The sequence below is a fragment of the Papaver somniferum genome, unplaced genomic scaffold (assembly GCF_003573695.1).
Source record: "Papaver somniferum cultivar HN1 unplaced genomic scaffold, ASM357369v1 unplaced-scaffold_137, whole genome shotgun sequence".
In the NCBI taxonomy this organism is placed as follows: domain Eukaryota; kingdom Viridiplantae; phylum Streptophyta; class Magnoliopsida; order Ranunculales; family Papaveraceae; genus Papaver; species Papaver somniferum.
Window position 1 is genome coordinate 7660689 of NW_020622934.1, and position 72089 is coordinate 7732777.

At 39.6% G+C, this 72089-nt stretch overlaps 3 protein-coding genes and 1 non-coding gene across 4 annotated transcripts; 2 read left to right on the top strand and 2 right to left on the bottom strand.

Moving 5' to 3' along the window:
* Positions 1-24178: 24178 nt before the first annotated feature.
* On the top strand, positions 24179-27422 carry LOC113334915 (dnaJ protein ERDJ3B-like). The gene is made up of 10 exons (XM_026581138.1): positions 24179-24429; positions 24525-24673; positions 24779-24905; positions 25361-25475; positions 25600-25716; positions 25953-26039; positions 26503-26562; positions 26640-26717; positions 26823-26894; positions 26995-27422. The coding sequence occupies exons 1-10, from the start codon at positions 24356-24358 to the stop codon at positions 27151-27153; spliced, it is 1038 nt and encodes a 345-aa protein (XP_026436923.1). The 5' UTR covers positions 24179-24355; the 3' UTR covers positions 27154-27422.
* A 390-nt stretch (positions 27423-27812) lies between these two features.
* TRNAP-CGG lies at positions 27813-27884 on the bottom strand. Its single transcript has one exon. It is a non-coding gene; the product is annotated as a tRNA-Pro (tRNA).
* A 61-nt stretch (positions 27885-27945) lies between these two features.
* LOC113334911 (zinc finger matrin-type protein 2-like) lies at positions 27946-30947 on the top strand. Its single transcript, XM_026581136.1, has 10 exons — positions 27946-28097; positions 28190-28270; positions 28362-28389; positions 28479-28561; positions 29037-29069; positions 29812-29890; positions 29977-30029; positions 30153-30213; positions 30420-30502; positions 30669-30947. The coding sequence occupies exons 1-10, from the start codon at positions 28086-28088 to the stop codon at positions 30765-30767; spliced, it is 612 nt and encodes a 203-aa protein (XP_026436921.1). The 5' UTR covers positions 27946-28085; the 3' UTR covers positions 30768-30947.
* Positions 30948-42187: 11240 nt separating this feature from the next.
* On the bottom strand, positions 42188-43285 carry LOC113334550. Its single transcript, XM_026580780.1, has one exon. The coding sequence runs from the start codon at positions 43283-43285 to the stop codon at positions 42188-42190; it is 1098 nt and encodes a 365-aa protein (XP_026436565.1).
* Positions 43286-72089: the final 28804 nt, after the last annotated feature.

The following is a 72089-nucleotide window of genomic DNA, read 5'->3' on the forward strand; positions in this document are numbered from 1 at the left end:
CTCGCAAGATAACTGGATTATCTGAGGTGCCCACTTGGGCTTCATATGAGTGTCTCGGCAAACAGATTCATCCGAAAAACGGGTCTCTAACATATGGATTTTTCTCCTGGACATTATCAGGCGGATCAGGTTGTGGAGTCTGAATACACTCAAGCGATACCTCAGATGCCCAGGCTTGAGTCCCAAGTTAGGGACTTCTATTGGGGGATAATTGACAATCTCTACCCCAAACTTAGAATTTGGGTTGCCTCTACAATGACTAGTCACAATGTTCCTAATTTCTAGACCATCGGGTTCTTGAAAAAGGTCAATTGCTTTCTCTAAGTCATAATCAGGTGGTTCCTCCTCAGCTTGCTTCATATCTTCTATGGTCCACTCTAAGGTTCCTTTTTATTGAAGCACGGTCTCTGGACTACTTTCCTGCTCACATCCAAATCGGAGGCTATAATCACAGGGAAAGACTCGGGTGGGCCTAAAAATGTATAGTTAGACTCAACTCAGGAGGCTCTTTAAATAAGGTATTAAGATAGACTCAGAAGCTAGTAATGGTTCGAACCTATCTTTCCATATATCAATATCTAACATAGGAACAGAATCCAACAGAGCATTTACTTGTTCAATGTTACTATCATCGTCGAAATCCAGGCTAAAATGGGATAAACAACTCTCCAATGTATTTTCCGGTACGATGTTTGGTAATGACTCCTGAACTAAGGTTCCTATCATGTTCACCTCTTCAATACATGTGCTATCTAGCTCAGAATGTAGCTTGTTTACATTAAAAATATTCAGCTCAATAGTCATATTACCAAAAGATAGATTCATAATACCATTTCGACAGTTTATGATCGCATTAGACGTAGCTAAGAATGGGCGACCTAAAATCACAGGTATTTGGTTCTCTGGGTCGGGGACAGGTTGGGTATCTAGGACCACGAAATCCACTGGATAAATAAACTTGTCGACCTCAATAAGAACATCCTCGATCACACCACGAGGGATTTTAACGGACCTATCAGCTAACTGGAGTGTTATCTGGGTAGGTTTCATCTCACCAAGTCCTAGCTTAAGGTACACATGGTATGGCAGTAAGTTCACACTGGCTCCTAAGTCAAGCAACGCTTTCTCAACACGGTACTTACCTATTGTACAAGAAATGGTAGGGGACCCTGGGTCTTTATACTTAGGAGTAGTGGTATTCTGAATAATAGAACTCACATGACTAGCTATGAAGGCTTTCTTCTGGACACTGAGCTTACGCTTTCGCGTACACAAGTCCTTAAGGAACTTGGCATAAGAGGGAATCTGCCTAATTGCATCTAATAATGGAAGGTTGATATTAACCTGCTTAAAAACCTCCAATATATCATTAAAGTTGGACTCCCTCTTAGTCGGAACTAGCAGCTGTGGGAATGGGGCTCTGGGAACAAAGTGGGCTCAACAGGACCCTCATTGGTCTCCTTGGAGACTCTATCAGTCTCCTCATTTTCTGGCTCAGCAGGGTGAACTACAGCATGTTCACTATCAGGCATGGCACCTTGTTGTCAACTTTCTTTCCACTCCTAAGGGTTGTGACAGCATTCACATGATTGTACGATTTCTCTCCTTTTGGGTTGGGATCAGTACGACTAGGGAACCTTCCATCTTCTCTCTCACTTATGAACTTAGCTATTTGTCCTACTTGAAGTTCTAATTTGGCAAGACTCTGGGAATTATTCTTCAATTCTTGCCTAGTTTCTTGTTGAAAGCTCATGTGGTTCTTTGTTAGCATTTCATGGTTATTTGCTAACATAGTGAGAGTATCCTCTAAGGTAGAGATCTTTTTCTCGGAAGTGTTTGAAACTGGGTTTGACCTGAAGAGTTCTTAAAACCAAAACCTGGGGGAGGCTGAGAATTGCTAGACTGGCCTTGACTCTGGCCCTTAGACCAAGAGAAATTAGGATGGTTTCTCCAACCAGGGTTGTAGGTTTCTGAGTATGGGTCAAACTTCTGACGGTTCTCAAACCTAGCATTGTTATAGACAGCATGGGCTTGCTCTTCACTAACCTGACCTTCCCAAAATGAATTATCGGGCTCTATTCCACAACTAGAGACTTGAGAGGCTCTATTAGGTTCAACAAGGGACCTATTTTTAGACTGACCCATTTCCAAAGCTTCTAACCTTCTGATAAAGCAGCAAACTTAGCATCTGACCAAAACTCGTATCTACCATATTGGTGCTACTTCTATTGACCAAGAGTCTTTTAGGGGGTTCAACACAAGATTCCCACTGTTGGGATTTTTCAGCGATAGCTCCTAAGAAGGTAAAAGCATCATCAGCATTTTTACTAGTGAACTCACCAGCGCACATAGACTCAACCATGGCTTTGGTCGAATAGTCTAAACCATCATAAATAATCTGTACAAGTTTCATATTATCAAATCCATGGTGAGGACACTGAGATAGGAGATCATTGAATCGCTCTAAAAACCTATAAAGAGACTCTCCCTCTTGTTGCACACTAGCACTAATTTTCTGCCTAACAGCTGCAGTTTTATGCTTAGGGTAGAATTTCATATAGAAGGCAGCGATAAGTTCCTGCCATGTTTCTATGGATTCAGACGGTAGGTTGTTAGCCAGGTCTTGGCTTTATCTCTCAAGGAAAAGGGAAACATTTAAGTTTCAAGACTTCATCAGTAAGGTCCTTTATCTAATTGTCCCACAGATTTCCTCAAAGTCCCTAATATGAAAAAGGGTTCTCATCATCTTTTCCTAAGAATATAGGGATCATCTGAAGAATACTAGGTTTTATCTCAAAATTAGCCGTAGTGGCTGGCAATTTAATGCATGAAGCTCGGTTGGTCCTAGTTGGGAACATGTAATCTTTCAAAGTTGCCATCGCTGGCACAACAGAAGTACTAGGGGTACTTTTCACAGAGACAATTCTCAAAACTGAAGTTTCCAAAAACAGGGCTCTCCAAAGAAGAGTCTTCGAGCTCCCTGCTTAAATCAGAAGAACTACTAGGTTTTTCGCTAATCAATCGACCTAGAGTATCTCTTTTCCAAGCCCTAAACAAAATCGGGCATACACTAAAAAAATTCAAAAAGAAATAAAAAAATCCTAACAGGAAGGTTCTAGCAATCACACAGCAGGCTGACTCGACTTTACCACAGCAAACCTAAAGATTTCTAGCAAACAACAAGCATGATGGCTCCACTTAGATTGTTTCTAGACCAGCTTCTAATCCTTCGAAAGGGAATTCGTTACAATTTGAGCAAACCCCTCTGGAATCAATCCGAGTTTAAGCAAGTTGAATCGAGGCGAGGGAAGCTCAGTGGAGCTTTGATACCCAAAACCTCACCGATCCAATGCGGCGCAGTCACGCATTCAACTCGCAGAAACCGTCAAGAACTTCGAGGTGTGCTTAAAAGAGTAACCAATATTTTTCGAATGATTGTCCTGTTAAGCTCGATACCCTATAGGTCTCTTTCTAGTCCAAATTTTAGGCTTAGGTTCGCTTTAGGTTTCGTTTTCCTAAGGCGGGCAAGAAGGGAGCGGTGATGAAATCCGAACCCTTATCTTATATGGTCCAGTCCTTGCCCTTTACTAGGAATTTAAAAACAGTCCATATTCAAGTCCTCAGCATATATTCACCTTAAGGAGTCCAGTAACCCGCTTGCAGGAGATTCGCGGGTGTTTAGAATTTTACCTCCCGTACCAGACGGGCGAAGAACCGCTGAAGTCGACTCGGGCCACGACTCCTATGTCGTGTGCGAACCCGAGGGGCCGAGGATATTGTAATCACGTCCTTCCCTGCAAACAGTTTTATTTAAGGGTACCCTTCCGTAGGGTTTAAAAATAAAAATAAAAATGTCCCAAAATTAATGTCCAAAGTCCATAAAAAAAAAAAAAAAGAAAGTCTAAAAAAAAATTACAAAAATAAAAATGTCTCTCTTTTTTTTTCTCTCTTTTATCAAAATAAAAAAATCTTCTTCTTTCGCTCCTTTAGCTTTGCTTTTCGCTCCCAAACTTTAAGTAAATCACCACAAGCTTTGGCAAAATTGTCTTTCGCTCCAATCTGCAAGGAAACAAAAAAACCCAAAAACGTAAAGAAGAACAAATAATAAAAAAAATCTAAAAAAAAGCTAACTAAACACAGGTCCGCGTCGGCGGCGCCAAAAATTTGATGGTTTTTCAAATAGTGATTGTAGTTGAAGTGGTAAAACGGATTCGTATCAGACTTGTGAAGAAAACTTTTTAGATTTAAATTTAAACATGCAAATAAAAAGAGTTGTTCAAAGTTATAGAGAAAAACACCAAGACTAGGATTCCACCAATGACCATTTTAATAGTAAACTCTAAATAGTTCTTATGCAATTTTATCTTTAAAATCAATTCTAATATTTGCCTCAAATAAGTTTTTGAAGTAATAATTGTAATTAAAAAGTATAAAACATCAAAAGTTACTAAAACCCAGCATGCTTCATCAAGTCAATTCACAATTACTCAATAAAAACTATTAATTCAATTTTAATTCGTGCAAATAATCAAATAATAATATTGCAAATAAATGTAAAAGTTAGAATTATACCAATAAATTTTGTGCCAATGGCTTCCTCCGTCGTCTCGGCTAATGGGTTTAGCTCCTCATCCCAAAAACACACTCACAAGATAAATTCATGGCTAAAATAGGTGTTTTTATTGATGATTATATGATGAAATAGGAATTAGCAACGTTGTAAAAGTGTTACAGCGTCACTGTTACAAATGGTGTAAGTGCTGAGAAGAAACGATAGAACTGAAGTGCTGTAAATAGCGACACAGGGTGTAAACTGCTGGAAAGAACGATACAAGCCGTGTGCTGTAAACAGCGACACAGCGTGTTCTGGTTTTAAGACTGATGATGAACGACTGCCTTAGCAGGTCTGTTCTTCCTCTTCTTCTTCCTCCTTGAACAGCAGCAGCAGCAGCAGCAACAATCAATGGTATCTTCCTCGTTTCGGCTCTGAACTCTCTCCTATTTGTCTCTAAACTTTTCTAACCCTTCTATGACAAAAACCCAACTATATATAGCCTTCAGATTCCCTAGAAACTCGATCAAATCCGAGAATAAATCTCTTATTCTTCACGTGCAGTTTTAACAATAATTCCATCTGTCGATCTTTGTATGCATCTGTTAGCTATTCTATTGCTCCCAAAATCTTCTCTGACTTGAACTCAACTGTTTTGAAGTATATCCCACGCAAGAATCTCTCCCAAATCTTTCAAACCAATTCAAAACCCTAAACAGGGACCGTGTGCACTGTCTTGACTTTGTGTGGATTTTCTGACTTATCCAGCCCAATTAGATGGGTCTAATCACTTCTAACAGGTCCCTTATGTCTTGTAGAGTCCGTGGGTACCAAATTTGCCCATTGAATCGCCTGCTAGGTCGCTCAAATCCTTGATCCAAAACTGTTGACGCTGCTGCCTTTTTTCCCGCCAAAATCCAGTTTTGAAACTTTGAAGATGACCTCCCCCTATCCAGTTCCGGTCTCCCTTTAGCAGATGCCTGGAAATGGGTCACCCCTTAGTAATTAGGTTACCCCTTATCCAAAATGAGAGTCCGTATAGTAATTTTCTCCCACGGGCGCAAAAACCATTTTTTAGCCAATTTCGCCGCAAAAGCTTTATTCTTCCAAAAACACCTACAAATACATAAAATAACCGAATAAGTACAATATCGAGTACTAACAATATATACAAATGAGCTATATTAGACACATAAATGCGTCTATCAATGCAATTCTAGACATTATAATTCAAATCAAAAACAATTGTGATTCTAATCATTGCCTAAATCAGATTTTCAAAACATCCATTGTTAATCGCAAGCATGAAATATCAAAAGCAATAAACCAAGCATATTTCATCAAGAGAAAACACAATTAATTAATAAAAATCATTTATTCAATTTTCATTCGGTGCAATTAATCATAAAAGGATTGCATAAATAAATTTAAATGAATTTTACCACATAACTTTTGGAAGAACGGCTTCCTCCATCACCCTTGGGATTGGGTTTAGCTCCTCATCCCAAAAACACACTCACAAGATAAATTCATGGCTAAAATAAGTGTTTTTATTGATGTATATAAGATGAAACAGGAATTAGCAACGCTGTAGAAGTGTTACAACGTCACTGTTACAAAGGGGTAAGTGCTATTGAAGACTGCTGTAAACGATAAGCCTTTACTGCTGTAAAAGAAAGAAACTGGTATTGTTATTTAAGACTGCTAAAGAACGACTGACTATGTGAGTCTGTTCTTCGTGTTCTTGAAGCTCTTCAATGGCAGCAGCAGCAGCAGCATCACTGTCTTCTCTGTAATCGCTTCTCCTCGTCTCTCCTGGACTCTAAACTCTCTCCTAAGGTTTTCTAACCCTTCTATGATGAAAACACAGCTATTTATAGCTATCCAAATCCCTAGAAACTCGATCAAATCCGAGAATAATCTCATTATTCTTCTCGGGCAGTTTGGAGAAAAATCACTTTCCTGTTGATTCACGTGGTTCTGTTGGTTATTCTCTCGTATCCAAACTATTCTCTGACTTGGAATGAACTGAATTGGTATATATCCACGTAAGAATATCCCATCAATCTCTCTGACCAATCCCAAACCCTAAACAGAGAAGCCGTATCCTGTTGGGACTTTGATCAATTATTCCGACTTATCCAGCCCAATTGGATGGGTCTAGACGATTGCATTAGGCCTGTTATGTCTTCTAGAGTCCGTAGGTACCAAATACACCCGTTTAATCTCCTCAGAACTCGCTAAGAATTCAACTCCAAAACTGTTGTCGCTGCAGCCAATTCTTCCCGCCAATTTCTGTTTTGAATTTTGAAGATGACCCCCCCTATCCAGTTCCGGTGTCCCTTTAGTACATGCCCTGAAATGGGGTGCCCCTTATCCAAATTAGGGGTGCCTTTAGCAATTCTTCTGGGATGTTTTCTGCACTTTTTCAGGGTTCCTCCGAGGTATTTACGGTACACTATCAACGACAATCCAAGGGCCACATTTTTAGCCAATTTTGCCGCAAAGCCTTATTTATCCAAAAACACCTACAAAAGCATAAAAGACCATAATAAGTACAAAATAGAGCACTAATAATATATAAAAATGAGATATATTAGACACATAAATGTGTCTATCAGTTTTGAAGTACAAATTGGCTCTGCATTTAATCATAATTGGAACCACATTAGTCACACAACTAATCACAGTCATAGCTTCACGAAACAATAACTTCTAGTCCGTTGCAAAGATCAACTTCTCCCTGTTCTGTCATCTCTCCCCATTCAGGTCTAGAAATTCCACTCACTATTTCATCTTTCAAAATCAACAGAAGGTCCCATGAACAAAACCAACAACACAACGTATGTATGTACACCTTTCATCATCCACCACGTGTACAGAAAGAGACACGTGGAAGGCATGCAAAACAAGATATCAAAACATGATAGCAAGCATCTCATCAGAAGATGCCACCGGTCAGCAGATCCGACGGTCATGGACAGAGGATCACAGAGGTATGATGGCTCAGAGGAGCACCAGATAATACCCCTTGGGTGTTAATACACCCAATCCCGAGGAAGATCCCAGATCAACGGCTGAGAGGAAGTTTGACTGACACAGATGTGACCAGACAAAGAGACACTTGCCTGACACGAGCAGACATCCATCTACCCGCATTAAATACCAAAGAGATATACACGTGTCAATCAGCTCGTGTAAGAGGCGAGGATAACCCTTCGTATTCAAGCTCAGGCCGCAGCATATGCCGAAGACCTCTGCGTAATGGGTACAAAGCACAAGAAGATAAGATTACAACGGCACCTCAGAAGTAGGACCCACGTTCCAACCCTATAAATACCCCTCTCCACTAAGATAGAATGGGGTGGAAAAATCCAGAGCAATTATAGGAGAATATAGGAGAGAGAAATAAGAAGAGTAAGGAATCCCCCTACTTCCGCAGACCTATGTACACTCTAAAGTCATTCGACTATCTTTGTAATCATTCAATACATAGTGAAACACCAGCCCCGTGGATGTAGGCCTTAGTGTTGAACCACGTAAATCTTTGTCTTATTTACATTTTAGCACTTTACATTCAGCGTTGAACTTCATGTGCTTTACATTTATACTCGGTTCTCTGTTTATTCCTTTATACAAACATTATTTATGATAATATTCGACTAGACAATGACAAGCTCGAAGGCTTCGAGTCGATGAATCGACATAATCATCCCCTTTACACAACATCGTACAATTCTAGAATTAGACTGTATGCGAGCATTGTTTGTGAACACGTGGATGGCTTCGTGATTTATGTGTTCACAATCTGGCGCTAGAAACAGGGACTTTGTCCCGGTAAAAGATTTATCTTATCCCGTGATTTCACCTTAAACGCGCATTATGGTTGTGCCCTATTATGGGTTCAGCGTGCTTTCAAAACCTTTTTTATTCTGGGTTCAGCGTGCTTTCAAAACCTTTTTTATTCTGGGTTCATGGTCTTCATTTTCACAAACACCATTTCAAAGCAGACAAATCCACGGCTATCTATCACAGATTTGCACGTAAGGCATTTTTCTTTTAAAACTAAGACTAAATAATCCAGATTCATGAGTTCTCGCGACGGATCTGCCTTTTCAAGAGGTTTCTTTTTCAAAAGTAGTCTGAAAACAAGGTCCATGATTGTTTATTAGAGGATTTGTATTGCGAAAACTAGACCGATGGAGCTTTTACGTTTCTCTTTTATTAAGGCCCTTGGGAAGCTCATTTCCTTCTATTCCAATAATTTTGCGGATACGAATGGCACTAACCCGATCCTCGTGGATATCTTTGGTTCTCATTTCCTTCTATGCAGAAAAAGATTAAAAATGGAAAAGATACTAGAGGCAGGAAAAACCAAAGTCTCATCAAAGGAGACACCGAGGATTATCCCGGTCATGACCCGAAGCAAGCAGAAAGGATACAAAGCTAAAACAGCTACTCAGAGGCAGGATGCTGCGGAAATCACCTCACCTATGAACACTAACTCCATTGCAGCCACGGCTCTCAAAGCAGCAGCCACAAAGAACAACGCAACTGTTGCGGCCCTCCAGGCTACAGAAGCTAACAAGACTTTGGTTTCAAACCAAATCCATCAACAAAGAGAAGGGGTGGAAGAATCTATGACACACCATCCCGCACATCCACCAGTCTTCGGAATGCCGTCAACCAACGGTCAGAATCAAACCATACCAGTGGTTTTAGTACCGCGGGTGGAAGCTCAACCGAGGGGACCAAACTTGGAGATACCAACAATTGAAGCTGATCCTCTACCACCCTTAATACACACAGTAGACGAAGGGGGAACTATGGCCGTAGGGGTACAAGCCGGAACTCCCAATCAGGGATCAAACCAGTCCCACCGACTGATGGTAGAGCTCGAAGAATTGAAAAAGAGCCAGCAGGTCTACGCAGATGCCGTAGCTCTTCTGGCCAGGGAGAACCAAGACTTGAAAGATAGGATTGCCCAAAGCACGAAGACTAGCCAACAACTGGACGAAGCAAATTCTAAAGCACCAGAGCCTAATCGAGACCGAAGAATCATCCTAGCAAACGCCGCAGGGGAAGCAGTGCATCCGATCCGGAATATGCCGCCGAAGACTTAGACTATTATGACAGTGAAGTTCGAAGAAAGAAACGCTCAACTGAGCATGAGAACGTGGGATATTACCGCGCAATGGAGGAGCTGCGTGATGAGATGATGGCTGAGATCAGGCAGTTAAAAGCCAGACAAGGCGGAGGAAGGCTTGAAGAGGTGATGAAAGAAGCTAACTCCACGCCCCTAACTCATCGCCTGGCAAATACCCCCATTCCGTTAAAGTGCCTGTCCCAACTTTTGAATGCTATGACGGATCCAGTGATCCCGCGGCACATATCCGGTATTATAATCGTATCTTAGCCCGATGGAGTCAAAACGACGCCGTCCTCTGTAGTATTTCCCATCAAGTCTGAAGGGATCGGCTTTGTCTTGGTTTGACAACCTGCCACCTGATTCCATCAACTCCTACGATCAACTCGCAGAGAAATTCTTGAGAACCTACATGTACAACAAAGCTGTCAACACCGGAATGGATAAACTTTTTTCTCTGGCAATTGGTTACAAGGAGAACACGAGGGAATACACCAACAGATGGCACAAGATCTGCCAAGCCATAGGGAGTGTGGATCCCGTAGTAAGCATCAACTGCTACAAGTGGGGATTAGACCGAATGAGTCCACTATTTGTTGAGATCCACGGAAGCGTACCTAAGACAGAAGGAGATCTTCGAATAATTATTGAGAAGTATGCTCGTCTTGAAGAAATCCAGCGTGAGAACCCGAGGGCACAAACGCAGAGGTCTCACCGTACCAATTCCGCAGAACAAACCAGCGGGGCCAAAAGAAATAGCTCAGTGGAACGCCTCACGAAGATAGGAAGGAACGAAGAGATGAACGACGAAAAGACGATCGAAAATTCGAAGATCAGGTTTACACGAAGCTCAATGCTAGCTACGCTCGGATCTTGCGAGAGATCAAAGGAAGGGAAAATTTGGAGTGGCCGTGGTCTAAGGGAAAACACCCCCAAGAACCGAGAAGTCTAAAGATTACTGTGAGTATCATTGCTTCAATGGACACCAGACCGAGAAATGCAAAAACCTCAAAATAATGATCCAAAAATTGATTGATGCTGGCGAACTCAAGCAATACATACGAAAGGAGGTCACCGAGGACAGATCCAAACGAACCAAGCAAGTCCAACTTCCAGAGGGAAACCGCACAATCAACACCATCTCGTGTTCCGAAGCCGCAGGGCCCTCACTTACACGCAGATAGGAAAGAGGCTACGAAAGCAATTCGAAGACCACTGCGAATTATATAAGATTGATGGCGTAGAGGTGGACGAGCACGAAGAGTGGATGGACGCACCTATCATCTTCGATACTGAAGATATCGAAGAAGATATGGAAGACCATAACGATCCCTTGGTCCTCACACTACCAGTGGCCGGATGTAACCTCAAAAAGATCCTCATCGACGGGGGAAGCTCAGTGAACGTTCTATTCTACGACGCCTTCAAACGGATGAAGCTCCATGATGAACAGCTGATGACCTCTTATTACACCATCTACGGGTTCAACGGAGCGCCCACAAAGCCATTGGGAGACATCGTGTTGCAGGTGAACGCCGGGCCCATGAAAGTAGAAACACGATTCAGCGTGGTTGACGCCCCATCCCCCTATAACGCCATTATTGGACGAAAGTGGGTACATAAACTCAAGGGAGTGGCAGCAACTTACTACCAATATCTCAGGTTCCCTACACCCGAGGGAGTGATGGAAATCAAGGGAGATCGGGTCTCTGCAAAAGAGTGCCAGACCACTCAGGATCGTATCAACAACGAACAGGAAGAGCAGCGAAAAACCCAAAGGATCAAAAATAAAGAAGCTGCGAAAGAAAAGGCCATAGACCTGTTCCTCAAGGAAACCACAGGAAGGGCTTGACAAAGGATGATAATGTCCTTAACACAGAGGCAAGTACTTCAGCAGCCAACGAAGGACAGAAACATACCAAATAGCAATTAAAGAACGTCCCAGTCCTTGGGGACCCGAAGCCGGTGTTCACACCAGTGGAGCCCGTAAAAGAAATCAACATAGGAACGGAAGAAAACCCGAAGATGATCAAAGTAGGGACCATAATGGACGAAAAAAGAGAAGATTCCTTAACCAAATTACTTAAAGAATACGCGGATGTATTCGCCTGGAAGTTAGGAGACATGCCGGGGATTGATCCGAAAATAATCCAACACGAGCTGCGCATCAAACCAGGCACGCCACCTTTCAGGCAGAAAATAAAAAAGTTGCACCAGAGTATCATAAGGCAGTAGAAAAAGAACTTCGGAAACTACTAGAAGCAGGCTTCATCAAGGAAGTCAAATACCCTACATGGATCTCCAACATGGTCGTCGTTCCTAAGAAAAATGGAGGGGTTAGGATATGCATCGACTTTACTAACCTCAACAAGGCATGTCCAAAGGACAGCTATCCCCTACCGAGCATAGATCAACTGGTTGAAGCAGTGGAAGGTACGAAGAGCTGTCATGGACGGATATTCTGGTTACAACCAAGTAGCCCTGGCAGAAGAAGATCAACTACACCACATTCTACACCCCGCATGGCCTTTAACACTAGAATGCCCTTTGGACTTCGAAACGCAGGGGCAACGTACCAAAGAATGGTCGATGCTATCTTCAGGCCATGGATTGGTAGTACCCTAGAAGTCTACGTTGATGACATGCTCGTCAAAAGTAGGCTGCGCAAAGATCACCACCAGGACCTGAGAGATATTTTCGAAGCAATGAGGAAACATCACATGAAAGTAAATCCAGAAAAATGCACTTTCGGTGTCACCTCAGGGAAATTCCTCGGATATCTGGTAACAAAAAGGGGTATTGAGGTAGACCCCGCGAAGATTCAGGCCATAGTGGAAATGCCATCTCCGAAGAATTTAAAAGAAGTGCAAAAGCTCAATGGGTCCTTAGCAGCCTTGGGCAGATTTATTGCCCGATCCTCGGACAAATGCAAACATTTTTTCAATATTCTCAAAAAAGGGAGTAAGTTTGAATGGACCGCAGAATGCGAAGAAGCCTTCCAAAGAATCAAGGAACACCTGGCTTCAATTCCAATCCTGCAGAAGCCTGATCCTGATGAGGTTTTGGCATTGTACATAGCAGCGACAGAAGACGCAGTTAGCGCAGTGTTGGTCAAAACCAATACGAAGATAGAAAACCTATCTATTATGTCAGTAAGACCCTCAATTCTGCGGAAAGGAATTACACGAAGATCGAACAACTCATCCTGGCATTGGTATGGGCTACTCAAAAGCTGAGAACCTATTTCCTAACTCACTTCATCCGCGTCCCATGCAAAGCACCACTGGAAGCAGTCCTCAAAAGCGCGGGAAAAGTAGGTAGAATAGCCAAGTGGAACACCCACCTGGACCAATTCAACATCATTCATGAAATTCAACATTCCCAAAAATCCCAAGTTTTGGCGGATTTCTTAGCAGACCTCCCCCTGGACAACGATGAAGAGATTAGGGGAATACCAGAAGCCGACGAGGAAAGCAAGGATCCAGTTGATGTCCTCGAACCCGCGAGTCAAAGACAATGGGAAGTCTTCGTTGATGGTTCCAAAAATAAGGAAGGGGCAGGAATAGGCATTGTCATCACCACCCCAACTGGAGAAAGGATCGTACAGGCACTCAGGTTAGAATTCAAAGAGCATACTAACAACATCGTCGAATACGAGGCAGTCGTACATGCCCTCCGCTTAATAATAGAGATGGGGGTAACTGATGTAAGACTGACAAGTGATTCGCAGCTTGTCATACGGCAAATAGGGCTCGAATACAATGTGTACGACGACACCCTCTCAGCTTACATGGCCTTGGTCCAAACATTGGCATCACAAATTCCGAACATCAAGTTCCGGCACTTATGCAGAAGGGATCTCAGGCACGCGGATGCCCTAGCATATATATCATCCATGCTGAAGGACAAGAGTATCGAAGCTATCAAAATAACAAGGGTATACGAGCCTTCGATTGCATCACAATTTTCCTTTGCTACAAATCAAGATACAGTGGAAGAAAATATCGAAGATCAGGTGGGAGAAGACATCCGTGACGATTTTGACGAAGAAGATATCCTGTCAAGAGCAAATCAAGACGAAGATTTCAACAACGAAGATGATTGGAGAATGATGATCCATGCGTTTCTCAAGGATGGAACCTTACCCGCGGATCACAAACAAACCAGGAAAATACTCTCCAAAGTAGGAAGATATGATCTTCGGGATGGGATCCTGTACAAGAAATCTTTCCTCGGACCGTTACTACGTTGCTTATCCAGGAAAGAGGGGCATCGAATTCTAAACGACATCCATTATGGTGACGCAGGGAATCATAGCGGCATGAGATCACTAGCCGACAAAGCAAAAATGCAAGGATATTACTGGCCCACAATGATACAAGATGCTGCAAGAATGTCCCGACGATGTGAAGAATGTCAGCGTTTCGCCAAAAAGATACACGCACCAGCAACAACGTTGAATTCTGTGGATAGTCCGTGGCCATTTGCAAAATGGGGCATAGATATCGTTGGGCCTTTCATCGAAGGATCAGGGAAAAGACGATTTTTGATAGTAGCCACGGACTACTTCAGTAAATGGGTGGAAGCCAAATCCTTATCCAGGATCGGAGACGTGGACGTGTTTACTTTCATATTCCAAAACATTATTTGCAGGTTCGGCATACCAGCGGAAATCGTGTCCGATAATTGTAAACAATTATAGGGGAAAAACATAGACATGCTCTTCGACACTTTCAAAATAAGGAAAAACAAGTCCACCCCCATATACCCTCAAAGCAACGGACAAGCGGAAGCTACTAAGAAGACCCTCGCCCTTATCCTCAAAAAGTAATTAGACGAACACAAGGGGCGATGGTGTGAACAGCTACACAATGTATTATGGGCATACAGGACAACACGAAGATCTGCCACTGGGGAGTCCCCATTTCTCCTCACTTATGGAGATGAAGCAGTCATCCCAACAGAGATACTCATGCCAACCACAAAGACCGAAGCATGGGAGAAAAATCTCACAACGGACATGATGTTAGAGAGACTGGACGACCTGGAATAAAGGAGGGAAGCAGCATTGCAAAAGATGGAAAATTATCAACGGAGACTATCGAGAGAGTACAACAAAAAGGTTAAGCTCCGAAATTTTGTAGAAGGGTAGTATGTGCTAAGAACAATCCCGCAGTATCAACGAGAGAAGAAATGGGGAAAGTTAGCACCTACATGGGGAGGACCTTTTATAATACACGACATTTCGGGAAACAGTTCCTACTATCTTCGCAATCTGAAAGGCGAGGTCCTCCGGCACCCTTGGAATGCTAAATGGCTCAAACCGTACTACTCGTAGGAACAACGCAGCTTTGCATCTGCGTGAAGAATACCAGAAGAAGAAGGCAGCGTAACCGCTTTACATGTTTCTATCTCTGGACGAGGAGTAGCAGGCCTCAACCTATCAATCAAACAAACTTTTTGGGAAATCTTCAAGCAAACGAAAATGTCAAAAGGCCCGCTGGGTGAACGCATGTACATTACATAATAAATTAACAATATTGGGGAAAGTAGTTAATCTACAATCTCTCAGGGCTCCCCTATCAGTGTCTATGAGTGTAAGACCAGGGGGAAGGCACCTAGCAGAAAGAGATACCCAACCAATTTTAAGGCAGCGGGTCGACGGAATGGGTGCATGTAAATATTTCAAATAAGCATTCCATATCCTAGAACGCTGCCTCGACCCCCAGTGTTTGGGAATCCTCTGGCCCAGGATTTTCCAGCGGGGTGACAGGTCTCAAGACGATCACGAAGGTATTTACCTTCGGTGTCGCACCCAAACACTCTCAACTTTTTACAAAGCAAGTTATTTCTAGTTTAACACTTCACAATACTTAAAATAAAGATGTATTGATAACGCAGGTATGCCAAAAGGATGATCCATTTCATAAAGAGTTGATTACAAGATTCAACAAACAAGATAAAGCAGGAAACACATCAAAAAATGATCTGAAATTATATAATCAACAAGGATCAACTTTCTGTGACTAATAAAAGAAATCTACTTGGACGATACAGCTCCATCAACAGGGTTGTCTCTGCGAGATGAAGGTACGATACCACCTGAAGAAGGCCCAGAAGAACCAGGCAAGGGCGCGGGAAGGGGACGACGCGGATAATTCTTGACAAGACCATGTTCGACTTTAAGATCAAGTTCAATCTTATCTAGGACTTTGTTGGTCTCTTCAGCCAACTGACATCGAGCTTTATAAGTGATAACAACGGTCCGATGGTTGGCCTGAGACAACAATGAAGATAGGCGTTCCGCCTCTTTGGAGGCAATCTCCGCTGCTTCCTCACGAGACGCGGCCAACCCTTTGAAATAGTTGGCTTGTCCTTCCTGCTGCACTAAGGCAGATTGAGTTTTTTTAAGCTCATCATTTGCTGCGTGAAGCTGTCCCTTGAGTGCTGAAAACAAGAAATACCAAGGGGTTAAAACGAAGAAATAACAGAATCACACTCGATAAAACGAGGTTATACCTTCGACATTAACCAAAGCCTCTTCAGACAGGTGTGTATCCTAGTACACGTATAAGAACCAAGTTTTCAGTTGCAATCCATAGCAGAGCGTGTATCTGAAATCAAACTAGACGATATCATCATCCGTTTGGATACAATTGCTTAACTAGTTGAAGAATAAAAATATATCATCTTTATACAAACTCACAATCAAAGTTTTAACAGAAGTCATTTCAGGCATACTACCAGAGAGAAACACAAACATAACCTTTTACCATTCTCGTAACATCGAAATAACCCCTCGTCTTTTCAGGATTACGCACTACTGTCAGAAAAAAGCCGACCAGCGAAGACAATCACTACATAAGAATATGTACTTAACGTGACATACAACGTACCAACATAGCAAATGGGCGGCGACATCATGATATACAGAGTTGAACGCAACGTTGGATCATTTATTCTCGATCTCAGTAGAACATGTCCCATTATATTCCTCGCAACAGAGAAATTCCTTAAGGTTCGCAAACTCTGGATATGCCGTTTTGCACTTTCCACAAATACGAGAACCATAAAATAAAAGATTATCTTCATTGGCGGAACCCCGTCCAACAATTAATTGAAATACAACGGAAAACCAGTATGTGAAGGCAGCAAACCGACACACTGCTGGAATAGTTTGTGCTATACTCAACGAAGATAACAAAAGAACTTGACACCGCAGTTTACAATACATATGAATGACAAAAATATGATGCCAAAAAAAAAGGAATGAATATCTCGATCACCATATTTACAACTCACCGTTTTGTGTTTTTGTTTTTTTTTATAGGGAACCATTTCAAGTTTATAAAGCAACCATATTTTGACCATCTGACACATCATCTCGGATATCGGAGGTTGGAAGTGCATTGGCTCCTGATCCATGCAGGAAGTTCCATCGACATTCTTATTGTATCAAAAGCCTTGGATATATCAAGCTTGATAGTTGTCAATCCTTTCTTAGACCTGTATTTCCTCACAGCGCATTATCTGTAGTGAGTCCGCTAGAGATAAATGCAGTTTTATTAGAGAAAAAAATCATTTCCAAATCACTCGGTTTTAGACTTAAGATTTATAAACTTAACCAATAACTTATTGGGGGAATATTCGCTGGCATTATGTTACAATTTTGGTGCCAATTTTCTAATAACTCAAAGGAAAACGAATACAAAGCTAGTTTTTGGTGATATATTCCTCATATAAAACTTTATATTTGAAAAAGCGGGGGCCTAACAACCACGCCCAATATTTAGCTTAGCAATCTGTATGGACAAACTCCAATATAATTCCAAGAGAATCAATTAGACAGTCAGACTCAATCAATGGAAATATATCCAAGAGTTGTATCTCTGTTTCACAATGTAATCAGCAAATCAAATAGATAGAAATCCATGAGCCTGATTATTAGATGAAACAACTTGAACGGTACCAAAGACGAATGTTCAAGTGTCAATCAATATAATCAATAACCAAAGGTTGGATTCTCTAATTGATTGAACTACGCACAAGCTGTGATATTTATATTATATAAAAAAATGTAATGCGGGAAGGAAATAACGCAGACACCGGAAATTTTGTTAACGAGGAAAACGCAAATGCAGAAAACCCCGGGACCTAGTCCAGATTTGAACACCACACTGTATTAAGCCGCTACAGACACTAGCATACTCCAAGTTAACTTCGAACTAGAATGTAGTTGATCCCTAATCAATCTCACACTGATCAAGGTACAATTGCGCTCCTTATGTATCTGAATATCAACAGGACTCTACGCACTTGATTCCCTTGGCTGATCTCATCCACAACTAAGAGTTGCTACAACCCAAAGTCGAAGACTTGATAAACAAATCTATCTCACACAAAAAAGTCCATTGTATAGATAAATACAGATAAACCTATGAGTTTTGTTACGTCTTTTGATAAATCAAGGTGAACAGGAACAAATTGATATACCGAACTTATATTCCCGAAGAACAACCTAGAAATCTCAATCACCTCACAATAATCTTAATTGTATGGTAGCGAAACAAGATATTGTAGAATCACCAACGATGAGACGGAGATGTTTGTGACTACTTTTTATCTTGCCTATCTGAGATTAAATCTCGAGCCAATCTTAGAGAATATAGTACTCAATCACGATAGAAACAACAAGATCAGATCATACAACTAGATAGAAAATAGTTGGGTCTGGCTTCACAATCCTAATTAAGTCTTTAAGTCGTTAACCTACAGGGTTTCGTGAAAAACCTAAGGTTAAAGAATAATTGACTCTAGTTGCAACTAGTATCACACATTAGGTGTGGGGATTAGTTTCCCAGTTGCTAGAGTTCTCCTTTATATAGTCCTCAAATCAGGGTTTACAATCAATGTTACCTTAGTAACAAAGCATTCAATATTCACCGTTAGATGAAAAACTGATTAGACTCAAGCTAATATCTTTCAACTGTTAGATCGAACTTAGCTTGTTACACACAAATGAAATGCACATTCATTAGGATATGAGTAATCGTACCTAAACGTGTACACCTCTTTGTCTCAACAATAGTTAACCGAAGTTAGCCATATGAACACTTTCATATCAACCTTATTCATCTTAACCATAACTAGTTCAAATGACTCAAATAAAACTAGAATTAGAGTTGTTCAATTGTTTATATTCTCATATAAGTAAATCGGGTATCGTACGAAGAAGATATCATATTCGGAAGTTGGGTGTCGAGGTTTAACAAAAGTGAACAGGAGCTGATTTCGTCGTTGACCGTCGCCGTTGATCCTTGACCATTTCTTTGACTTGACCAGACCATTAATAAGACCGGAACTTTGTGTAGCATAAGGTTACCCCTTAGTCAGTTTAATAGGTTGGTGATAGTAAGAACCTAATTAGGTTTAGGTTACGGTTAGTATATATATGTAAATGTAATTAGTGTGATTAGTTTAATTATTAGAATAGTTATCTTTTCAATTTCTGTTTCTCATGTATCACCTAGTAGTAAGATAAGAAGAGAGGAGAGGAAGACAGAGAATAAGTGAAAGTGAGAGGGATTTATGGAAGTAGGGAGATGTTTACTAGTTAGTAGAAAAGAAGAAGGAATAAGTAATGGAAATAAATATATTAGAACCTTAAGAGTGGTTATGTAAACTTTGAGTAGCAACCAAAGAGAGATCAAAATAAGAGTTAGAGAAATAAATGAAGAACATAGTTTTAGTGTTGAAGCTCTTGTGTTGATGATGATGATTTTGAAAGTGATGGTGTTCTTGTTGATTTATGGTGATGATGGTGGATGTTTGGTGATGTTGATGGCATCTTAGTAAACCAATCAAGGTAATCCTTCTAATCAATTCTTATATGTAAATAATGGATTGAGTATGTGTTGGATTTAAGAATAGTATAGAAACAAGCAGGTTCTTTATATGATAATCATGATTCCATGTAATTATTTTTTTCACTTATTTCTGACTTCTAGACATCCTATAGGTTGATTTAGTCATTGTTGATACTTGTTAATTGTAGTATATTGAAGTACCAAACTGTAGAAACTTAGTTTGTTCAATTTGGAGTTGAATTTGTAAGTTATGATGATTTTAATGATTATTACCAAATCTGGAAATTTCTTGTTTTTGCGGTGAGTAGCAGTCTTGATGGATCAAATAAGGTGTTAGAGATGGATTTAGTTCTAGAACGAAACTAGAAAGTTATAGAAGGAGATGTTATGTTTCCATTGAGCCAATAGTTACTTAATTTGGTCATGGAACGAGTAAATTATAGATTCCCAAAGTTGGACCCTTATGATGTTTCCAAGTATGCTAGAGGTTTAAGATGAAGTGAATTTTAGTGAGTCAAATCACTGAATCATTGAGTCAACACAGTAAGTCAGCTGAGTCACATAGCTGACTCAGTCAAGTCAGCCGAGTCATAGGTTAATGGGTCGGTTCATGGGTTGACCCTATGGATCAGTCAAATGGGTAGGGACCGGACTAGTGGGTCGTGCCAGATCAGGCCCATGGGCTAGGGATTAGGGCTAGAACCTTATTTTGTGTTTTTGGACCACTTATGTCCGAATTAGCTTTCGGTTCCTTCTGCAAAGTTGTAAGGTTTTCGGACGGATTTCTGATGGTACCAAATTTGATCCTATTTAGATAAGTAGATATTGTTTTATCCCAAAATTACTTAATACTAAGTTATAAGATCATAATTAGGCTTAGAACCATTAGATAGTTCACTTAGCTCATAATTAGAGATTTATATGAAGACGTGTTATGAGCATTTGATGAGACTTTTGGATAATCGTTAGACTGCTTGTGTGATTAACAATTAGTCGTTATTAACAACGATCGATTCAAAGGATGAACCAATAGATCGTGGATCTCGAGGTAGGCGAGGCTTGTCATCAAAATAGGTTGGAATAGATAACGAACTCTCTTGTATTTATTATTGTTTTACAAATCAATCTTGGTGTTGTGAAATTCATGCATATCTTTGTGTTGCTTTGTGTGCTATGAGATGTGTGCCGACACAATATCAGTATTCTATGGATAGGGCGATACACCGCAATATTACACGGCTTGGGCGATACACCGTAATATTATTCTTCTTTTATATATTCAGTATTCTATGGCTAGGGAGATACACCGCAGTATTACCTATTCGGTGTGGAATTGGCATCAATATTACTCTTCCCTTATGTGCGGCAACACACATCTCATACATGGATGTTTACTGTTATTTATGGATGTCTTTGAAGAAGTTTCTACTTTGTGTTTTACTGTCTTTCCGTGTATTAACGACTTTCGATAAAACCTGCATTGTCTTCAAATCATATTAATGTTTACTTGAAAGCTAGTTGTTATTCCTACGGGGCACCCCTTTTAGGGATGATGTGCTCACCCATTCCCACTTTCAGTTTCAGAGACGGATCAGGGTTGCACAGTGGAAGCTTTGTGGCGTTGAGTCTTATGCTATGTTTATTATGTTGTATATTCTATTTGCAAACCAAATGACAATTGTATATGTATCATTTGAGAGGAATTCTTATTTATATATTTCTGATCGGGGCTAGTTTTTGGGTTAAGCTTTGTCGCAAATTTCTTAATTGATTGTTAAAGTAAATGATCTAGATCCTTAGTGCATCTTTATTTAGTTAATCTCTTGGATTAGTCAGCTGTTAGTTTTGGGGACGCTACAATGTGGTTCATTGCTCAATCGATTCGAGACGCTGGTTAGCCCATTACTTCAAATTGCGTCTTTAGCTTTGAGTATATGTTGAAGTAGAATCCAATCATCGCTCTCGATAGAAGAAGCTAATAAATACTACTACAATTGAAAACCAGAACTGAAAAAATATAAGACATATTAGAAACTAGACTGAGTTAAACTGAGGTGATTAACGGAGTACAACCTTGCTGGAAAAGTAAAAATAACTAAAACGAGAAGCAGTTTGTCGAGTTGACCGGCCGACTCGCAACCAATTAAGTTTAATGCTTGCTACTGAAAGATAAAATAAATTTGAAGCTGTGATCAATCCTAGGATTTCAACACTCAAAGATTTTGACATGTGGAGGTGCTAAATATGACGTTTGCAAAGAAAGATATGTCACCTTGGTCAAGACTTCCAGATGAACCTGAAATTTAAAGGAGAACCAAAGAGATAAAATGGCTTGCCATAGGTTCCACTAAAAATGCATCGAGGCTTATATAAGGTTAATTATGAAGCTGAAGATGAGTATTGTCAATCTATATGAGTGAGAGAATTGAAAATCTGTTGGTTAAAAATCTGAATATTGGTGCAGAAGTGAAAGTATGTTGGGCATGAAAACAATGATGCTATTTTTTGAGGGCACACTGGATAATGCTCAATACTTTTTTCCAGAGACTAAAAAGGTTACACTCAAATCATGAAAGGCCTCTAAAAATACCCAATCGATACCGGAAAAAACTACAATAAAAAGACCAGAATTGGAAAAAACTAAAATATGAGATCAAAAAACCAAAACCATCGCAAATAACTTCTGAAATCCAAAACCACACTGTACTTTGCAACACAATGCAAAAGACACAAGGAAAGTAAATGAGATTAACAGAGAGAACACCACCAACAAAACTAAAACAAAACTTTAAAATGAAACTATTCTGGTGGATCGAAACAATTGCCTTTCAACATTCAAAACAGGATCACATAAGAAACCAAGCGGGGTAACAAAGAAACATCACAAGCCAAGGAAAGGCTATGCTGGAAGGCAGAAAACAACCCAAAAGATACAAGGTTTTACAAACTACACAAAACTAATTGAGAATGAGAGATCAAGAGCAAGCTATGCCTAACAGATCAAAGTTTAATAAAATTAAGAAGGTAATTTTGGTTCATCCTGTGAGATAGGCATGGAAATCAAAAGGTATCACAGGGTTAAAGAAATCCAAAAGTTAAAAATCAATAGACTCCAGAAAAACAACTAGAGATGATTACTGAGAATATCAACACCATAATATGAAATAAAAGTAATATTAATAGCCAATTGTGATTTCGATGATGAGATTAAGGAGGTACCCGTCTGAAAATTACCTTATATTTTAACAGTGAAGAGGCTATTGCATCTGAGAACCAGGTCAGATATATTCTTTTTATGAAGACCGGAGCCGCTAAAACTCAGGTGAAAATCCATATCGCATCCAACAACACTAAAATTAGGTTAAAATCACAGGAAAAGGTAAGGGTATCACACTAAGTATCAATCAAGCAAACCAGTTAAGTTTTAAGGACGGTGAATCAAGGATTTAGCCGATGATGATTGCTAAATCCATGGCGGTAGTTTTAGGGTTTTATTGTTGAAGATGAAGGTTGAGTTGTGGAATAGGTTTTATCTTTATTAATTTTACTCCACGAAAATTAATACTCCCTCCGTTCTTTTTTAATAGACTGGTTTTGTTTTTAGAGAAATTTAAGGAAATTAAGAGAAAAGTGAAGTGGAATTTAAATTTAAGGAAATTTAAAGAAGTGAAGTGAAATGGTCCCCATGACACTTGTCATCAAAAGAAGTGAAGTGAAATGGTCCACATGACACTTGTCATCAAAATAAGTTAAGAGAAAAGTGGTCCTAAAAAATTAAAGTAACATTTGACTTTCCCAATTTGGAAACCAACCTATTTTTTGAAACATTTATTTATAGAAACCAACCTATTAAAAAGGAACAAAGGGAGTACTTAAAGCTTCTCCAATGGTTGTTGTATGTATTTCTTATGTGGCAACATAAACAAAACATGTTTATTCCAGATTTTCCTTAAGTTTGGGTGAAAAAAGTTATTCATTTTCAACGGTGTTGTTTGTGATCATTTTCTTATTAAATGTAAATTTTATGTTTGGTAATTTTAAGATTTTATTAGATCTAAAAATGATTATTTATTGTATTAGAATTAATTTTAGTAAATAAAATATATTTTTAATTTAAAAAAGCTGACTAGGATGGTAGACAATGTCAAGGAGAATGTGGGAAACTAGACATTTCCTTGACATTTTCTACATAAAGTCATGCATACATTGATTTATGACATTCGGATTGGAAAATGATTTTACAAAAAATGAAAGTGCATCCTAAGTAGATTTTAACATTTATGTCCACACACATGGTATTGGAGAAGCTCTTACTTTAGAATTGCCATGTCAACAAATCATCCCACAAAAATCAACACAAAAAAACTGCTTCGAATGCCGTAACAATGGGTCCGAGATTTTCCACATCGAAGGAGGCATGCGTTTGGTCCAAATCAAATCAAAAGAAAAATCCCAAACCAAACCCGAAAAACGAACAAAAGCAAAAAAAGAGAGGGAAGATGGATATTACGTGGCAATCAATAATTGGATAAACCAGCATCTCCATTACTCTGATTGGCTAGTTTCTTCAAAATACACGTCTAGAGTTTAACAAAAGTCATTCTTTATTTGACGCTCGTTTCCAAGTCTCCCGAGACAGAACTCAAAACTCAAACCGAAGAACAACAAAAATCAAATCGAGCAGTCGAATCACCAATCTTAGATCAAGAATACGAATATCCCGATCAGATCTGGAATAAAACCTTAGATATCTTCAAAGGAGAGAAATCAAATCTGAAATCTCTCCCAGCGATGGCGAATCGTAGATCGTCGTCATTGTTGTATTTTCTGTGTATTTTGTGTTATGCAGTTTGTTCACTTGCAGGGTAAGTACTACTAAGATTTTGCTTTTTGATCCTTTTCGTTTTTATGGTTTTTTTTCTTTTTTTTAATTAATTGAGTGAGAAATATGTTTGTGCAGGAAAAGCTATTACGATATATTACAAGTATCCAAAGGAGCTACTGATGATCAAATTAAAAGAGCATATAGAAAATTAGCTTTGAAATATCATCCTGATAAGAATCAAGGAAATGAAGAAGCTAATAAAAAATTTGCTGAGATTAATAATGGTATTGATTTCTATTTCTCAATAACTATAAATTTTGTACTTTGTCGTTCGATTACAAAAACAGTTTGTAATTTCAGTTTTCTTCTTTGTTTTGAGTTATTGATAGTATATGAAGTGTTATCGGATCGTGAGAAGAGAAGTATTTACGATAGGTATGGTGAAGAAGGACTTAAACAACAGGCTGGTAATGGTGGTAGAGGTGGTGGGATGAATATGCAAGATATCTTTAGCTCGTAAGTGGATTCGTGCAGCTTTTGAATTGATATTTGGTATGTTAGGAATTGGTTATTACTTAGTTTGGGGATAAGTAAGGTCAATGAATATGAGTATGAAATGAGAACATATTGCAACGCCTGTGCATCGCATACTAATGTACTCCTTTCATTAGTGTGAAACGGGCGGTACAGTGTTAACTAATAACATTAGATGATCTTACTTTGCTGAATTTTCATATTTTTAATGGAATTAGTTGTAGTTGTTTTTATTTTGCTTATCTTGAGTGCCACCAACACATGTTGAATTTGATTAACTAACCCCTTACACAGCATTTTCTTTATTCTTCGGTTGGTTTTTTATTTTATTAGTTTTGAGATTCCTGTGCAATTTTGGGGCCTGAATCAGTGATGTTTGTTATTGGATGGAAACACTTTGCTGATTATTTATGCTGACAAGATTTTTTATTGATTAGCTTCTTTGGTGGTGGAGGTCAAGAAGAAGAGGAAGATAAGGTTTTGAAAGGAGATGATGTCATCGTTGATCTAGATGCCAATTTAGAAGATTTATATATGGGAGGTACATTGAAGGTATGCTTGTTGAACTGGACGCAGAATACAAGACAAGTGTTCATTTGGAATTTCAACAATAACAAAGCCTCTTGTGAGTTGCTTGTTCTCATGTTTAATCTCCCCATATGGTTTATCTATCCAGGTTTGGAGAGAGAAAAATATTTTGAAGCCGGCTCCTGGAAAGAGGCGATGTAACTGCCGGAATGAGGTGTATCACAAGCAAATTGGCCCTGGGATGTTCCAGCAGATGACAGAACAGGTGCATAATTCACGTGCCCATCATTATTGTAAAAATTGTTTAGTTGTTTATGCTGCATGACTCTACTTGGCCACGTTATTAGTTAAGTTTCTTCTATGCATAGGTTTAAATAGCTTAACAAAGTGCCAAATGTTGTATTGGACGTGTTCTCCAAATTTCATTATTGATCATCTCTTTCCCCTTTTGATGATGCTAACTGATGTCTGATTATATATTTGTTTTCCCTTCCTCTTTAGGTCTGTGAGCAATGTGCGAACGTAAAGTATGAAAGGGAGGGGTATTTTGTGACTGTTGATATTGAAAAAGGCATGGAGGATGGGCATGTAAGTTTTATCTACTAATTCAGCTCTTGCTTTTGCCAGCGTCCAGATGCTTCACTATATGTTTGATTTCTTTCACTATTCTGATAACTTTGTACACAAACTCTATCCTGGATTTCTAATGCATTCTTGAGTAGCCAAGTAACTTGTGGGTGATTTTAAACATACTTCTTGTTCAACAACATCTTAGCTCCTTAATGCTTCTTAGTTTTTGTGTCTAGTAGTGGCTTGATGGTAACGTTGTACTGCATTCGTCCACTTATTTTTTCTAGTATATATTCGGAATCAGTCATATACCTGTATTCGATCTAACTCTTGTTATTTACTAAATTTTTTTGGTGTTCTACTACGAATTTATACTTCTGTAAACATCCAATGTTTCATAGCAGATAAGATTTTGCTTTACTGGTACTAGAAAAGTGCCCATTTTGTGTCTATAAGTTTATGCTGTTTGAGTGTTTTGTAGGAATTGGACTTCTATGAGGATGGTGAGCCCATAATAGACGGAGAAGCCGGAGATTTGAAGGTATGTTCTGTCACTTCTTCAGCTTCATGATACACAACCTAGTTAATTTATTGACTGCCGATTTCCTTGTTGTGCAGTTTCGAATAAAAACGGCACCTCATGATCGTTTCAGAAGGGAAGGAAATAACCTGCACACAACTGTTACCATAACCCTGGTATTTTTTTCCTATTTATTGTACCGTCGTTCATCATTCGTTTTTTTTACAAGCCTGTGTGGTGATTTTTGGTGTACTTGTTAATTTTGTTTCCTCTTCTCTCAGGTCCAAGCTCTTGCAGGCTTTGAAAAGACGGTCAAACATCTTGATGACCATTTAGTGGATATCAGCTCAAAGGTAAAAAGAAAAGCTCTTTCTCCTCTGTTGGCAGATGCTCTTTTCTTACATTATTCTCATTCCTTAATACCCGCTGGTCTACTCGTGTTATGACAATCAGGGAGTCACCAAACCCAAGGAGGTAAAGAAGTTCAAAGGAGAAGGGATGCCTGTTCATTTTAGCACAAAGAAAGGAGATTTATTTGTTACCTTCGAAGTTATATTCCCTACTTCACTAACAGAAGATCAGAAGACCAAGATCAAGGATATTCTCTGTTAGATATACAAGATGGTCCATTCTTTTTCCATTCTTCGCCATATTTGGGTCAAAGATGTTTTCATTGTACCATGATGAGATCGAACTTAAATGTAGGATAGTCTAGAAGGGTTTCTTCCTTCAAGAAGAAAGTCCATTTAGAAGGGATGTGAATGTCCATTTTGTAACTCTCTCGATATTTTGTCTCATGATAATACAAAGTTTCTTAGTTTGTTCTTCAAGTCAGAGAATCTCAAGTAAAAATGACCAACTCTCTCAATATTTTTGTCTCACATGATAATATACAGTTTCTTAGTTTGTTCATGTCAGAGAATCTCAAGTAAAAATAACAAGATTGTAGTGTTGTTTGGTTATAGTATACTTTTAGTTGCATCCATCCCCGTTTTGCTTATCACAGAGAGAGAAGTTGCTTTCGTGAGTTCTTTGGTTAAATCTATCCCAACTCCAAAGATCACATTAGCAAACCTCCTTTGAGATCACATTAGCAAACCTCCTTTGGTTAAATCTATCCTAACTCCAAAGATCACATCAGCAAACCTCCAAAATAATGCAAACCTCCAAAATAATGAAGTATTCATAGAGGTTTTATGAAGCAAAATAGCAAACCTCCTTTGGTTAAATCTATCCGGTTTTATGAAGCCAAAAAAAAAAAAAAAAAGGAAGGGGTGTTCCGGGAATCGAACTCGGGACCTCTCGCACCCGAAGCGAGAATCATACCACTAGACCAAACACCCGTGTTGTCTGACAGACTAAACACCTACTTAATTATTGCAAATATTTTCAGATTCACCAGCTTAAAACACACACCCTAATTTCCCTAATCGTCCTGGTTTTTGCAAACCCCGTCAACAGCACTTCAGCGAAATTCCAAAGCAAATTCAAATTTCAGAGACTAGCATCAATCCATACTTTTCTGTTGCTCTTCCATTCTCACCATGTCCCAGAGCGTACGCCTTACCTCCATCTACTTGTTCAGATTCAAATTGTTCTTGTTTTTGTTGAATGAATGATTTGATTAGTATTTACACAAAATATGTAGGTGGCTGGAGTTGATAATACATTCAGAAAGAAATTTGATCGGGAAGAGTATGAAGAACGAGCTCGCGAACGAGAAAGACAGGTTCGAAGCATTCTTACTTCTTTTCTTTTCTAGGGTTTCTTTTTCCTCTTCTTCACCTTAAATCATAATTTCTACATTGTTTGTTGACTAGGAGGAGGAGGATAGTCGGAAATCTAAATGTAAGTATTTCTGCATTCTGTGAATTTTTGAATTTTACCTTTCATTTGAAAAATATTAAGCTAATTTTGTTGGTACGCTGGGTTTGTAGTTAAAGGACCTCCGGTGCAAAGACAACCATTGAAACGCAGAGATTATGAAGTCGATCTCGACTCTAGATTGGGGAAAACTCAGGTAAGGTTCATTACTTCCTTAGTGCCTAATCTTGGGTATACTGTTGTTTGTGAATCTATATCTTAACATGTAACGGAGGTGTTAATTGGGTTGTTTAAAATTATGTCATTCTATCAGTTAGCCGTGGTATGTGCTTCAGTGTTTGTTCAAAAATGAATTTGTGTGGCCATTGACAATTATACTTGACGAGAAGTGAGACCACATCACTTTTCTTTGTCAATGGCTAATTGGATACGATAGACTTTTTAACATCCCAAGAAAAATTAGATATCAGTTGAGTTGTTTAGAGTTATGCCACTTGGATTAGTAGTAGTATGTGATTCAGTCCAGTGTTTGCTGAATGATAAAATTGCGGAACTTTTGATTGGTATAGTCTAAGAGATTTGATTACACATCCTTTCTGTTTGGTTGATTACTCTAGTTTAGCTCTTTGTTTCTAGTTCATGACTCGAGACCTTTTATTGTTGTTTTGCAGGTGGTTACTCCAATAGCACCTCTAAGTCAGCAGGTACATTCTATTCCATATTTTTGTGTAGAACTAACATTCGCTTTAGATTGCTTCCTTTCTTAGTTTTAGCAGAGCATTCACTTCCCATATGTCTGTTATAGATTACTAGAAGCTCTTGAAGTTTCAAATTTATATTACCATATTACCATATAATGAAAAATGGATGATTATCTGGGGTGCACCCTTGTTATCAGGACTGATCGATGCATTCTTTGAGATCAAATTTAAAAGTGGCTCGTACTTCTCATTTTTCAATTGCTTGATATAGTGGGCCAAAAGACTCTACCTTAAAATCAACAGACAACTGCATAATACATAGCCCTGCTTCTGAATGGTTATGACTAGAATCATACAGTTTAAGTAGTTTGACTCGAGTTCTGTGTTGGTTTAGCTACGCAATAATATACGTTGGGACGCATTTACCTTAGAATTTTGATGCTACATTTTCTTCTGCATACACTATCGAAGGCAAGGCTGATGGTATTGTGGATGAGAAATTATCATGTCAACCCAGGGAAGACATGACATTGACTTCCTTTGCTAGCACAGTTGGTGTTATATGGTGTGGATAAAACATAAAATCCCCTCTAATATATCATTTCGCTAAACTTTCAAAACATCTTCCTTACAAGTCCTTTCTATTTTAAATAGCTGGTTTTGCAAAATCTCTGTTGGGATAGTTTACTTCCTATGTTCATGTTATTTCTTTTCAAAAAAAAAACATTGCCTATTTGTTTTTCAGGCTGGATACTTCTGCTCAGTTTGTAAATGTGTTGTAAAAGATTCCGCGAATTACTTGGACCACATAAATGGGAAAAAGCGTAAGTGTGTTTCCTTATTCATGTTCATGCTTCAACTATGATGATCTGTTCTTTTGATATTATTTAACTATTCATCTTGCTTTTAGATCAAAGAGCTCTGGGTATGTCAATGCGAGTAGAAAGGGCATCTCTTCAACAGGTACATACACTTCCCTTTTACCTACAAAAATATATCCAAATTCTGGCCGTTGAGGGAAACTGCCTTCCTACCAAAGAATATATTATATGCAGTAACAGGGAAGCCGCTTTCATGGTTGAACAGGTTCAAGAAAGGTTCGAAGCTCTGAAGAAACGTAAAGTTGAAGGAGTCTTTACAGAGCAAGGTAAAGATTGATTATGTACATTATGGTGTATTATTGTGTTGTCGTGTGTGTTTACTCTATATTCAATCTTGAAGCCTGAATTCTTTTGTTTGTCCACTAGATAAAATGTTGTCAACCATGTAATCCTAGGGTGTTTTGATCTCTAATACCCGTTGAATGAGCAATAGTAATTCTTTTATATGCTGGGATTTATCTTGGTTTTTCAGACCTAGATGAGCGGATCCTTAAGCAGCAACAAGAAGAGGAAGAGCGCAAGCGCCAGCGGCGAGAAAAGAAAAAAGAGAAGAAGGCAAGTAACGAAGGCACTTTTGTAATCTTAGTATATTGACTTGTAACACGTACAAGTATATAATAAGGCCTTCTTAAGCGCCATCATCCCCCGCCACCCCCCAGAAACTGCAACGTTTTTAATTCCAAATGGTTAATATTGCTGTTTTTATTTCTTGGATCATCAGAAAGAGAAGTCTAAAGAGGAAGAGTCCGAGGAAGTAGACCCTGATGTTGCAGCGTTGATGGGATTTGGAGGTTTTGGTTCATCTAAAAAAAGTGCTTGATTTTTCCTTATTTTTGGAACAAAATATTTGATTGTATTAAAGAGGAAACTGAGTGAATACGTGGTAGTTACAAGTATATGAGTTTCAAACTTTCAATCACAAGTACCTAGAAACTTGAGATAAAAATGTGATCCATTAAACTATATAAATGTCTAACTCCGCTGATAATCTTGCTCATGAGCCAAAGGTTTACCTTGTTTTTTTACTTCCGCAGTACACCAAGTTTTTTTTTTTTTTGAAGCATATAATACACCAGGCTATACGTTTAGCCCGTATTTTCTTTTGTTTAGTGATTACCATATGAAAGGATAACTAAACCAATGATTGAAAATGAGCTTCTAAGTTTAATTATACTCCTAGACATCGTTTTTCAGGCAATGTTATGCAGCCAGGGTCTACTGTACCATCAAGGTCTTTAAAAAGATGACAGCGTCGGCCCAAAAAAACAGAAAAAAATATCGCTATATTGTCTAGGTGGTTGACTAGTTGTTTCTGCGACAAAGCCATGGTGATTTGCGTCCGTCTATGATGTCAATTGGAGCCCAGATTTTTCTCTTCGTAAAGAACGTAGGCAAGAACGTAGACATCGAACGCAAAACCAATCGGCACTGTATGGAGATACCATTCATATTAAGTAATGTTAAAAATACGAGGATATTAGGAATGTGAAATTCTTCACACTTCTTTTGTGGCCAAGTGTTTGTGATGGTGCATATACTATCTTTTCTAATGGAACGACGGGGTTGCTTCCGCTTCCGAGTCATTGGTAGTATCTTGGCTGTTGTCATCTGGATTTATGGCTACAAAGATAAAATCATGTTTCGGTCGTGTCTCGGATTTGTTACGTGAGACATAATGCACCCTTTCACTTGATCGAACTGCTGACCAGGCTTATAGAAGCCATGATCTTGTGTTTTGTCCTAGGTTGCAACTTGTACCTAAAGTGTTTAGCTATAAAATGGTAGATCTGCACTGTAAAATGATAGATATGCACACCACGACGATTATTTACTGTTTTCACCGTGTACTACGCTTATATTCAACCATGAGTCTTAGATTTATCAATATACCATAACAACTATCTACAAATGTTCATATACGTCACTACTCGATGTAATGTTTTCAGACGTCGCAGTGCTGTTACTAGCCCAATTCGTGGCTTTCATTTTCCTTGGGACATGATGTTATGGTTATACAACAAATTAATGTTGCGACACCAACTCAATATCTCTTATTTCCTTTATTAGATTTACCTTAACTAGATTGCATGGTTTCCTAGTTTGAGTAAACATCTTATTATTAGCATTGCTTGCCTAACAAGCATTCCTGTTAGCTATAAATACGTTGTTTGAGCTTGTATCGAACAACAACTAAAATCAATACAACTCGGTTCTTAACTTTTCTTCTCTTTATCTTCCAAGCAGAGGTGGTTAACTCCCAATTCAAAGGGTTTTATCTAGAGTTCTTTACCTTTTATTTATGTTCTAACTAATGTTTTAGTCTAGGACCCTAACATCTGGTTCAGAGCAGGTTTAGATCAACATCTAAATTCTACCAATTTTTTTTTTTACGATGCTACGCCTTGAGGATAGAATTAATCAGAATTTGAATCCATCTGAGCATACAAAAGATCTGGCAAGCACTCTGGCCACAGAAATCACAAATTCTATATATACTGTGTTTCGTGAATTTCTTCCTCAACTTATTGCTGCTTATGGTACTGGTTCTTAGCAATTCATCATCATACTGCTCACCCTAATAATGGCGATGGAATTCTTGAAACCTCTATTTGTGATGGAGCTACTGGTATGGAGTTTCCTACTTTTGATGGAGATGACCCTAATGGTTGGCTTTTTAGTGCCGATCAATATTTTAGTTTACACACGGTGACTGACAATCAAAAAATCACTATCGCTTCCGCGCATCTTAAAAATGATGCCTATGCTTGGTATCGTTGGAAGAAGACCACGATTACAATTACTACATGGGAAGAATTTTGCTCTTTAGTTCGTGCTCGTATTGGGCCTGATAGATTTGTTGCTACTAGAATGGCATTAAGTAGCATTAATCAGAATGTTTCATCGTCAACTCAAAACGATTAATCTTCGACTAAAAACAACATTGATATGATTTCCGCAACAAAAGTTAGTGAAGAAGAAACCAGACTTACTTCTCAAAAGGAAGAAGTAAATCAACAGGCCGTCGTGGATCCATATGTTTCGCAAAAGTTTAATGCATCCGATTGATGGAGAATTTCTAAACTTACTTCTCCAGTAGATGTAGAGAATTCTGCTTCTAAAGATGAAGAGAATTTTATTTCTAACGAAGAAGAAAATTAAGTCGCCAAGGTTACGGTTAATTCAGAGCTTAACGGTAAGTCTTCAATTATTGTTAAACCTCGTGGTTTATTAATTCCAGATTATGATTTTTTTTTGTTATCTGCTGCCGAGAATAGTCAAGTTTTTAATCAGGAGAAAGCACGTATGATCTCTTATATGAATCCTAACAAGAATCAACGTGTTGAATCAGCTTATGAGTTTTCTTCTGAATCATTGTGTATCCCTAAATATGCCTATGATTATGGATATGAAAAAGTTCAGTTTACTGAAAATTACAATGGTAGAGTTCGTGGTCGAATTTTGCTGAGCTCAGAAGGGATTAATATTGATTCTCTAAGAGGTGCTGGCGTTTTGATGAATTTAGACTCAAAAAGAATTTATGCAGCCAGAGCTATAAGTACTTCACATTCTTCTTGGTGTCTTTTTTTTTCTATCTACTGATAGCTGTGAAGTTGTTGAGATACGCGATGTGGAGGTACATTTTCCACCTGATTCAACTCCAGATTCTGTAGGAGGAAGTAAAGAATTAGTTGGTCATTTTGGGTTAATTAACCTAACTTCACAAACTAGTGGCAATAAATTTTGGAACTATGACGACAACAACATTTTAAGCAAGCTTTTAAAGAGTAGTATATCTCATTCTATTCAAAAGAAAACGAAAATCATAACTGGAATTCTTTGTAGTTCCGTGTTCTTTTTCGTTTTTGGTCGTGGTAAATCGCCACGGGCTCCATATGATATATATGTGTTTCAGCTCAACCGGGTAGAAATTGAAGAGAAGAAATTGGTAGTCACTACGAACTACAGTTCTTTGGAAAACTCAACACAAAATACACTTAATACATGGTATAAAGATAGAAGACTGTTCGTAATCTCTGTTTCTCATTTGCATGTAACCTGTAGTAGCATAAAATCGCACGCTACATCCAAGGGTGAAACTACTAAACTAAACCAAAATGAAGATGCATGAACAAACATGAACACAAAGATATACGTGGTTCGGCATGATTACCTACGTCCACGGGGTGAAAGGAGTGATTAATATTATTTCAAGTTTGGTTACAAGTGATGATCTCTCACAATAATAACTTCTTTTCTCTCTAAGTGTGAACTTTCTCTCCTTTACAACCTGCCTCTCACTCTCTAGATGCCCTTATATTTATAGGCCAACGCAGGGATACGACGAAGTTACAGTGTAAATCATGGTGCATCTATCTCGCTGTTCCTCCTCGGGCCTACCTTGATGTTCCTCCGATCTATCGACTGGGCCGATACAGTAGGGGCTCCCGACAGTTTTGCATCTGAGGCCGATCCTTTAATGTTATTTGGTCCGAGGTTGCCTTCTCCCTTCTCGCCGCTTCGTCTTGACATTCTTTCTTAGTTTGACCGAGTGTCTTCCGGTCTTCTGTCATCTTTGTCAGGTGATGGGAGACTTGTCATATCTTACAGCTAAATGGTTGTCACGCTCGGCCCTCGTGATTTCTCTTTGTTTGCGCCCGCTTGAGTTATTCAGTGCTTCTCTTCATTCGTTTCTTGGTGCAACTTAGCCTGGGATCTCGCCACCTAGCCCTGTGGATTATTTACACCTACATTCATGCCCCTTCTTTCACTCGTGTGCTTGACATGAGGGGAAGAAAATTTCTCGACTTCCCACGTCCCTAGTCATGCCGCGAATTCCGCCATGCAGTTCCCCACTACTACTGCCTTTATGACCTGTAACTGCTGCTGCCGGTTACGATGCCTTTGAGCATAAATTTCGCGGCTTCTGCTTCTAACCGTCATTTGTGTTTTCCTACAAAATCAAAATTTTCTCTCTCTGTGCGATTCTACTCCTTCCTTGCTACCATTAATTCCGGTGACCCTTCTCCATTTTCGCTTTCTTCTTTGGTTTTCAAGTTGACGGCGGCTGCCTTGGTTGGTTTTCTTCCTTCATTGCTCTTTCTTCTGTTTGTCTTCGGGTTTCGAGCTCTCCCTTTTGTTCTGTAATGGCAACTTCTTCTCCACCCATGACTGAAAAGAGGTGCGTGAGTGATACTTTTTCTGATAGTGATGCCGTTTCCCTTGATTCTTTGTTTTTGCTTGAAAGTCCTTCCCGTCATGATTATCGTGCTATGAAATCCCTTTTCCCTGACAGCTCTCCTTCTTTCCCATGTAGGGCTGATAAGAGAATTTCTAAGGAACTGTCTGATGATGAGTTCATTAATCTGTTGAAGGAAGAATTCGGTCTTCAGAATTATGAGGTGACTCTTATCTCGGGCCAAACGGGTGTGTTGAGGAAAGCCGATGTCGACAAGTTCGAACAGTCATCCGAGGCGGTTATTATTACTAGGGGGAAGCTTGATCTTGGTCTTCGTCTCCCGCTGTATGATCCTAAAAGTCCCTTCTACTATGAGGTGCTGTCACACCTTCGTCCTCCCCGAGGTTTGGCTCAGTGGAATTGAAACACTTATCGCCTGATGAACGAGTGGAAAAGGCGAGGCGATGGTCACTGCACTGAGGCAGAGTGGTCGACCTATAAACCATCCGATTCCCCAGCATACATTTCTGCCAGTTTTGTTGCTAATTATCGGAGCGGGACTACTACCAATGGTGATCTTGATGGATTCTCCGCTAGCCCTCATCGTCAGAAGGTTCTCCCCGATGGTGTTGCTAGGATAATGTTGGATGCCGATCCTATTGGTAAAGGTTCTAAGAAGCGTGCTCTTCATTCGAATGACCCTTACTGGGATCGGGTTCCACTCCTCGTCCGTGGTCAAATTTTGCATGGTAGCTTTCCTCCTCCAGAGCTTCCCCTCGAGCCTTACCCTTTCTGGGTTATTAATGATGATAAGGTATGTTGCTTTTTCTTAGTTTTCTTCGGCCCTTGCTGTACTGGCTCGGGTTATTGATTATCTTTTGGTTTACGTAGGTTAAGTATCAAAGCGAGCCTGTTAAGGCAGCTCTAATTTCTAAGAAGAGAAGTGCTAGCACAAGGGTCAAGGAGGATCAGGGGAAGGTAACAAACATACATCCTTAGTCTTAAGTACATGTACTTGCCCCTGTTTTTTGCCTTCACATGGTATGACGTAGGGCCTTGTGCAGAAAATGCCTAGGTGCGAGGATGAGAGTGCTGGGGGTCCGAGGTTCAAGAGGGTGAGGATTTTGATGATCGACGTCCCATATCTCATTTTTGAAGAGGTCGCTAGAAAATTGCTCTGTCGTCTCGTCTGCTGCTGTAGGTGGTGAGGTTCAAGTTGAGGAGCAGATCCCAAGGCGCAATCCTTCTCGGGGTACATCAGTAACGAAGGGTGAAACGCCGAAAGACTCAGATATTATGATCGAGATTCCTGATCAGGATGATGAGGACGACATCTTCGACGATGATGATGAGGATGAAACTAAGAAAGATGATGATGTTGTTGTTGTGGTTTCTGGCTTGCAGCCTAGCGATCCCGGGCCGACTGAGACTCCTGTGCTGGATAAGGTGTCTACTGCTGATACGGAGGCATTGCAGAGGTTGCCCCAGAATATCTCTGGGTCGTCATCAAGCGTCCAAACTTCGTTTACTATATCGGGCCCTGTGTGCAATTCTCTCGGTGCCCTAACTTCTGTGAACTTTGGTTCCTACACCGATGAGCAGATGATCGCCGTCGTGCCCCAGTACGGCGACATCTCGTATACATTTTACACCATGGTGAGTACTTTACTTTCGCCCGTCTCACTTTTGTTGGACCTTGCTGACACACTTTGTCTTGGACGGTGAATCCTTAGGCTATGAATCGGGCGAGGTTGGAGGCTGCTCTTCGGTGAAGGGAGGTTCAACAATTTGAGGCTGTGAAACTTTAGCTGCAGCAGGAGAAGGAGCGATCACGCAATATAGAGCTCGAGCTTGTTGCCGCCCGAGGTATGTTGTCGAGATATCTGCAGTTTTTGATTGAGTTTCTTCATGTCAATATCCTAAGTCTAGTGTTATCCTTTTAGCCGAAATAGCTAGTATAGATCTAGACGCTGCTTCGGAATATCGTCTTATAAAGATAAAATGGGATATTGAAAAGGATCATGTGAAAAATCTGCTACAACGAATATCTAACAAAGATGGCAGAATAGATCTCCAGGAAGACGAGATCAGGTGGCTTCAGGAAGAACTGGAGCGATGTCAGAGATTCGAGTATGTGCCTGAAGAGATGGACAATCTTCGGGTTCATCTGGGTGAATTTCAAAGGCTCGCCGCCGATAAAACATTATTGGCCGATAACTTGGAAAGTCAGAATCACTCCCTAAGGATTCAGAACCGAGATTTGCATGTGGATCGGCAACGACTCTTGAAGGAGAAGGTTGTAGCCGAGCGGTTAAGTCGGAAATCGTGTGAGAAGATTAAGGGTTTCGAAAAATTATCCCAAGACTTGGAATGGGCGCAGGCTCAGTTGTTGGCCCTTCAATCATCCCATAACCGCCAAAAGAACCGAGTGGAATGATCATAAGAAGTATTACCCCACCAATGAATTCAACGAGCAGTCTTATAACGAACTAACCTCAAGACTTTCAAAGGCCGAGGATGAGCTGGCTAAATCTGTGGAGTCGTTAGAAATTGTGCTACCAACCCTTTCAGGTCTCTTGAGAGCATGTCAGATTGATTCTGGGATTAGGACGATTTGTTGTCCTTTTGTTGTTCTATGCTGTCTTAGTTCCCCGGGCTAACCGTGTTGTTTGTGGTGGTATCGCAGCTGAACAGGGCCGAGACCGAGATCTGGAGCAGAAAGTCCTTGGCCTCGATAGAGAGGTTGGGAAACTGCAAAAGAGTGAGGCCGATATGAAGGCGAAGGTTGTTACTTCCGAGGCGGATTCTCAACAGCTGAGCCAACAGATTGATAGCGAAAGGATCTCCCACAAGGCCGAGCTCGCCGAGAAGATTATTGCTGGTGTCAATCATTATATCGAGAAGAATCGTCGCGAGGCCGCTCTGAAGAAAAGAGGATTCAAAACTGCTCCAACACAAGAATGATTCTGTCTTTTGTCGTGCTGCATCACTAATTTGCCCATGATCTCGGGTTGTAATTCGCTTGAACCTTTAACCCCCTTTTCCTTGATTGCGTGTTTGATGGGGCGCTACGTCGCCGTATTCATGGTTGTTTCCTTTCTTGACACCTTTGTCCTTTTATTTCGAACTCCTTAAGTTGTTACTCAGTCACTCTGCGTTTCATATATGCTATAAGTTAGTACTAAAAATCATTTTTGTCGAACACACTCGATAAGGAGGGCCATCAGGCCCGATGCCATGTCCCGACCGAGGTATCTCATCACTATCTCTTAGATTCAGTGGAAGGGAAATAGTCTTTCTAGTTTCTAGGTTCGACGACCCCGAGTGGTTATCGACCAACCAACTCGGGCAAGTGGTCACGGCCACTTGCGATGGGGGTAACCTTTCAGATGTAAGTAGGTTACCTATTTGAGAAGAATTCGTATCTTAAAAACCTTTGGCATCTGGTTTCCAACCACCAGTACCCCTAGGATACCTAGGCACTTGCACCCTGCCACTGCCCCGAGTATCGAATATCCAGTCGACTGTAAGTCACCTTGGCACATGCGCACTGCCACTGCCCCGAGTACGAATGACCATTCGAGTGTAAGTCACCTCGTCACTTGCGCACTGCCATTGCCCCGAGTTCGAATGACCATGCGAGTGTAAGTCACCTCGTAACTTGCTCACTGCCATTTCCCCGAGTTCGAATGACCATTAGTCGCTCATGTCATGTTTCTTACCCCTCGTGGTTTTAAGGAAATAAATGACAAGATGTCGTACATGTTTTGCGTGTACCCCTTCATGGGTGATAGAGTTTCAAGTGTTGCGCGTTCCAGGGCCTCGGTTCGGGTGTTCCGTCCAGCTTCAGTATCTTATATGCACCTTCGCCTACTTTCGACATGACTGTGTAAGGTTCGCCCCATTTCGCCGCCAGTTTCCCACCCTTTTTGTCGCGTTCATAGATCGATAATTCCTTTAGCACCAATTTCCCGGGTTGGAACTCTCTCGGTCGGACTCGTTTGTTATATTCTCTTTGTAACCTTCTTTGGTAGTTCTCCATCTTTTGCAGCGCCATTTCTCGTGTTTCCTCCAGGTCATCAAGATTGGCTAGGATTAGGTCGGCTGAGATGTTTCATCTCCATGCCTCGGTTCTTGTAGTGGGTATCATCGCCTCGGTTGGTAATATGGCTTCCATTCCATAAGTGAGCATGAAAGGCGATAGTCCAGTTTCCTCCCTTTGAGTGGTCCTATAAGCCCATAGGACATTTTAAAGCTCTTCACACCACTCCCCATACTCTCCGTCCAACTTTTTATTTAAGTTGTCAGCGATGGTTTTGTTTGTAATCTCGGACTGTCCATTACTCTGAGGATAAATGGGGGTAGCTTTGTTCTTCCGAATGTTATAAGTGTTAAATAACAAGTCAATATTTTCCCCTGTAGTTGCTTTCCGTTGTCCGAGACGATTGCTGCTGGTACACCAAAACAACATATGATATGCTCCTAAATGATCCTGAAGACGTCCTTGTCCCGGATGTGCTTTAAAGGTGCGACATCTACCCACTTGGTAAAATAGTTCGTGGCCAAAATTAAGTACTTTCTCAGCCCCGACCCGATATGCAATAGTCCTACAATATCGATCCCCCACTTGGCGAAGGTCCAAGGACTTATCACCTCAGGAGCGGCCCTAAATTGGATTTTCTGTATAGAATGCCATCCCTCAATTCATAGGCGGCCGATTTACTCTTGATTTTATTTATCTCGGGCCGGCCTTTGGGTAGCTCTCCTGTTTATAAGTACAAATGAATCGGTTTACGCCAGTCGCCTTCCTTGTATATATCGGTTGCGTTGACTGCCACATAAGCTTGCCCCTCTGGCACTTCTGGAATAAAGGGCGTAAGGATCCTCATTACACGAACGCCATCGACACTTGGATCTGTTAATGTAGATGCGATATATGACAAGGCGTCGGCATGTCAATTATCTTTTCTGCATATATGTCGAAACTTGATGCTGGGGATTTGGGCGATGTAGAATTGGGAGAGTTCCCAATACCTTTGTAAAACCGGATCGTGAGTAGCATACATGCCAGCTATTTGGAAAATCACTAGTTGCAAGTCGCTAGTTAGTCTGAAATCTTGTATCCCCATTTCTACGAGTAACCTTAGGGCATGGATTACGCCCTCGTATTCGGTAACATTATTCGTCGCCTTGAACTCCAATCTGAATGAGTGGACGATCTTCTTCTCCTTTGGTGTTGTAAAGACTAACCCCAGTCCCGATCCATCTTTATTAGATGCCCCATCGAAAAATACCTCCCATCGTGTCGGGCTACTTGTGTCCAGAAGATCGGCCAGATCTTCTCGGTCCTCCTCCATGCCCGGTATCTCCTCCACTTCGTCCTCATTGCTTAGTGGAAAGTCGACCAAAAAATCTGCTAACACTTGACCTTTACGGCCGTTCGCATTTCATAGATGATGTTAAACTTCTTGATTTGAGTTCCCCATTTGGATATCCTTCCAGATCGACCCCGCATTGTCCAGCACTGCTTCAATAGGCGACTTCGTTAATACCCGAATCCGGTGGGCCTGAAAATAAGTTCTTAGCTTCTGAATTGCGAACGTTAATGCTAAAATTATTTTCTCGATTCGGTATAGTTCTTTTCGGTCGGGCTTAGTGTCTTGCTGATGAAGTAAACAGGTTTGTCTTCCTTTCGCTCGTTCTTAACCAAAACTGCACTGATCGCATATGATGTTTCCCCTAGATATAGGGTAAGGACTTCGTTGGGCTCGGGCCTCTGCAACACAGGGAGGCTAGCGAGGTGTAGTTTGATATTTTGAAAGGTATCCTCACACTCGTCCGCCCATCTGAATTTCTCGCCCTTCTTAAGTGTACCAAAGAAGTTTTTACATCTGTCCGACGATCGGGATACAAATCGTCCCAACGCTGCCAAGCTTCCGTTTAATTTTTGCACGTCTTTTATTGTCGCCGGTGAGGGCATTTCGATAATGGCCCTTACCTTCCCGTGATCGGCCTCTATCCCCTTGGGTGTGATGATATATCCTAGGAATTTACCCGATGTGACCCAGAAGTCGCACTTTGCTGGATTCACTTTCATCTTAAACTTCTTCATTGTTTGAAAGGTCTCCCGGAGGTTTCGAAGGTGGTTTTTTTCCAGTCGGCTATTTACCAACATGTCGTCGACGTACACCTCGATGGTGTCATGGATTTTGTATTCGAACATATCTCCTACTAGTCTTTGGTAAGTGGCGCCTGCGTTTTTCAAACCGAACGACATCTTTGTGTAACAGTATAAACCCCTAGGTGTAAAGAAAGAGGTGTGTTCCTAGACCTCGAGGGCCAGAGGGATCTGGTTATACCCTGAGTATCCTTCCATCAGTGTTATCGCTTCGTGCCCTTCTATAGATTCCACCAGTTGATCGATGCTTGGTAGGGGGAAACTGTCCTTCGGGCAAGCCGTATTTAGATCACTGAAGTCGATGCAGACCGTGACCCCTCCTTTCTTCTTGAGCACTATCACCATGTTAGATATCCATTGGGGGTATTGAGATTTTCGGATGATTCCTGAAGCTTGTAGTTTCTTTAACTCTTCATCAACTGCCGCCTGTAATTCTGGTGCTATTCGCCTCATCTTTTGTCGGACCGGTCCGAAGCTTGGATCTATTTTTAAATGATTACAACATATCTACGGATCAATGCCTTCCATTTCATACGAGTTCCGTGCGAAAGCGTCCAGGTTATCTCGCAGAACTGCTATGAGCTGGGTCGCTTTCCCCTCCGATAATAAGGATCCGATTCTTAATATCTTCGGCTCCTCGATGGTACCTAAGTTGATTTCTCGGGTGGGTTCTATAGCCGAGAAGTTTGGCTTCGGTTCGCTCATCGGCACCGTTCTCTGTGATTGCTATAACGGTTCCTTTTTGTTGGTTTCATACGCCATGATCGTCTGGGATATTACCTTTTCCAGCTCTTGAGCAGCCTCGGCTTCCTTGGCTTTGTTCTTTTCCCTCCTTTGCCGTGCTCGCCTTTCCTCGTTTTGTTGAATATCGACTTGCATACATTGTCTAGTTGCTTGGGAATCGCCAATAACCTCCACTATCTCCTTTGTACGTTGAGAATCTTAGTCTTTGATGATAGGCCGATGCTACCCCCTTGATTCCGGAGATCCAAGGTCTCCCGATGATTGCTTCGTAGGGAGAGACGACATCGGCCACGCAGAATGTGGTGAGCGTATCGAGGTAGCCGCCCCCATCCGACACTCTTAAAGTTACCTCGCCCTTTGGGATAGTCACGGTCCCATTGAAACCATAAATTCGATATGTTGATGGAATGAGGATGTCATCCGATAGATCCATTCTTTTGAAGGTATCATAGAAAAGTACTTCAACCGATCTCCCATTGTCTATCAAAAGTCTCTTCACTCCCCATTCTTTGATCATCAAAGTGATAACCAAAGGGTCCCCATAGGCTTGCCCATTTAGTGGGACATCCTTGGCAGAGAACGAGATAGGTTGCATCATCCATGGATCCATTGGCAAGGTCTTGGCCATACTGAAAATCTCTTTGCAGTTATGGTCTCTCTTATGAATTCTGGATGTGATTCCCGATCTCAGGTCGTACCCCTGGGTAGCCGAGTGCGAAATGGTGTTGCATACAAACTTAGTGGATCTGTCGATTCTGACTTGGTGGACTGGTACCTCGGGTATGGTAGCTGGTGGTGCTGCCTGTCGGACGAACTTCCTCAGGTATCCATCTCGGATTAAGTGTCGTACGATGTCTTTTACTTCTCGGCAATTTTTGGTAGAATGGCCCCGATACTGGTGATAGTGACAGTACTCGGGGTGATCCTTTGTCTCTTCAAATTGTACTCCCCTTGAGCTTGGGTAGATGATGTCGTTTCTCTTCTCGACCTCTTTGAAGATTTCTTCTAGTGGAGCATTTAAAGGAGTGTAGGCCCTTGCCTCGTGTCGGGGCCTTTTTCCTTTCTCGACCCACTCTTTCTTTTCAGCTCCCCTCGGTGGTGGTCCTAGATGTTTATCGGGTCGCCTGGGGGTCTCACTTGTGATCGTACGAGCCGCTGCACTCTCCTCCTGCACTCCTCGATCCTTTGATTCCTCATGTATTTCCTCCAAGGCTATGTAATGTTCCTGCATTCTCCTCATTTCTTTCAAGGTTTGAGGCTTCTCAGTGAACATAGATATCTAGATTGGGTCTGATTTCCCTAATGCGTTTTTGAATCCGAATATCTGTTGGTCGACTGGTACTTTTCCTAATTCCGTGCATAATTTTCTCCATCGGTCTATCAAGTTTCTCAGAGGCTCCTGGAATCTTCGGGCTAGAGTGAACAATCTATTGACTCTGGGTCGAGCTTTGCTGTTGTGCATGTAATTCTCAAGGAAGGTTTCGACTAAGACATCATAAGTATTGATTGACCCTGCTGGGAGTGCACATAACCAGTTCCTCACCTCGCCTTCTAGGATCGCCGGAAAAAATTTGCACATGACCACATCACTGCCCTTCCACTGAAGTAGCGACATAGTGCACATTTTGACGTGTTCGACCGCGTCTCCTGTTCCGTCGAATCTTGATGGGAACGCAGGGAGCGTGCACTTTGGTGGAAATGCCGCTTGCTCCAATTCTCGGGTGAAAGGAGTCTTCTCGGCTTCGCTTATTACTTCAGCGAGCTTGTCGTCCTCATTGCTTCCTGTTAGCTTCTTGATCTTTTCTTCTAATTCTTGAGCTTATCCTCCGTTGCGTTCCTCGGCCTTCCTCTATCCTCGGGATCTTCCTATTCTGTAGACGAACTCTCAGGCGGACCATATCCTCCTCCTGTCGGCCCATATCCTCCTCTTGTCGGCCATGCTGCGGGATGTATCGGGGGTTGACCCGATCGTCCATGGTTGCTCGACGCGCCCCGAATGGATGATCCTCTGGATCTAGACCTTTGATTACGTAACTGGTAGTTTTCATACTCTAGCGCTAGATTTCTCTGCTGCAGTTCCCTTAAGTTCGCTTCCCGTCTCCTCTGATTTTCTAAAATGTCTAACAATGTTGGATCGCTGCTCTCGTGACTAGAGTGCCCGTTTTGATAGTTCAGATGGGCTGGGGGCGCCACTGCTGTTAGCGGTGGAGGTGGGAGTGGCAACACAGAGGGAACGCCTTTAGTGTCATTTCGTCTTCCCAACTGTACATGACTGAGTCGCTCTTTCTCACGATCTAGGGCCTCTTGATATTCGGCTCGTCGTCTAGCTCTTCGTCTCTGGGCCTGCATGATCAACGCCTCCTCATCATCCTCAATGTCTGATGCAGTCAGCCCGTCTATCTGCTCGGGTCCCCCTTGTGTTGGGTTGATTTGCTCTAACGGAGGGGGGTCATCATCTCGTCCCAAGTCGACTTCCTCGTCCACGGTTGGCATCCCTCCTGCTGGTGCTCGAGATTCCTCGAGGGGAGGTTGTCGGTCATTTCCCTGTCTTGGTTCCGTTATCCCTCCTTGCATGCCACTGCTGGTAACCGTGTGGTTCCTTAAGGTTCTTCCCGTCCCTGAAGTGCTAGCCATTGGCTCGGACGCACCCTTTGCCCGAGTATCGTCCCTACCTACGTCAGCAAAAACAAATAACTCCTTACTTTGACCTGTTTTCGAAATGTTTTATGGGATGTACGAAGTCAGAAGAAAGGACCTGGCACTAAAACTGGGCTTGCGTGCGACACCCCCTATTTTGTCCGGCTGACCTCACCAATTCAACACTTTTCGACTCTAAATACAGATTTTGACGAGTACCGTTCTATGTCACTTTCGGTACTTCGTCTGTGCATTAATCACTATTTGTCCTACATTTCCTACATTCCAAATTATTAAAGACTGGTACTTTCTGAGTAAAAAGCCTTGAATTTGTACTCTTGTGATGTCACACTTCAGCCTCTGATTTTCAACAACGAGTATTATTCCCTCAGAACAATTCAGGGATGACTTGCCCTGACTTCCTTGGGTTTATTCCGGCGGATAGTGATGACTACATACAATCTTTGTTTCCCACTCTCCGATCCAACCCATCGATCTAGAGTCGACCTGTCGAGGTGGGTTTTGTAAGATCTAAGGCTTTCAAGACACCGGCATGGAAGTTCTGGTGACTTCAACCAAACATCGAGGATATTACATGGGAGTTTTTTAGAAGTTCTCTAGCTGCCTGAATCCGATGATGAAAGATGAGTAAAGAAGACGGAGATAACTAATTATAAAAATGCTATTTTACTCGCTGACTAACACAGCTATTTGTCGACAGAATCTCACCGTGGCTACTACCAAACGCCGATGGCGTTATTTAGGAGCTCTTGGAGATCTTCCTGTCGCCTTTGCTATCCAGACGCAAACTAACTGAAAACCTTTCTTAATGACCAAACTTTATAAACAAAAATCTAACTTTGTTGTCCAAACGAGAAGAACAAACAAAACGAAAAGAGTCACACCAATAGAGTTTATCTCTTAGCATCAACTAGCACTCAAGGTGTTCTTAGGAGCTTTAGATTATCTCATTTGGTGGATGAAATCAAGGTATCCGAAGATGTTAGACGTTCCCCTTAGCCGACGCCAGAATGTAGTAGCATAAAATCGCACACTACATCCAAGGGTGAAACTACTAAACTAAACCAAAATGAAGATGCATGAACAAACATGAACACAAAGATATACGGGGTTCGGCATGATTACCTACGTCCACGGGGTGAAAGGAGTGATTAATATTACTTCAAGTTTGGTTACAAGTGATGATCTCTCACAATAATGACTTCTTTTCTCTCTAAGTGTGAACTTTCTCTCCTTTACAACCTGCCTCTCACTCTCTAGATGCCCTTATTTTATAGGCCAAGGCAGGGATACGACGAAGTTACAGTGTAAATCATGGTGCATCTATCTCGTTGTTCCTCCTCGGGCCTACCTTGATGTTCCTCCGATCTATCGACTGGGACGATACAGTAGGGGATCCCGACAGTTTTGCATCCGAGGCCGATCCTTTAATGTTATTTAGTCCGAGGTTGCCTTCTCCCTTCTCGCCGCTTCGTCTTGACTTTCTTTCTTAGTTTGATCGAGTGTCTTCTGGTCTTCTGTCAGCTTTGTCAGGTGATGGGAGACTTATCACATCCTACAACTAAATGGTTGTCACGCTCGGCCCTCGTGATTTTTCTTTGTTTGTGTCTGCTTGAGTTATTCAGTGCTTCTCTTCCTTCCTTTCTTGGTGCAACTTAGCCTGGGATCTCGCCACCTAGCCCTATGGATTATTTACACCTACATAACATACATATTTATCAGAACACCATAGTTCTTTTGCCACATGAAGGGTTGCCTTCTAAAGAGACAAGAACGACACCCTTTCCTTTCACTTTTAAGGGAGATGCTAAAAGAAACTTGGATTTCAACATTACAGATGCTACCTTGGATTATCTGGACTGCGTAATTCTGGAAGACAGTCAACTAAGCAGAAACGGTGGTGTGACATGGGTATTCTCCGATCATAGGCCTCCAAAACTGAGATACATGGATCTTGCTAAACAAACTACTAAGAGTGTCACATTTGTGCCTACAGGGAGAAACACTCGAAAGTCTTTCTGTACAGCAAACTTTATCACCAACGTACCGAATAATGCGAGTAATCTTTTAATGCCGTGGAAGTTCAATTTTTTTGGTACATGGAGAAGTGTTCATAAGGAATCTACAAGCCAGTACAAATACCATACAGAGCTCAAGAAAATTGCCATCTTGTTACGGAGGTTAGTGATTTTTAGTACTCCTTGTTCCCGTGCTCATGAAAATGGTCTCTCGAGAAGTCAAAGGTACAATCCAGTTGCAACCTTTCTCATCCATATGAAAACCATGCACTATATTGGAAATTATCATCGGTCTCTTGGTGACACGACAATATTAGGTGATGAAATAATTTGCACTAGTGGTGAACAGTTTAATGTCAATATTTATATGCGACATTTTTATGGCCCTATAGATTTGTTTCTTGTTGAAGTAAACTATTTGATTATGGGTGATCACCAATTTAGTCAAAGAAGTGCTTTTCTAGATATTCAATTTGATAGAAGCTGTATAGGAGGACAAGTCTACACTTTTACAGAAAGGAAAAGTGACGGCTTGAACAGTTTGGAAGTGATTATTTATCCAGTTTCTCAGAGTGAGTTTGTGAACAGTAATACTGAAAGATTAGAGCAGCAAATGGTGATCCCTTTGGCTCTATCTACCAGTGCAATGCTATCATGGTGCAGTCAACTAATGGCTCAGTATCCTTTCTTATTTAATTTTGAAGAGAGGAACAAGTATTTCTTACGGACGACATTTTGTTCTCAACTGGTTCAATCTTCTTCGTCGTCAACATTATTCAGTAATAACACAAATCCTGGTATGTATGGGCGCTTATATGTTGGTAACTTTCCTCCAAATAGGTTTCGAGTTCATCGCTCCGACATTCTAAGCTTTGCTGCACAAGTTACACCTGTAGAAGATTACACTGAAGAGGTTGGTACATGTCTGGGTCCGACACCGGAATTATTTACTTTGGTCAGTCAATTTCAGCAATTAGACATGTATCCTAGTGATGGATTCGCTCTATTGCAAAGTATTTTGACCAGTATAGGTGTTTCGTTGGAGTTTACGACTTTGTATAAAAGGGCTGTACACATCCATGATGTCTTGCTATATGATGCTTACAGTATCCATGAAATTTTTCATATCATTGTAAATCATAAAGTACTCTATGCAACTGGAAGAAAAGATGACTTTGGTGACACGGTCAATTGTTGGTTCAAGACACTATGCACCACGTTGGACAAGCAATCACGCCGATAGTTGGGAGGACTGTAAGTTTCCACAGCTTATTTTTATTTTCAATTATAATGTCCATGAAATATTACCTCTGCCAGATTGTGAACCTTTTGGCCAGTTTTCTGTCATTATGGTTGAACTTACACGGACATATCTGAAGATGTGCAATGAGGATGGTAATTTTTCGTTTTCGAAGCTCAGAAGCAATCAACTAGATCTTTCTGATTTCGCTTTTCCCGGATAACTTCAGTAACTACTACGAGAGAGGCAAAGCAATTTTCAAGTTCAACGATTTTTGCAACTCATTCGTGCAGTATTTCAGCTCAAACAGAAGTTTATTAAAGTGTGATGTTTACACAAAACAATGGCTGATTGAGCACGTATATACTTCCGAGATTAGTCTTAGTCTATCTTGTTTATTACAAGAAGTGAAGTTCTACTGCATTGTACCACAGCTGAGTCGAGGAAATATTATTCGAAGGGTGTTAAATGTGAAGGAACTTTCAATGGTTACCGGATATCACAAGCTCAAACAGTTATTGGTTTTAAAGGATGCTATCAACAAGACTAATGGACAGTTCATAGATGCAATCGATGTTAACCAAAGAAATAAAAAGCTACGAGGAGATCAAATTATAATATTTGTATTTGATCGTGGTAAGTTGTATCAGTCGCTTAAGAGAATTATATGGAGAGTACAAGATGCGCCGCATTCGTTGTATCGTGAAGTATTTTCATAATTTCAGGCTTGAGGACAAGCAAATTTTCAAGCGGGGTGGAATGTTGCGACACCAACCCGATATCTCTTATTTCCTTTATTAGATTTACCTTAATTAGTTTGCATGGTTTCCTAGTTTGAGTAAACTTCTTATTATTAGCATTGCTTGCCTAACAAGCATTCATGGTAGCTATAAATACGTTGCTTGAGCTTGTATCGAACAACAACTAAAATCAACACACCTCGGTTCTTAACTGTTCTCTTCTTTATCTTCCAAGAAGAGGTGGTTAACCCCCAGTTCAAAGGGTTTTATCTAGGATTCTTTACCTTTTATTTGTGTTCTAATTAATGTTTTGGTCTAGGACCCTAATACCGTGTACTACGCTTATATTCAACCATGCGTCTTAGATTTATCAATATACCATAACAACTATCTACAGATGTTCATATACGTCACTACTCGATGTAATGTTTTCAGACGTCGCAGTGCTGTTACTAGCCCAATTCGCGCTTTCATTTTCCTTGGGACATGATGTTATGGTTACACAACAAATTAACAATCAGGGAGATGAATTAGTGATGAAAATTGATGATAAAATCTCAAATCTGTAAGGAAATGAACCAAATCTGGTTCATAAAGAACGCAGCCAAAATGGTTTGTGTTCATAAATTTCAGATGAGAGAAAATAATCTCTCTTACACATAAAGTAGCCAATCATTAACCCTAATTCTGCCCAACAGATGAGTGACGCGTGGGCTAAATCTAATGGAAAACAATGACCAATTAGCTAGCAACAAAATTGAACTAAGTACACCTCTTGTTTTACTAATGTCAGCCAATATGGACAGCCCCTAACTGTCACACTGTGACATTGTCTCTCCCTTAAAACAATCCTTGTCCTCAAGGATGAATTTAGGATAATGTGTCCTGACGTCAGAGAGAGTCTCCCAAGTAGCATTTTATGGAGAAGAGTTGGTCAATTGCAGGAGAACTTGCTTGACCAAGTAACTTGTCTGGTCTGGAGAATCTTCTCAGGCAGCATGATAATTGCACCTTCATGATCCACCACTGGAAGGTTGGGAGAGGGAGTGTGCTTAAGGCCAATGTGTTTCTTGAGTTGGGACACATGAAATACTGGATGTATGCGTTCATGTGATGGTAGGTCTAACTTGTAATCCACTTCACCCACTTTCTGCAATATTGGAAAAGGCCCATAGAATTTTGAGGACAGTTTGAAATTCTTCCTTAGAGACAGAGAGGCTTGCATGTAGGGTTGAAGTTTGAGATAAACCAGATCACCTATTTCAAAAGACCTGTCTTTTCTGGACTGATCTGCATAAAACTTCATTCTTGCTTGAGCCGTGTGTAGTGATTCTTTAAGAATATCCAGTAGGGAGTTTCTTTCTTTCAAATATGTTTCAACAGCATCAACTGAAATGGTGATAGAAGAAGGAAATGCAAGGTGGAGAGAGACATACCCATAAAGTGCTTGGAATGGAGACATTTTTATGCTGGTATGGAAAATGGTATTATACCACCATTCTGCAAGAGCTATCCACTGACTCCATTTTCCTGGTTTATGGTCTGTAAGGCACCTTAAATAAGTTTCTAAACAAGCATTTACCCTCTTAGTCTGTCCATCTGTTTGGGGGTGATATGCAATACTGAGGTTGAGATTTGTGCCCAAGGGCTTGAACAGGTCCTGCCAAAAATTGCTTGTGAAGACCTTGTCCCTGTCAGATACAATGGATGATGGCAAGCCATTAGTTTGTACACTTCATTGAGGAAAGTATGAGCAACTGAAGCTGCTGTGTATGGGTTTTGAAGAGCCATGAAATGAGCATATTTGGTGAGTCTGTCTACAATTTCAAGAATCATACTCTTTTTATTGCTAACTGGCAAGCCTTATATGAAGTCCATAGTGATATGCTTCCATGGCTGGTCTGGAATAGATAGAGGTTGAAGCAGCCCTGCAACATTGGTGATGTCACTCTTGTTTCTCTGGCACACATCACAGTGAGAGACAAAGAGTACTATGTCCTTGTGCATTCATTTCCAATAAAAATGGTTTCTTGCTCTGACAGAGGTGGCTTGAACTTCAGAACGGCCTCCAATGGCAGAAGCATGTAGAGACTCCAATAGTGATTGTCTGACATTTCCCCCAGTTCCAATATAAAGTTTAGTTTTGTATCTCAATATACCTTCTGTGTAAGTGTAATGTGGAGCACTGTCAGGGTTGAGAAGGAGTTGAGATATCAGCTGTTGTGCCTTGATGTCATTGATGTAGTTGTTGGTGACATCTTGAACTCAAGATGGAGTAGATGTGGTTAAGGAATTGTAGGCAGCAATTTCTGAGGGTCTTCTAGAAAGAGCATCTGCAACAGTATTCTCAGCTCCCTTTTTGTATTGTATAACATAGTCAAACCCTAAGAGTTTGATTAACCATTTTTGTTGGAAGGTGGTGGTGATCTTCTGCTCCAGTAAGTATTTGAGGCTTTGATGATCAGTCTTGATAGTGAATTTGTTGCCTTGTAGATACTGCCTCCATCTTTGCACAACCATAACTATAGCAAGAAGCTCTTTTTCATAAGTGGACATTGTTGCAGCTCTTGGGCCCAATGGTTTGCTGAAATAAGCAATTGGCCTTCCTTCTTGGAGTAGAACTGCTCCAATGCAAGCATCACTAGCATCACTCTCAACTACAAATGGCTTTATAAAATCAGGCAGAGCTAATACATGGGTATTACTCATTGCATTCTTGAGATTCTCAAAAGCAATAATAGCAGTTTTGGTCCAAAGAAATGAGTTCTTCTTGATAAGGTCAGTAAGAGGTCTTCTAATTTCCCCATAACCCTTCACAAACTTTCTATAGTAGCTAGTGAGGCCAAGAAAACCTCTCAAGTCTTTGATTGTCTTTGGAAGTGGCCAATTCTGCATGCAAGTAATCTTGTTAGGATCAACACTAACTCCTTCAACCGTAATGATGTGACCAAGATGTTCCAAGGAAGGTTGTCCAAATGCATAGCATAAAGATGGTGTTGTCCGAGCAAGGAAAAAACAAGCCTGAGGTGCTCCAAATGCTTAGTCATGTTGGCACTGTAAATTAGTATACATCAAAGAAGACCAAAACAAACTTTCTTAAAAATGGCTTGAAAATGTCATTCATTAATGCCTGAAATGTAGCAGGAGCATTGGTAAGGCCAAATGGCATTACTTTGAATTCATACTGACCTTGATGAGTTCTAAATGCTGTTTTGAAGATGTCCAGGTCATGAAATATGATCTGATGATAACCAGCTCTTAGATAAATTTTGGAGAAGATGGCATACCCACATAACTCATCCAGTAACTCATCAACAATGGGTATGGGGAATTTGTCTTTGATTGTGATGCTATTCATTTTTCTATAATCCGCACAGAATCTCCAAGAGTTATCCTTCTTTTTGACTAAGAGGATAGGAGAGGAAAATGGGTTGTGGCTTGGTTGAATGATGCCAGACTGAAGCATTTCTTGAACAAGTTGTTTTACTACTCCTTTTTGAATGTAAGGGCACTTATAAGCTCTGAGATTTATAGGAGCAGAATTAGGCTGTAATGGAATTTTATGGTCCAAGTTTCTTGGGGGAGGTAATTGAGTGGGTTCTTGAAAAATGTCATTAAATTCAGTTAACAAGGGTAGTAAAATATCAGGAGTGATAGGTGGTGAAGTAGGTGTACAAATGGAAAACAAGTGGCCCTCCATGCCATGAGAAGTGTTTGAAAAACAATTCCTAACAACTTCACCACTCATCTTTAGTAGAGAAGTCTGTGGCACCATAACTTGTAATGTAATTCTCTTATTTTTGTATTTAAATGAAATGCTCATCTTAGAGAAGTTAAAGAGGACAACACCTAAGGTCTTGAGCCAATATGCACCCAAGACAATGTCATAACCTCCCAAAGGTAAAATTATCAAATCCTCAACAAATTTACGGTCCTGCATGATCCACTGGAGTTGTGGGCAAATACCAGTACTAAGTGTTTACTCTCCATTGGAAGCTGTGACCTTCATTGAAATAGTTGATTCAATGCAGCAATGCAGTAAAGTAGCTAATGCACTGTCAATAAAACTTGTGGTGCTTCCAGAGTCAATAAGTATGGAGACTTTGTTGTTATTAAGGACTCCAAGGATTCTAATAGTATCACCAGTGGCATGTCCAGTCAAGGCATGTAAAGAGATTTCCATGTCAGATTATACTGGAGAGTCTACAACCTCTTCAAATATTTCTTCTTCCTCTTCAGTCTCCTGTGATTCAGTACTCTCCACCTGAGGCATAAAAATCTTATGCTTAGCCTTACAAAAGTGGCCTTGTCTATACACCTCATCACAATTATAACATAAGCCTTGAGCTCTTATTTTGTTCATCTCTTCTTGTGTGAGTCTTTTAATTGTAGGAGTTGTGGGTGTAGGTTTGAAGGGTTATTGAAGGAAGATTTGGGAGTCATGGGAGCAGATTTAGGTGATGTAAGAATGGGCCTAGGAGAGAAATTTTTAAATGGACATTGTTTTGGTGAACTGAAAGAGTTATTAAATGATTTTGCATATGGCTTAGTGAAGTGAGTGGCTGAACCGAGTTTCTTCTCTTGTAATCTTGCCAATGAAAAAGCATTTGCTAATGTTTGTGGGTGAAACATGGACACAGATTTCCCAATCTCATCCTTTAATCCACTAAGAAATCTAATTACAAAGTAAGCCTCAGTAAGGGAGGGGTTCATGTCTAGCATTAAGGCTTTTAGAGATTCAAATTCTTCATAATAATAATCAACTGTGGTGGTATGTACTAGCTTATTGAAACTACCCACAAAGTTTTCTTCTATAAGATTTTCAAATCTAGCAAATAAATGTCTGGCTAAATCTGGCCAAGTAATACGTGGTCGATTAACCTGAAAATTTAACAACCATTTTTCTGCCTTACCTTCCAGATAGATTGCAGCAATATCAACCTTCTTATGCTCTTCAATGTCATTCAGTTGGAAATATCTTTCACTTTTTTGGAGCCAACCCCGAAGATTATTGCCATCAAAATGTGGGAAATCTAACTTTGGAAGACGATGTAAGTGGTTACCTGATTTAGGATGGTGTTGATGAATTTGATTTGAATCTTCAGTATGCACGTATGTTAGAACCACTCGCATCATCATATCGATTTGGATGTACATTCCTACTGAGGAATGTGATGAGATTTCGATCATTCTCTTGTAATGCCTCCTTGAAGCTAGCTTTGACTGTATCGATCTTAGAAGTAATATCAGTGGAGAGGGTTTTAAATTCAGATCGGAGTTGGGTTATTGCAGTTGCGTTAGCATCAACTTTATCATATACATCCTTGAGCGTTATCGGGGAAAAAATTGGGTGGATTGGAATGACTCTGATGCCAACTGTTGTGGTTACACAACAAATTAACAATCAGGAAGATGAATTGGTGATGAAAATGGATGATAAAATCTCAAATCCGTAAAGAAATGAGCCAAATCTGGTTCATAAAGAACGCAGCCAAAATGGGTTTCTGTTCATAAATTTCAGATGAGAGAAAATAATCTCTCTTACACATTTAAGTAGCCAATCATTAACCATAATCCTGCCCAACGGATGAGTGACGTGTGGGCTAAATCTAATTGACATCAATGACCAATTAGCTAGAGACATGATTGAACTAAGTACACCTCTTGTTTTACTAATGGCAGCCAAAATGGACAGCCCCTAAATGTCATACTGTGACACATGACCTGTACCAGCTGTCACACGCCCAATTTGCATATTTACTTTCCATGGGACATGACCTGTAATATTCTGTGGTTTAGTGAATCAATTTCACCCACAAGTACTAAGCCTTGCATACTTGCATCAAAGTATGCACATGCCTTCACTCTTAAGTCATTATGCAATGGAAGTCTTTCCTCTTTTTTCTCTAACTCTTTATGCCCCCATAAGCATAAGAGGTTTCTCGTTCATCCATATACTTGAACAAACTCACACAAATCAACACAATGAACACAAAAACATAAAGCAACAAACCTATTTATTGTATCAAAAGAAGATAAACAAAACTCGTCCATACCCGCACCACAATTGCCTCACCATTGAGGACTTAACACCTTCTATGCCTCACATATCCTACTGATTTACAATGCCTCTCACACTATTTTTATAGTAGTTCGATTGATAAAACAGTGCATAACTAAATGCACAAGCCTTGGACAATCAATTGTCTAAGGAGCAGTTTCCATAACCGTCTACAATGCTTTTCAACCGCTAACTTTTGTGTTGTCATGCCAATTGATGCCACATATGTTCTTAGTGGTTAGGCTTTTCTAGTCAATTTATAGTTATTCCAATCCAAATACTTGCTTTAGCGTGCGTGTGATGCACATATAACCCTCCATCGACAGCCTGAGCCAAATCCCGCCACCATAGCGTTATACTGGTCTTGGCCTGAGCCAATGTACAACCATCATTGCGCTATAATTATCCTTTACATGCACTTAAATCATTTTGATGCCAGCATCCGATTCAATTCATTCCATTCATGCTTTTGTCTGCTGTTTGGTTCATCTCCATACGTTAACCGCATCACTTGCATTCTTTTTGCCGAGCAATAGATAAACAATGTCGCGTTTGGCAAAGTCGTTGTTTCATATGCATTTTCAAATACTTGGTCAATGCTCAGGTCAGTGCCTAAGTCATTCCATGACTTGTATTGCATCCCTAAACCTTTCTTGAGTTGGGCTAATTTTCGATTACAGATATACAATACTATCGCATAAAGTTTTTTTTTTTTTTTTTAAAAAATAATTAAAGTTGTATGTATCAAGTAGACTTTCTTGTCTCATCCATCATAGTGATTCATCGTTGGATAATGCAGTTCCATTTAGTAGGCCACTGACTGCGGTGTTGCATTATCATGGTGCTACACTGACTAGGACGGTAACAAACCTTCCCTCCTATTATGTTCAACGTCCTCATTGAACGCAACCAAGTATACTCACTATACCTTTTCTTTAGCCTTGTATGCTTCCGAGCCTATCTCATAAATCAGCAAACTTTTTTGGCCTTTTCCTTGCCAAATATTTCTGCCTAGTACCTGTTGATATGGAAAAACAATTTGCTGGTTTTTCAGGGAATTGAGAGACAACCGTGCGTACGGAGGCTCCTCAACCGAGCAAACTGCCTAACCTCAAACATATGCACTGCATGGGAGTGCTTTGAGTTCGAGAGATCAATCTGTAGGACTCCGACCTAAATCAAGAAATAGCCATTGCAGAGTCAATTCAGTCACAAAGAGGGAAGAGGTTTGATATGTAGGAGGGAAGCTGAGAAGTGTGTGAGATCAATGATGATCAAGGATTATGAATGTGTTGTGGGTTTCTTCAAATGACGAATAAGTTCGCTCAATTGAGAGAGTGTTGCTCACATGATGTTTCTTAGTTAGACGATGGAATGTTGTCTATTCAACCAGTGTTGTTCTCAATCGTGAATTCAGAAAAAAAATTATATTGATAGAATGTGGACACATTGATCTCCAATAAGTGTGACGGTTGCTCGAGTGAAAGAGTGGGAAATCGTGGTTTAACCGATTCCAGGTCGTGCAGGGACTTGGTTGAATGTCCACCGACTACTTTGCTAACTCCCTCAACCGCTTGCACGACTTACTCACATTTCTTATCGTGGATGAACACACATGTTGTAGGCCGCCAGACCAAAACCCTAATTAATATCCCCCACGATGTGACGTGGTTGATATCTCACGAATGTGGAGTCTTCAAGGTAGACGTGTATTTGATTAGTCAGTCGTTGACTAGTTAGGAGATGAGTCTTAGTATTGTTCAGTCGAGCATGATTGCCGAATGCTCCATGATTCATGGATCGAACATGTATGCTGGGACGTATAGTTCTCGAATGAATGATGTTGATAACTGAATCAACATAATGAATATTGCTCGTACGATGAATTGTTGAATATTGATAGTTGAATCAATATTCGAGCATCTGAGCAAATATTGCTCATTCGATGAATTACTGAATATTGATAGTTGAATCAATATTCGAGCATCTGAGTAAATATTGCTCATTCGATGAATTACTGAATATTTATAGTTGAATCAATATTCGAGCATCTGAGCAAATATTGCTCGTTTGATGAATTATTGAATATTGATAGTTGAATCACTATTCGAGCATCTGAACAAATATTGCTCATTTGATGAATTATTGGTAACGTGGCCAAACAAAATATTAATTAAAATATTGGTAGCTGGACCGACTATTATATAATTAACCCAAATGTTAATTGCTGGATCATCATAACTATGAGTGTTTGAACTTGCTCAGAACTATGATTTGCAGAGCATTCGTTCGAAATCCTAATTTTGATCAATTGTTGATCAATTGATGATTTTCTGAAAATTAGTCACTGAGTGAAGGAGGGACTGGCTACATGGGATGATGGTCGACCATGTAGCGCCCAAGTGATCGAATAAGCATGCACCAAAGTCCCTTGTTGACCATTTGGTGAGAGGATGATCAAATGCTGGTTTAATCATTTATTAAAATAATGCTCATCTGAGTGTAGGTAATAAAACCTAGTTATGGAGAAATAAGGGACCGATCAATGGGTCATAGGACCGGCCCTTGGTGGTCATGGGACCAACTGATGGTCGATTGAGCAAATCCCAAGTTGGTTGGAAAGAGTTTGGACCCAGTTTGAACAGTTGAGAGAAAATTAGGTCAAAATTGAGAAAGAGTGTGGGACCGGCTCCTTGCAAGCCTAAGGGTCGGCCTTGGTCGGTCAAGATGGCATTCCTGTGTCACCACAATGTCCGTGTATCAGTCCTGAGAATTTTGGTATTTTCTGGTGCGCGTTTGAGCAATATTTTGGATTTTCAGAAGAGTTGGATCTTGACTGAATCTCCTTCGTTTGAGCAAGTAGAAATTTGCTCGTGCGACCAATATTTTGAGAATATTTAAATAATAATATTTTAATATTTACGGTGAGTAGGCTAGTTGGTCATGTGACCATTTGACTTTTTGGCTTTTCATGGTTTGAGCAATATTTGAGAAAATATTGAAAAACTAGGGTTTTTGCTCAAACGAAGGAGTCTCATGAGATGAAGGAAATAATAATATGAGAAAATAAGGGATTGTAAGGTGTGGGACCGGCCACGGCTAGGGCATGGTCGTCCGGCTAGGTGGCCCGTCCCGTGAGACCTTTCCCTATCTTTTTTACTATTTTTCATCGTTTGAAGGAAAATATGGAGAAACTGAGAGTTTTGCTCAAACAAGGAAATTTGCTCGAATGAAGGAGTTTCCATGAGATTATGAAAAATAAGAAAATAAGAATAAAATAAAGGAAGAGGCGCGTGGACCGGCCACGACTGAATGATCGGCCGGCCGGTGGGCCTGGTCCCTAGGCGCCTCTTTTATATTTTTTATTATTTTTTTTCTTCCCTATTTTGCATAGGTTTTCCTCGTTTGACCATATTTTTGAATGCTCGTGCATGCATTCGGGTGCTCGTTTGTGCATTATTTTCTAAGTACACTCGCACCATTTTCTGGAGCTTACTCGGTGGTGTCCCTGATGCCCGATTGTTGAATATTTATTACTAATCCATGAAATTCAGCTGTGAATCAGTCATGAAACCGAGCAATAAAATTAATTGAGTATGTATTACTAATCCATAGAATTTCGCTGAGAATTCAGGGAACAAAGTAATGAGATAAAACGGTTATCTATTACTAATCCATGGAATCCAACTGAGGATCATCCATGAAACGGAGTAATGAGATACAATAAATTATTTTCTAGGAATTCAGTTGATGAATGACACGCTAGAATTAATTTATTTGCAGAATCGAGATATGAGATAATTGAAGCATCATATTCGTTCTGAGGGGTGTATAATCAGGGAACAACGAGAAGTGTGAGGTCCTGAAGGCGTTAAGCTCGCTAACAAACATTATGTCTAGGAACCTCCCAATCATTAAGATATTATATACACGGTCTCTATACGTAGTCAGGGAACACCGAGAAGCGTGACGTCCTGAAGGCGTTAGGCTCTATACTAGCATGCAATATGTCTAGGAGCCGCCCAACCATTTTGATTCTATGTAGAGGTGATGATGAAATGTGTGAATCATCAAACGCTCAGCTAAGAGGCCTTTCGAGAAACATATCATCATAGCTCTAAGAGGAATGTTCGCTCAGTCATAGGTCGTGAAATGGTTCACGGATCATAAAATATGAATCGTCACATTCATTCCTGAAGCCGGGTCAGAAACATGCAGTATCATGATTTTATGATTTTGACATTTGTCGAAAATCCACCATCAACATTAAGTCCCATGCTTAGTGTGGGATAGTCATGTTCCACAGTAAGCACTGGATGGTGATTTTCCAGTAAACGAGAAAAGCAGTTGAACTTATTCGTACAAAGGCATTTCCGGAATCTCCGATTTGCTCCAATGATGTCATGTACGAGAAAATGCCTGGATAAGGACTCTGTCAGTATGATAGAGTGTCATCTCGTGAGCACGGAGAGATGAGAAAATGCTGATTTGGACGGTCAGACGTCCAGTTTTGGTTGGTTTAGCGTTTACGGCCCGGTCCCCAAAAATTAAATCCTTATTTTAGGAACATACGTTCGTTCGTTCGGTTAGTTTAAGAAACAAACAATGATCCCTAGCATAAGAGAGATTTTGTTTTTAAAATAGACATGTGTCTAATGATAAAATTTTTGTCTATGAGCTTTTAAGAAAACCAAAATTTTATTTTATTTTAATATGTAAGATTTCACAAAATGGAATAAACTCTCGTTTCAAAGATGGATGCTCGTATGAGAGAGTATTTTTTTTAATAGACCTGCGCCTGTTAATAAAAAAATTCTCTATGAACTTTCATGAAATTTTTTATTTTCGATATATGAGCTTTCACAAATTTTTGAAAATATACTCTTATTTCAAAGGCGTATGCTCGAGCAATGGAGCAAATATATATATATATATATACATATTTTTTTTTCAAATCTACGTGAGTTTCACGTTAGAATATATTTTTTGTAAAATCAATGTTTTGATTTTGAACAACTGTTGAAAGTAGACAATTATACATGGTGAAATAATGTTTGTATGTGAGTTTTCACAATTGTAGAATGGACGTCTATCCAATTTTTGAAAAATCAGTGGATGTTAACACAGTAAAAATTTACGTGGGTTGTTCACGGTTTTATGAAAATAATTTTATGATTTCTGAATAATGGACTTTGCCCGTCTTTGCAGGTTTGAAGGAACATGCAAGTCCTTAAAACTTTTTTTTTAAGTTCACTATTGTTAGTGAAATTGTAAACAGGTAAGAGTTGGAGTGTTACCATTTTTGTTGCGTGTTTGTTACTGGTATATCCATGACTCCATGTCTTTCGCCTCAGATAATGGTGACTTCCAGTTACAGCCACCCTTCTAGCTCTTCTGGGAAACGCTCCAGAAATATCAAGTCAAAGATGAAGACTTCTGCGGATGTTCATGCCAAGTTGTATCAACCTTTCAGAGATTCTGGAAAGCTGATACATAGTATGTCTCTTGATCATCTGAGGGTGGTTCGTGCTAAGATACATGCTTTCTTGGTCTTAGCAGATGCCGAGGGAAAGTAGAGACGTGATGAAATATCACAGAAGAAAAGAGTTGAAGATGAAAAGTTCATATCTCATCAGCAGAAGCACCGCAGACTTGCAAGTGAGACTACCGGCTGAAGATGAAGTTCGTCCTTGCGTTGATGGTGTAGCTCCTGATTTAGATGTGGATGAACGAAGAATTTCGTCATAATTCATCATTAAAAAATTCAGAAGTTAGGTCTCCATTGAAAATGTTGTAGAATCTTCATACGGTGTCCGTTTTGATGATCTACCCCAACTTTTTGATGCCCAGGAAATTTCCCAGATTTAACAACAAAGCCTTTTGAGTTTTGAGCACGTTTTGTGGTCGAAATCAACGAAACAGTAAACTTCCAGGAAGTCTTCAAAAACTTCAGCTGTCATGCAGTTTGATGTTTCGGCCATATCTTTTTGCTCGTTCATCCAATTATTGTGAATTTTGGATATGTTGTAGAGGACGTCCATGCGAAAATAATGGTATATGACACATCCCTAGATTCTTCTCCAGTTGCTCTCAGTTCTCTTCTTTGTACATGACAGTGTAAAATCGTCTCAGACGAGCTTGTTGTAAAACGCCCCTGTTGTGTCTTTAGACTATTTGCTTGTTTCTTGAACGCTTGATGAAGAATTTCAATGCCATTGATTAATTTTCAATCTGAACCCCATGTTTGATACATGATCCTGGTGCTTGCAGTACCATTTTTTCTGTCAGTCGTAGAAACATCACTCCTGAAACCCTAGTCATGGGACCATAACTGAGGTTGCTCTCAAGAGGGGATGATGTAATGACCATGGTTATATGTCTCGTTTGTAGCATTCATTTTATGATGAAGGATTAGCATAGGCGAGATTGGTGCCAGTCACGACTCTTGGACCGTGAAACTGATCGTCAGTCCCCAGCATTTAGTTAAATTTCCTTTTTGTTTTTCCTTCTTCTGGCAAGACCTAGATAGAGGACCCAGGTAGAAAAAACATGATGTAGAGACCTAGGTGGTCGTAGTTGGAGGTACCTTGATGGAGGACTTAGTGGAAATACCTGGTGGACATCGATCGACTGTGAAGGTAATGAATCCCATTTAAGAATTGCTGCTTGCATGTTGTATGCTATGGAAGCTGTAGGAATCTCATACGACGTCAGAATTCGGTGCTTGACCCAAACTTTTGAAGCTAAGAGACTGATGAATCATATGAAAAAATAATCTTTCAGTTTGGAGATGTCTATGGAAGTCAATGACGCATGCACATTCATAACTTGTAATCTCGTGAAAATATTTCAGATTCCATAAACATGAGTGTGGAAGCCATATTTTCTACTCGTATGTCTGATTGACTTGCTCTTTTGGTATGTTGTAGAAGAAACATAGACGAACATCTTTCGTTGAGTAAGTGTGTTGTATCTCATTAGTAGAGGTAATGAGAATATCTTGTAGAAGAATTTGGATTGTGCCCGCCAGTCGTGCAAGCTTTGGGAAGACTTTCATGTGAACATGTTATCATGTCTACACATCTTGATACGAATCATTAGTTCTTGGAGAAGTCCGCTTCATGTGTAACACTTCAGAGAATGGTTAGTTGATGAAGCCCTATCATGGGGATGTTGCTCCTGAGACCGTTGTTGATGCTGAGACCATGGACGAAGTTCTTTCAGATATCCTTTTTGATGTCGATACTACGTTCGGAGTTGCTCCAGAGACCGAAAAGGCTAGAACCATAATTATCGACATAGCCTTTGCTCCACCATCCAGTGAGCCTTTTATATTCACGAACTAGTTAGTGGGTTGAGCATCCGTAAGATGAAGGTGTACTGGGACTTCAACCCAAATTCTCCTAAACAGTATGACTTTACTATGAACTGGCTTCGTCAGTGAGTCGACGTTGTTGCGGTAGATAGCAGCAACAATCTTCACATCTGGATGTGATTGGTAAAGAGAGGAAGTTATTCAGTTGTGCAGGGGCTTGTGATGTAGAGAGGTCCCGTTGATGAATTTTCATGGAATCACATCAGGTTACAATAACTTGTTATGTGGATAACATTTGAAATACATTTGAATCGATTTCCCCGATAAGATCAAGTCCCCAGTGTATGTTGAAGGAGTTTGTGTTATCCATGGATGAATGATGTTGCATCTTCTTCAGAATTCTAATCATGGGATAATGAAGACTTATTGATTGTGGTTCAGTTACAATTTGATCGTGCTGGTGTTGAATCAGTATGTCATCGTCGAAATATTAGTGTTGAAGCCAGATGTGCCATTATCGACGGTGTACTATTTGATTGGGAGTGTAACTTGAAGGCTTCTTAGATTCTTGAGCGTTGAAGCGTCATATCCCTTAAGTATCGAATGTATTAGGTTTGATCATATCTGCCCTGAGTATCTTCTGTTGATTCAACACTCCTTTCGTTACAGTAGTGGGATTCAACACTTGTGCAGACAACATAGCTTTCAGATTTTGCGGCACACATGGACACTCCTGCAAGGCTATGGAGAAACGCACAAAGTGTTCTTTGCCATGCTTGTACATCATCTCAGTAATGAATATCTCAGTGCTCGATTCGGAGAAATGTCATATTTAACCACTTGGTAAAATACTAATGTGGTGAAGCTACCATTCATAACGTCTTGTAATAGCAGAGTTGCTAGCAGAATTAAGTCCCCATGTTGTTAGATCACTGCTCGGTCGAACTCGCAAGCGTTTCTATCTCAAGCTTTCTTGTCAATGTTAGTGATCAAAACTATAAGTCTTGATTTCTAGTCTGCTTATAGTGATGTCTCGGACTAGGATAGATTGTGTAGTTGAGCATTAGACTTCATGGCGTTCATCAATTGAAGACGAAGAACTACTAAGGAGAGCTTGTGGAACTTCATCAACAAAAGTTATGTGGAGACTAAAACTCATCTATCATTTGGAAAGTATATTTCAACTCTATATCCTAGATTGAGACAAAAGTCGTATTACTATATAGTTGTCGATTATACACATTTGAGATTTCGAGCTGAGTTTAACTCGCTTACATATTTCTCGAAATATGTATTGGTAAGCTTTCTCCTTAACCAAGTTCATCTTATATTCTCGACAAAAGTCAAAAGATGATCATGTGAAAATTTCCGAGTAACATCTTACATGGTTTGTATGATACAATCATTTGGTGTAGACTTGGAATGTTTCGTTATGATTATTTCAATATCTTGAAAATTGCTTTGATGTTAATAGTGTGTCAAAACAGCTATTGTCATCCTCTAAGAAAGTTCCGATGATTGAAATAGAGTTTAGAACTACTGGATTATAAACATAGTGTGCATTCTTGCATGTATGTGATCCATGACCGGAACTAGAGTATGCATACCCGTATGCGTACTTGTAATTGTGGAATTCCGGGTACCAAGTACACGTACCGGTACGCATACTTGCTTAAGGTATAGGTCCGAGAATTTCTACTGGGTTTTGGAAGTGTACTAAGGTATGCGTACCCATTCGCATACTGGCGAACCCAAACTCAGACCGGCTACTTAGGTATGCGTACCCGTATGCATACTTGAGTGGTTAAAGTTCTAAAATCGGTTGGCTCATGAACTAATACATTTATATATTAAGGAATGCTTTCTTTGCAAACCGTGGCTATAATGTTAGTGAAATGATTCGAGTGAATCAAACCGATTTTGCTTTAATTGTATTCTTGTATACTTCTATGAGAATATAGCAATTGAACAACTCTTTAACTAGTTTCATTTGAGTCATTTGAACTAGTTGTGGTTAAGATGAATAAGGTTAATATGAGAGTTGAAAAATCGGGGGTACAACAACCACACCCAATATTTCGATTAACAATCTGTATGGACTAACTCCAATATCCTTTCAATAGAATCAACTAGACTCAATCTTAATATTGTATATCAAAGAGTTCTAATATCTTTATTTCACAATGTAATCAGCAAATCGAACAGATAGAAATCCGCGAGCCTGATTATTATGTGAAATAACTTGAACGGTACCAAAGACCAATGTTCAAGTGTTAATAAATGTAAATCAACAACCAAAGGTTGGATATTCTAATTGATTGATCTTAACGCACAACCTGTGATTTTCAATTATATAACAAAATATAATGCGGAAAAGAAATAACACAGACACCAGAATTTTATTAACGAGGAAACCGCAAATGCAGAAAAACCCCGGGGACCTAGTCCAGATTGAGAACACATTGTATTAAGCCGCTACAGACACTAGCCTACTACAAACTAACTTCGGTTTGTACTGTAGTTGAACCCCAATCAATCTCACACTGATCCAAGGTACAATTGCGCTTCTTATATCTCTGATCCCAGCAGGATACTATGCACTTGATTCCCTTAGCTGATCTCACCCACAACTAAGAGTTACTACGACCCAAAGTCGAAGACTTTAATAAACAAATTTGTATCACACAGAAAAGTCTACGATAATAGATAAATCTGTTTCCCACAGAAATACCTACAAGTTTTGTTCCGTCTTTTGATAAATCAAGGTGAACAGGAACCAATTGATAACTCAGACTTATATTCCCGAAGAACAGCCTATAATTATCAATCACCTCACAATAATCTTAATCGACGCGGCGAAAAAAATTATTTTGGAATCACAAACGATGAGATGAAGATGTTTGTGACTACTTTTATATCTTTCTATCGGAGATAACAATCTCAAGCCAATCGTTACGATTGTACTCTACACGATAGAATCAGCAAGATCATATCACACAACTACAAGAAAGTAATATCGGTTTGGCTTCACAATCCCAATGAAGTGTTCAAGTCGATTATATTTAAGCTAATATCTTTCAACCGTTGGATCGAAAAATTAGCTTGTTACACACAAGTGAAATGCACGATTTTAGGTTTGTGTAAACGTACCCAAACATGTACATTTGTTGGTTCAACAATAGTTAACAAATGGTTAGCCATATGAGCACTTTCATATCAACCGGATTCTTCTTCACCATAACTAGTTCAAATGACTCAAATGAAATAGTTAGAGAGTTGTTCAATTATATAAATCTTATATAACTATACAAAACACAATCGAAGCAAAAACGATTTGATTCACTCGAATCGATTCATGAACTTTATAGCCACGGTTTTCAAAAGCATTCCTTAGTTAATATAAATATAAGTTTACAAATAGTCGTCTTTAGATATAACCAACTCAAGTACGCGAACTTAGTTCCCAGAAGGAGTTCACAAACTCCAGCAGATATTCTCGGGATGAGAACCTCCGCCAGTTCGCGGACTGAGTTCACAACTCTTGTTCCAGTTTTCCTGATCAACAAAGTACACATACTTTGGTTCAAGGAATAAGGACTTACACATATATGTGTTGCCACACAATGCTTATATCCAACAATGATTATATAATCTAAACTCTCATTTCAATCATTTAAACATTCTTAGAGGACGTTATATAGTTGGTATTCACAAACCATTTTTCGTCAAAGCCATTTTCAAAGTGATTGAAACATAACATGACTTTTGTCACTAAGTAAAGATGAACTTGGCCAAAGCGAAAGCTTACGAACACATATTTCGAGAAATAGATAAGCGAGACAAACTCGGCTCGAAATAGCAAATATGTATAATCAAAGTCTATATAGCAAAACGACTTTTGTATCAAGATAGGAGATAGAGTAGATAGACTTTTGAGTGATAGATAAGTTCAAGTCTTCACATACCTTTTAGTCGATGAAGTTCCACCAGTTCCTTGAGTAGTTCTTCGTCTTGTATGATGATCTCCATGGAGTTCTTGAGATTAATTACACTTTCTATCCTAGTCCGAGACTTAGCTATAGTAGACTAGAAATCAAGACTTAAGTTTTGATCACTAACATTGACAAACATGCTTGAGATAGCAAAACATGTGAGTTCGACCGAGCAGTGCTCTAACAATATCCCCCTTTGTCAATTTTAATGACAAAATTATCAATACATAGAGGAATACAAAAATAAATGAATAAACTTTTGTAGATTCTATTCCACATGCCTAATCTTCAACATTACTCGAAATCTTCGTCACTTCCAAGTACTCCAATGATACCAAAGGTTGTAAATTCATCATCATCGTTGTTGAAAATCCGTAGCTATAATAATGAGAAAACAAATATTCTCAATCATTGTTATACAGTGTCATAGTATTATTACACAGCGTCAAAGTTCAATTGTATCACAACTTCAACAACAATACTATGGTTATATGTATCACTCCCCCTTAGTCAATACTCCATCTCACATGGAAACCACTCCCCCTTACATAATGATCCGAAAACCATATGTATTTGTAGTGTGAACTACATATTAATTCTCCCCCTTTTTGTCAATAAAATTTGCAAAGGTACGAAAACGGGATCCTAATGAAATTTCCAAAAGAGACATTTCATGACCCAAAGAAAGCACATTTCAACTTGTTTAGATACAATCATAAAGCCGAAGCTAAATGCTTTCATCAAGGAGTTCATAAAGATACAATATAACTCCTATAATATTCCACAGCCGCACTCCCCACAAAGATTTGGCAATTAAGCACAAGTTCAATTAAGAACTCTCCCCCATAATATGTCATTCCCGAAAGAACAACAAAAGCAACCTTAATTTCAAAAGAAAGGAAGGGTTTCTTTGGACATAACAAATCACATACGAATATGAATTTGAATCCAAAAATACTCAATTAGATTAATCACAAGAGAACTCATAATTAATCTAATCAGAAATATACAACCAAATTAACCACAAAAAGTGATGAATTTAATTGATCATGCTCGACATAAGAGAACTTACGGAGCCTCACAGTATAACATAAAAATATGGATCAGGGAAGATAAATACTGCGGAATATATAAGGATTCATTCTATTTTCCATCACTATTCGCACAATGACATACAATAGACATAATCCTTGTCAACAAAAGATTTTAACCTATCTTCCATCAATAAATGACATAATAGGCATAACTTTTGTAATGTCAAAAGTTCATTCATTCTTTTATCAATACATGCATATCGACATATGAAAGACTTAACTTTTGACAAGGTATGAGACAATCAAGTTCACGGACGCAAACACACTTATCCCATAACAAATTGCAATATATGAAACCATAATGATTAATACTGCAAAAAATAATCTTCCAAACAATTTTAGAATTTAAACAAATAAACCTAAAAACATGAAGATGAAAACGTTGGACATAGCTATGTGTAAACACAATAATGGCTATTCCAAACTCTAGTTATTCTTCTAAACAAAGCAAGAAAATAGAAGATTTACTAGACAAAATAAAATCAACAAGCTAATAAAAAAAGTGGACTTCTATGCCAAAGTCGAACACGAATAGGTCATATAGATTGTTCTGGATCCTCATGAGTCTTGAGGTCTTTGAGCATATATCCATCAATGGTTATATAATCTAAACTCTCATTTCAATCATTGAAACATTCTTAGAGGACGTTATATAGTTGTTATTCCCAAAACCATTTTTCGTCAAAGCCATTTTCAAAGTGATTGAAACATAACATGACTTTTGTCACTAGGTAAAGATGAACTTGGCCAAAGCGAAAGCTTACCAACACATATTTCGAGAAATAGATAAGCGTGAAAAACTCATCTCGAAATAACAAATGTTTATAATCAAAGTCTATATAGCAAAATGACTTTTGTCTCAAGATAGGAGATAGAGTAGATAGAATTTTGAGTGATAGATAAGTTCAAGTCTCTACATATCTTTTAGTCGATGAAGTTCCAACAGTTCCTTGAGTAGTTATTCTTCTTGTATGATGATTGCCGTGGAGTTCTTGAGCTCAACTACACTTTCTATCCTAGTCCGAGACTTAGCTATAGTAGACTAGAAATCAAGACTTATAGTTTTGATCACTAACATTGAAAAACATGCTTGAGATAGCAACGCATGCGAGTTCGACCGAGCAGTGCTCTAACAAGAGTGTTCATATATCTAACCTCGGTTAACTACTGTTGAGCCAACATGGTATACACGTTTAGGTACGGTTACCTAAACCTAAATGAAGGTACATTTCATTTGTGTATAACAAGCTAAGTTCGATGTAATGGTTGAAATATATTATCTTGAATCTAATCAGGTTTTCATCTAACAATGAATATTGAATGCTTTGTTACCAAGGTAACTTCGATTGAAACCCCTGATTTGAAAACTATATAAAGGATAACTCTAGCAACTGGGAAAGCTAATCCCCACACCTCATGTGTGATACTAGTTGCATAAGCTAGAGTCCATTCTCCTTTAGCCTTTGGTTTTTCACGAAACCCTGTAGGTTAAAGACTTAAAGATTTCATTGGGATTGTGAATCCAGACCCAACTATTTTCTATGTAGTTGCGTGTTATGATCTTCCCCTGTTCTATCGTATTGAGCACTATCTTCTCTATGATTTGCTCGAGATTGATTCTCCGATAGGAAAGATAAAAAGTAGTCACAAACATCTTCGTGTCGTCGTTTGTGATTCCACAATATTTTTTTTCACTACCATATGATTAAGATTATTGTGAGATGATTGATAATACTAGGATGTTCTTCGGGAATATAAGTCTGGTTTATCAATTGGTTCCGGTGCACCTTGATTTATCTAAATACAAAAAAAAACTCGTAGGTATTTCTGTAGGAGACAGATTTATCTATTCCAATAGACTTTTCTGTGTGAGACAGAATTGTTTATCAAATCTTCAACTTTAGGTAGTGGAAACTCTTGGTTGTGGGTGAGATCAGCTAAGGGAATCAAGTGCGTAGTATCCTGCTGTGATCAGAGACGTAAGGAGCACAACTGTACCTTGAATTAGTGTGAGATTGATTAGGGTTCAACTACATTCAATTCCGAATTTCATTGGTAGTAGGCTAGTGACTGTAGCGGTTTAACACAATGTGGTGTTCAAAGATGGACTAGGTCCCGGGTTTTTTCTTGCATTTGCGTTTTTCCTTGTTAACAAAATTCTGGTGTCTGTGTTATTTCTTTTCCGCATTATATTTTGTTATATAATTGAAATATCACAGGTTGTGCGTTGAATTGATCAATTGGTAAATCCAACCTTTGGTTGTTGATTGAAATTGATTGATCCTTGAACATTGGTCTTTGGTACCGTTCAAGTTACTTCTCTAATATTCAGTCGGGCTCGCAAATTTCTATTTGCTGATTGCAGATTGAATTGAGAGATAGAGATATAAAACTCTTTGGTATACTTTTCTCTTTGTTATATAATAGAAATATCACAGGTTGTGCGTTAAGTCTAATCAGTTATTGAATCCGGCCTTTGGGTTATTGATTGAATTGATTGACACTCGCAAATTCTTATTTGTTTGATTGCAGATTGAATTGAGAAATTGAGATATAACTCCTTGATATACTTTTCTATAGATTGAGTCTGAATGTCTGGTTGATTCTCTTGAAAGTATATTGGGGTTTGTCTATTCAGATTGCCAAACGAAATATTGGGTGTGGTTGTTAGTCCCCCGCCTTTTCAATTGGTATCAGAGAAGGCAAACACATTAAGACCTCATAAGTCTGTGTTTGTAGAAATATGAGTATGGGAGATTTTGTCTTTAAAAATGCTTCACCAGAAATGGATAAACCCAACTTCGAGCGTGTTCTAGAAACCATCGGTATGCTTGAGAATCCTAATTTAAAAAAATTCATCAATAATCTTTGTCGAGAAAAACATCGTTTGATAAGGAAAATTGATGGACTTCATTGCGAGATTTATATAAAAAATTATGAGCTTCGAGAACGTTTTAAGAGGTTGTTGATCTCCAAAATAAGTTCGATGAACAAATCCGGATCAACTCTGATCTTGTTGCAGAATTGCAAAACTTAAGGATTTGAAATCTGTAAAGTCATCTTCAATGGATTTGAGCAACTCCTCTAATTCTTCATTGAAGAATTGCCGTATGTCAGGTGATAAGCGAGATTTAGGCTTTGTGAAAACTGAAAGTGCTCACAATTCTTCGAACAAGAATAAAGATGTTGGTGCGTGCGTGTTTTGTGGTTCTCGTGATCACTTTCAACATGTATTTTTTGTCTTTTAGAAAAATATTAAATGTTGCACGTAATATTCACAAGAATGTTGTACAACTTTTGTCTGCCCTTAAAAGACAATCAATACTAACAAGAAAGCCTAATTTGGTTAGTAGTGCTAGTATGGGAGCTTTTGCTCTGAAATTAACATCACCCTTTCAGTGGTTTTTTGATAGTGGATGTAGCAGGCATATGACTGGAGATCTGTCGTGGTTTGTCAACACAAGCGACTTTAATGGTGTTCCAGTAACATTCGATGATGGGAGATGCTACTACATAAGCAAGAAGGGGACGATCAAATTACCCGGTGTTCCTGAAATTCATGATGTAGTATACGTTAAAGGTATGACTGGTAATCTTGTTTCTTTTAGTCAAATCTGTGACAAAGGCCATAAGGTTGTCTTCAATGCTAATAGATGTAACATTGTAGACAAATATGGAAAAGTTATTTTTCACCAGATTCACTTGGGTAGCTTTTTTGGCTCACAAGAATGAAACCCTCAGTGAATTCAAGATTATTATTAATAGAATCCAGAATGAACAGGATCGTAAACTAAAGAAAATTAGAAGCGATCGTGGCACGGAATTCAAGGACACCAAAGTGTTTGAATACTGTGATTCGCTGGGGATTATTCAACAATACTCTCCACCCATTACTCCACAAGCTAATGGAGTTGCAGAAAGAAAGAATAAGAATATTCAGGAAATGGCAAGAGTAATGCTCCATAACAAAAACTTACTGTTGAAGTTTTGGGGAGAGGTGGTTTTTACAGCTTGCTGCTTGTTCAATCGTGTTTACTTACGGTCAAAGATCTTAAACACTCCCTATGAGTTGTGGTATGGTAAGAAACCCCACTTATACTATCTCAGAGTGTTCGACAGTATGTGCTACATTCTAAAAGAACGTGAACAAAAAGGGAAATTTGTCTCGAAAAGCGATAAAGGTATTTTTCTTGGCTATGCATCTGATAGTCGTGGTTTCCGAGTTTTTAATATCAGAACCCAAGTCATGATGGAATATGCAAACGATATCATTGATGATCTAAGTAATTTTCGCCATGATGACTCTCCTGCTGAATTGCCTCCAACCGAGACAATTGATAAAATCAAAGAAATCCCAGAATCAGTAGAAGTTATTCCAACAGTTACTGATCCTGATATTTCTAGTGATAAGGAGAAAACCCCTAGTTAGGTTGTTCCTGTTGAACAAGAACGTGCCCCTCTGCGGTATCTTTGGGTTCAAAGAAATCATGATACTAACAGTATTATTGGTGGGAGAGATTCTACAGCTAATACGAGAGGACTACTTCAAAATATTTGTAATTTTGGTTGTTATCTATCGCAAGTAGAATCTAGAAATATTGATGAATCTCTTAGCGATCCCTTTTGGGTAAAAGCAATGCATGAATAGTTGAATCAGTTCCAAAGACAAGATGTATGGAAGCTCGTACCTTGTCCCCCCAATATCAATATTGTTGGTACTAAATGGATATTCAAGAACAAGTCTGATGAATTTGACACCATTTTCAGAAACAAAGCTAGACTTGTCGCTCATGGATATTCACAGATTGAAGGAATCTGCTTTGACGAAACCTTTGCTCCTGTGGCACGCCCTGAGTCCATTCGGTTATTATTATCTCATGCTTGTTTTCTTAAGGTTAAGCTGTTGCAAATGGACATTAAATACGC

Coding starts and splice junctions, on each gene's coding strand:
- LOC113334915 (XM_026581138.1), top strand. CDS start 24,356: ATGGCGAATCGTAGATCGTCGTCATTGTTGTATTTTCTGTGTATTTTG. Junction 26,718..26,822: donor CAACTGTTACCATAACCCTG/GTATTTTTTTCC, acceptor CTCTTCTCTCAG/GTCCAAGCTCTTGCAGGCTT. Junction 26,895..26,994: donor TAGTGGATATCAGCTCAAAG/GTAAAAAGAAAA, acceptor TATGACAATCAG/GGAGTCACCAAACCCAAGGA.
- LOC113334550 (XM_026580780.1), bottom strand. CDS start 43,285: ATGAGGAGAATGCAGGAACATTACATAGCCTTGGAGGAAATACATGAG.
- LOC113334911 (XM_026581136.1), top strand. Junction 30,214..30,419: donor AGGAGTCTTTACAGAGCAAG/GTAAAGATTGAT, acceptor TTGGTTTTTCAG/ACCTAGATGAGCGGATCCTT. Junction 30,503..30,668: donor AAAAGAAAAAAGAGAAGAAG/GCAAGTAACGAA, acceptor TTGGATCATCAG/AAAGAGAAGTCTAAAGAGGA.